The 72,089-nt window shown below is 35.7% G+C and overlaps 3 protein-coding genes across 3 annotated transcripts; all 3 read right to left on the bottom strand.

The window, feature by feature from the left end:
• Positions 1–42,175: 42,175 nt before the first annotated feature.
• Positions 42,176–43,246, bottom strand: LOC145116213 (arabinogalactan O-methyltransferase 2-like). The gene has a single exon (XM_079052577.1). The coding sequence runs from the start codon at positions 43,002–43,004 to the stop codon at positions 42,180–42,182; it is 825 nt and encodes a 274-aa protein (XP_078908703.1). The 5' UTR covers positions 43,005–43,246; the 3' UTR covers positions 42,176–42,179.
• A 653-nt stretch (positions 43,247–43,899) lies between these two features.
• LOC145115837 (secE/sec61-gamma protein transport protein) lies at positions 43,900–45,375 on the bottom strand. Its single transcript, XM_079052192.1, has 3 exons — positions 45,198–45,375; positions 44,978–45,094; positions 43,900–44,171 (listed from the first exon to the last, which is right to left on the bottom strand). Exons 1-2 carry the CDS (start codon positions 45,289–45,291, stop codon positions 44,979–44,981), a joined length of 210 nt encoding a protein of 69 aa, XP_078908318.1. The 5' UTR covers positions 45,292–45,375; the 3' UTR covers positions 43,900–44,171; position 44,978.
• A 2,270-nt stretch (positions 45,376–47,645) lies between these two features.
• Positions 47,646–49,855, bottom strand: LOC145115892 (uncharacterized). Its single transcript, XM_079052251.1, has 3 exons — positions 49,697–49,855; positions 48,552–48,708; positions 47,646–47,994 (listed from the first exon to the last, which is right to left on the bottom strand). The coding sequence occupies exons 1-3, from the start codon at positions 49,697–49,699 to the stop codon at positions 47,948–47,950; spliced, it is 207 nt and encodes a 68-aa protein (XP_078908377.1). The 5' UTR covers positions 49,700–49,855; the 3' UTR covers positions 47,646–47,947.
• Between the last annotated feature and the right edge of the window lie 22,234 nt (positions 49,856–72,089).

The raw sequence follows: 72,089 nt of genomic DNA, 5'->3' as shown, positions 1-72,089 counted from the left end.
TATATTCCGTTTGATCACGCATTCATGCAACCTGAAATAACTGATAATATTTGTTAGATAACATAAAAACAGTTCGTCTTATTTCAGTGATGATCACATACAAAAACATTTTTCAACAATTTCCCCCTATGTGATCATTGATGAAATAAGCATAGATATAATCACATTAACAGTTTTAATCTTGAAGATTTGGGATAAAAGTTTTGTCAATGAGAAGATATATATAAAACCATTGTAATCGTTTTGAAAGTTTGTGACTTGGTTTAACATATCTTATGTAAAAGATTTTCAGAAATTTGTTTCCGAATCAAAGTCTCGGGTTCGGTTATCAAAGGGTAGCCATATATGTATCTAAAGAAATTTCCTAAGATTTTATAGCATTATTAATGACGACAAGTGGTCTAACAGGTCGATTCAGATGAACGCTCATAGGTATAGCTCACACTTCCCTTGGGTGTTTGGTTGTTCTGGCAGCAGAACAAGTTAATGATCACTAAAAATGAGTGATATCTCTCTCTGACGACTCACACTCATATTGGAGGTGTTCAGCTATGCTTTTCCTGTAAAGTCACTTAGTCTCATTATTAGATAATCAATCACATAAGACTGGTTTCGGCATTACTCAGCGGGTTTCTTCATTCATGCCATTAACGTTCACTCTCTCTCCATCGGGAAATACATGTAGAGGGGTTTAGCAATTTTCATAGTGCAGTTTGCAACTAAGAATCTTCAGTGATTAAGGCTACAGTATCTCGGGAAATCCATTGTTGTTGCGGCTTCTTCTTTGATGGTATCCTGTTTGTTGATCATTATCAATTTATTGTAAAAAGATATTTTGTTTTAGCTTCTTCTTTTGTGAAAAATGGTTAAAAACAAATCGCGGGATTTTATGATGTTTGTTTTGAAATAACCACTTGGTTGAAAGTTTGTTTGAAAAATACCAAATGTAGAATATTTTTGATTTGTTTGGTATTTCTTCGGTGAATGATTTGGCTTTCTTGTTGATTCGTCTTTGAAGATTGGATGTTGATAGATCTTTGTTTCTCCTTTGGTTTTCTTGTAAGGATATGTCGTTGTTTGCTTGATGGATCATGGGATCACAAGTCTTCATTTTTGGTTGGCTTTTATCTAGGTAGGGATAGGTGGCATAAAAGACAGTTTGTCTAGTATGTAAGAAATGAATGTATCGTCACTGGTCATTTTGATATCTAAGCAAAAATGAGACCGTGACAAGGTATAATCGGGTATACCTTATAAGCAATAGTGACCACTTGCTCTTGTGTCCACAATAAAATATATGATCTGATTACCACGAATAAAGGCTCGGATACCAGTTACTGGGTGACTGATATATATATTTAAGGAGATAAGATCTTGAAAGAAAAAAAAATAAGAAGTGCGGAATAAATATAAACTGGAAAGCTATAAATGACTGAAAGCTATAAATGAAATAAATGACAATATTTAAATGACGTAAAGCTGTAATAAAATATATAAATATATAAATATATATAAAGTCGGTTCGTCAATAAATTGACTGAACTGGTTTAGAATTGGACTGGATCTTAATAGACTGTGTCTCTATTTGTTCAAAGTTCAATCTGGTAAGTAACAAAAAGTTCTTTTTATGTAACAATGAATTGTTTACAAAACAATATAAAATACACGGGCATGTTTTTTTTTTTGTATGTGGGTATGGGTTTTTTTAAGGTGATTTGATGAGGTTGAAGTGGGTATTTGGAGGGTGGTAGAAGGTGGAATAAGGTTGTAGTTTTGGTGGTATAAGGTAACAAAGAGGGTGATGCTGAAAGAGCTTTGGGTGGTTATGAATATAGATTTTCGTAGTAAATCTCTCTGGATAGCCAATTCTCTCTCGCGTCTTTCTGGGGTTTCCAGTGGTTAAAAAATCGAGGAAAATTCCTGGATGTAGGTAAGGTCCTGAAGAATTCGTGGTGAAAATCTCTCCCGTATTATCTTGTTGAGTTGTGCTCGGTGTTTTCTTTCTTAACTTGCAGATTCAGATGTCGAAAAAACAGCAAGGTGGTGATGGTTGTGGTGATTTGAAAGGTTTTTTGGAGGAGGTTTAAGGAGGGTATTTGGAGGGTGTTTGGAGAGTATTTTGAGGTTGTTTGTAGGTTGTTTTGAGATGAAGGAGTGCAGGAGATATTACAAAGAAACACACAAAACACTTAAACTCTCACTATCTCTCTCTCTCTTTCTCATTTCTTTCCATTATATATATATATATATATATATATATATATATATATATATACATATATATATATATATATATATATATATGAAATAAATGACAAAAAGTTCTTTTTATGTAACAATGAATTGTTTACAAAACAATACAAAATACACGGGTCATGTTTTTTTTTTGTATGTGGGTATGGGTTTTTTTAAGGTGATTTGATGAGGTTGAAGTGGGTATTTGGAGGGTGGTAGAAGGTGGAATAAGGTTGTAGTTTTGGTGGTATAAGGTAAAAAAGAGGGTGATGTTGAAAGAGCTTTGGGTGGTTATGAATATAGATTTTCGTAGTAAATCTCTCTGGATAGCCAATTCTCTCTCGTGTCTCTCTGGGGTTTCCAGTGGTTAAAAAAATCGAGGAAAATTCCTGGATGTAGGTAAGGTCCTGAAGAATTCGTGGTGAAAATCTCTCCTGTATTGTCTTGTTGAGTTGTGCTCGGTGTTTTCTTTCTTAAGTTGCAGATTCAGATGTCGAAAAAACAGCAAGGTGGTGATGGTTGTGGTGATTTGAAAGGGTTTTTGGAGGAGGTTTAAGGAGGGTATTTGGAGGGTGTTTGGAGAGTATTTTGAGGTTGGCTATGTGTTTATTCTTCTGGAGATGAGAGAGTAATAGGAGATATATTACAAGGAAACACAAAACACACACTTCCTCTTTGGAACAAACACCAAATCCTCCTTTCAACACCCCATCCCCAAATAGCCAAAACAATCCCGATGCATCATTTATGGGGGAACCTTCAAACCTATTCCAAGATGAAACACCCGGAGAAGAACAATGGGATACTGAAACTCCAATTATTATAGCAGAAGAGAATCGCTTAATAAAGTGGACCAGAAATCATCCTACAGACCAAATCATCGGAGATCCCAACTCAGGAATTCAGACTAGAGCCGCATCCATAAATGAATGTTTATTTGGAGCCTTCTTATCCTTGACTGAACCCAAAACCATACATTCTCCTCTCAAAGATCCAGACTGGGTAAAAGCTATGCAAGAAGAGCTAGCAGAATTTCAAAGAAACGACGTATGGAATCTTGTTCCTACTCCACCCGATGTCACTGTTATAGGTTCAAGATGGGTATACAGAAACAAGACTGACGATCAAGGAATCATTTGTCGAAACATGGCACGTCTTGTAGTCAAAGGATATTCACAACAAGAGGGAATCGACTACGATGAAACGTATGCTCCAGTTGCCCGAATTGAAGCAATTCGCTTTTTTCTTGCATATGCTGCACATAAGAACTTCAAAGTATTCCAAATGGACGTTAAATGTGCATTCCTACACGGAGAGATAGATCGCGAAGTATACATCCAACAACCACCAGGTTTCGAAGATCCCAAATTTCCAAATCACAGCTTTAAATTGCAGAAAGCTGTCTATGGCTTGAAACAAGCACCCCGAGCCTGGTATGCCACGTTGTCAAACTTTCTCGAAGAATCAGGTTTTAAAAGAGGTTCAATCGATCAAACCCTCTTTCGTTAAATATTTAATAAACATCTGTTAATCGTACAAATATATGTTGATGACATTATTTTCGGTTCTACTGATGAATCTTTAAGTGTTAAGTTTGCAGATCTAATGAAGAGCAAATTTGAAATGAGCATGATTGGGGAGATGACTACTTTTCTCGGACTTCAAATCAAACAGTCAACTGATGGCATTTTCATCAACCAAGAGAATTATGTCAAAAACCTACTCACTCGCTTTTCAATGGACAAATCCAATACCGCAAAAACCCCAATGGCCTTTGGATACAAAATTGATGCAGACTTAAATGGCAAACCCGTTGACCAGAAAAGATATCATGGAATGATTGGATCACTATTATACCTCATTGCCAGCAGACCTGACATCATGTTTTCTACATGTGTGTGTGCCAGATACCAAGCAAATCCTATGGAATCCCATGTAGTTGCTGTGAAACGCATCTTCAAATACCTTAAAGGCACTCCCAAACTCGGCCTTTGGTATCCAGCTAAATCCGATTTTCAGCTGAATGCTTTCACCGACTCAGACTACGGAGGATGCAAGCTAGATAGGAAGAGTACATCTGGTAGCTGTCAATTCCTAGGAGGTAGACTAGTGAGTTGGACTTCAAAGAAACAGACTTGTGTGTCCACATCAACAGCAGAAGCTGAATATGTCGCTGCCGCCAGCTGTTGTTAACAAGTCATATGGATGCAAACTCAACTGTGTGACTATGGCTTCAAAATCTCACAAATTCCCATATTTTGTGACTCAACCAGTGCAATTGCCATTTCTCACAATCTCGTTCACCATTCCATGACAAAGCACATCGACATTCGATATCACTTTATCAAAGACAACATTCAAAAGGGTCATATCGAACTACACTTCATCAACTCCGAAGATCAAATTGCCGATGTTTTCACTAAGGCTCTCGATGAAACAAAGTTTCAATACTTCCTAGGCCGTCTAGGAATGTTAAATCCAGATAACATCCATCCTTAAACTTTTACTTTTTGTTTGTACAAAAGTGTGTTTACTTTCATTCAAAAAGAAAATTCAAAAACAATTGAAAATTGCTTTCCTTTCAAAAATACCAAAAACATTCAAATAACCAATATTTCCAAAAACATTCAAATAACCAATATTTCCAAAAACATTCAGAAAAACAAATCTTCAAAAACATAATTGAAAACTTGCCATAATAAGCTTTTATAGAACCTTGTGATTAATCGTCTCTTGACTTAATTTTCAGATGCTTATGCTCGATGAAGATTTTAAGTCATATTGATTCTCAATTGGAGTGAAGGTTCAAATCTCATACTTTTCATAATGTATATTACTTTATTTCCTTCGATTTTATTTCATTATTGACGATTTTAAACAATCAAGGGACATAAGGTTAGGAGGTTCAGATGAAAACAAAAACCCATGTGAGAATTTGTGCCTCGTCAATCTGTATCACTGTGGAATTCATTTCTTGTGAGCTTAGGTGTGTCACTATTGCTTATAAGGTATACCCGATTATACCTTGTCACGGTCTCATTTTTGCTTAGATATCAAAATGACCAGGGACGATACATTCATTTCTTACATACTAGACAAACTGTCTTTTATGCCACCTATCCCTACCTAGATAAAAGCCAACCAAAAATGAAGACTTGTGATCCCATGATCCATCAAGCAAACAACGACATATCCTTACAAGAAAACCAAAGGAGAAACAAAGATCTATCAACATCCAATCTTCAAAGACGAATCAACAAGAAAGCCAAATCATTCACCGAAGAAATACCAAACAAAACAAAAATATTCTACATTTGGTATTTTTCAAACAAACTTTCAACCAAATGGTTATTTCAAAACAAACATCATAAAATCCCGCGATTTGTTTTTAACCATTTTTCACAAAAGAAGAAGCTAAAACAAAATATCTTTTTACAATAAATTGATATTGATCAACAAACAGGATACCATCAAAGAAGAAGCCGCAACAACAATGGATTTCCCGGGATACTGTAGCCTTAATCACTGAAGATTCTTAGTTGCAAACTGTACTATGAAAATTGCTAAACCCCTCTACATGTATTTCCCGATGGAGAGAGAGTGAACGTTAATGGCATGAATGAAGAAACCCGCTGAGTAATGCCGAAACCAGTCTTATGTGATTGATTATCTAATAATGAGACTAAGTGACTTTACAGGAAAAGCATAGCTGAACACCTCCAATATGAGTGTGAGTCGTCAGAGAGAGATATCACTCATTTTTAGTGATCATTAACTTGTTCTGCTGCCAGAACAACCAAACACCCAAGGGAAGTGTGAGCTATACCTATGAGCGTTCATCTGAATCGACCTGTTAGACCACTTGTCGTCATTAATAATGCTATAAAATCTTAGGAAATTTCTTTAGATACATATATGGCTACCCTTTGATAACCGAACCCGAGACTTTGATTCGGAAACAAATTTTCTGAAAATCTTTTACATAAGATATGTTAAACCAAGTCACAAACTTTCAAAACGATTACAATGGTTTTATATATATCTTCTCATTGACAAAACTTTTATCCCAAATCTTCAAGATTAAAACTGTTAATGTGATTATATCTATCCTTATTTCATCAATGATCACATAGGGGGAAATTGTTGAAAAATGTTTTTGTATGTGATCATCACTGAAATAAGACGAACTGTTTTTATGTTATCTAACAAATATTATCAGTTATTTCAGGTTGCATGAATGCGTGATCAAACGGAATATACGAAAACACGTAAATGACAGAAAACGCATAGACGAGAAAGAGAGAGAGAGATAGTGAGAGTTTAAGTGTTTTGTGTGTTTCTTTGTAATATCTCCTGCATTCCTTCATCTCAAAACAACCTACAAACAACCTCAAAATACTCTCCAAACACCCTCCAAATACCCTCCTTAAACCTCCTCCAAAAAATCTTTCAAATCACCACAACCATCACCACCTTGCTGTTTTTTCGACATCTGAATCTGCAAGTTAAGAAAGAAAACACCGAGCACAACTCAACAAGATAATACGGGAGAGATTTTCACCACGAATTCTTCAGGACCTTACCTACATCCAGGAATTTTCCTTGATTTTTTTAACCACTGGAAACCCCAGAAAGACGCGAGAGAGAATTGGCTATCCAGAGAGATTTACTACGAAAATCTATATTCATAACCACCCAAAGCTCTTTCAACATCACCCTCTTTGTTACCTTATACCACCAAAACTACAACCTTATTCCACCTTCTACCACCCTCCAAATACCCACTTCAACCTCATCAAATCACCTTCAAAAAACCCATACCCACATACAAATGTTGGTAGCACACCTTATATAATGGAAAGAAATGAAGAAAGCAAAAAGAACCCAACACCATGTGTGCTACCAACTATTACATCCACCAACAAATTCTTCTTCATTTACAAACACTAGTCGAAGATTTCTTTTGATTAATTTTGTATATATATATATATATATATATATATATATATATATATATATATATATACATACGTGAGTTTGTCATTGTGAGAGTTTAGGTGTGTTTTGTGTTTCCTTGTAATATATCTCCTATTACTCTCTCATCTCCAGAAGAATAAACACATAGCCAAACTCAAAATACTCTCCAAACACCCTCCAAATACCCTCCTTAAACCTCCTCCAAAAACCCTTTCAAATCACCACAACCATCATCACCTTGCTGTTTTTCGACATCAGAATTTGCAAGTTAAAAAATAAATCACCGAGCACAACTCAACAAGATAATACAGGAGAGATTTTCACCGCAAATTATTCAGGACCTTACCTACACCCAGGAATTTTCCTCGATTTTTTTGACCACTGGAAACTCCAGAGAGACGCGAGAGAGAATTGGCTATCCAGAGAGATTTACTACGAAAATCTATATTCATAACCACCCAAAGCTCTTTCAACATCACCCTCTTTGTTACCTTATACCACCAAAACTACAACCTTATTCCACCTTCTACCACCCTCCAAATACCCACTTCAACCTCATCAAATCACCTTAAAAAAACTCATACCCACATACAAAAAAAAACATGACCCGTGTATTTTGTATTGTTTTGTAAACAATTCATTGTTACATAAAAAGAACTTTTTGTTACTTACCAGATTGAACTTTGAACAAATAGAGACACAGTCTATTAAGATCCAGTCCAATTCTAAACCAGTTCAGTCAATTTATTGACGAACCGACTTTATATATATTTATGTATTTTATTACAGCTTTACGTCATTTAAATATTGTCATTTATTTCATTTATAGCTTTTAGTCATTTATAGCTTTCCAGTTTATATTTATTCCGCACTTCTTATTTTTTTTTTTTGCATCTTATCTCCTTAAATATATATATATCTGTCACCCAGTAACTGGTATCCGAGCCTTTATTCGTGGTAATCAGATCGTATATTTTCAACAATTGGTATCAGAGCTTGTGTGATTTACTTTGAAATTTTTGTCGAAACATTTGGTTAGCGTTATAAACCTTCCATAAGCTTTTCTTTAAAAATTTCATTTTAATATCACTTGTTCAAAATCCTTTCAAAAATTTAAAAAAAAAAAAAGGATCTTGTGTGATTTACTTTGAAATTTTTGTCGAAAACTTTTGGTTAGCGTTATAAAACCTTCCATAAGTTTTTCTTTAAAAATTTCATTTTAATATCACTTGTTTAAAATCCTTTCAAAAATTTCAAAGAAAAAAGGAGGAACTTGTGTGATTTACTTTGAAATTTTTTTCGAAAACTTTTGGTTAGCGTTATAAACCTTCCATAAGTTTTTCTTTAAAAATTTCATATTAATATCACTTGTTCAATATCCTTTCAAAAAAAAAATTCAAAAAAAAAAAAGGAAATGTCTTTGGTAAATTACTCCAACATGAACTCTGTCTCCATTGCAAATAGCTTAGGATATGGTTCACGGACACCCATACTTATTCCTGAAGAGTATAATTCGTGGGTTGGCCGTATGAATCTTCATCTTAACGCTATAAATGAAGATGTCTGGAAATGCATAGAAGGAACATATATTACTCCAGAAAATATGGCTACTCTTGCTACAAATCAAGCCACTCAAACCGAAACCATAAGAAAGTTGGAACTCCAAGCCAAAAAGGAACTTGTGTCTGGAATACCTCACAGTATTCTAAGTCAAATGGATGACTTTATACTGTTAACCGCAAATCAAGTTTGGGAAAATTTGAAAAATCGTTTTTGTGGAAATAAAAGAATTATCGGAAACAAAAGAACATCTGTTTTAAATGAATTCGATAATTTCAAAATGCTTTCATCAGAAACCATCCATGATGCTCATGATAGGTTCAATTTTATTATGGTTAAAATGAACAATTTGGGTATCAAAAAGACACAACACGAGATAAATCTCAAGTTTTTAAACAATCTTTTCGAAAGCTGGAAAATGGTTAAACTCATTATTCAGGGTAATCCAGCTATTCATACTGAAACTTTGTACAATTTGTATGGAGAACTTCAATCGTATGAATCCTTGATTGACCCACCAACCACTACAGCTTTTGGAGGACCACTTGCTCTTGTGTCCACAACTTCACAAAACCAAACACCTTTCAATGATCAAAACTTTAATCATTTTAATCAGGCTACATCTTTTCAAAACCAAACCTTCCAGTCTGATTCGAATGATGAAGCAGATTATCAACAATTGTGTGTGTTGGTTGCAAACACAAATCTCCAGAGATTTATCCCAAATCATGGTCAATCAAATTTTAGACCAAACTTTCAAAACATACCATCTTTTGGGCAAAATAACTCAGGTTTTCTACCAAGACCATCTTTCGGACAAAACAACTCAGGTTTTCAGCCTAGACCTTACTTTGGACAAAATTCTCAAAGACCTTCCTTCCATAACAACTCAAACCAAGATTTTCAAAACCAGGGATTTCAAAACAATCCCAACTCAGGTCACAATACTAATCCAAACAACAGTTTTCAGAATCAAAACAGAGGTTTCCAAAATCAAGGTTATAACAATCAAAACAATGGCTTTCAAAACAACCAAAATTTTGGATTCCAACAAAACCATTCTCAGCCTTCCCAACAAACCCAAACTCAAGCACCTCAAAGACTTCCGGTTAAGAGTCAAAAGGATGAAAGTGATGAAGAAGTGATCATTTGTCACAATTGCAAAGGAACAAATCACTATGCCAGAGAATGCCGAGCCAAAAACAAAACCAAAATCAAAGACTCAGCATACTATGCTCAAAAAGCCGATGAACTGAAGAAACTGGAAAACCAAGAAAAACAAAGAGCATTGATGGCATTCCATGAACCAAGCGTGGAATACCGGCCAACTTCTGATGAAGAAGCTGACAATGAACCAGCACAATCAAACTTCTGCTTCGTAGCTGGTGTTGATATACCTTCAAGAGCTCCCAATGTCATAGAACAGGTATGGTCTATGATCTCTGAACTTGGTTTTTCCAAAACAATTTTTGAGTCCCACATCACCAAAATTGAGACTAGTCTGGAAGCTGATCTCAAAACATATCATGACACAATGGTCAATTATGATATCTGCAAATCTGAGTTACAAACCTTGCAACTCAAATTTGGAGAATCAACAAGAACAAAAAGCAAATTGGAAAGAGACGTTGAAAGAAAAGCAGAAGATTATAATCACGTCTTGGAACAATTAAATCAGACCCTAATTCAGAAAAGGGATTTGGAACAAAAAAATCAGTAAGTCATTTCTTCTGAAATAAAAGATGTTTTAGAAATGGAAATCCTTCAGTTGAAACAAGACTTTCAAGAATCAACTGACAAATACAATATTTTAAATGAAAAACTGACTGATTCTTTAAAACAAATCAATTCTCTTGAAACTGAGAATAAAAGACTGATATGGAATATGGATTCTATCAAAGTTGCTAGAAAACTAAGTGATGATATTTTCACCAAGGCAAACACCTTAGGAACTGGCAAAATTGATACGAATTACAGACCAGGAATTGGAAGAGAATCCTTTGAAATTGAACAAGCAAAACAGGAAAACATGACGAATTGTGAAAACTCTGAATCCACTCTACCAGATCTTTTCACATCTGTTAATGAGGAAGATTCAGATCACGAAACAGTTATCAACTGTAGCCCAGATGATACTACTTTCACTGTTTCCAAAAAGTCTTTCAAAAGAGTTGTAAATTCTGAAACAGACTCTGCTAGTTCTTTAACTCACCAAATCAAACATACCGACGGAACCACCAAACTCCAAAACTTTTTGAATGGAGAAAATTCCTCTTGTGAGGATGGTAGTACTTCTGTACCAACTGCTTTTCCTACAATGAGTTCATTAATTGTTGGAAAAACTAGTCCGGGACAAAAATACTACAAGAAACAACAAACAAGCAAAAATTCCATTCAAGTCAACAAAACCCCACTTTTCAAACCAAAAGTTTTTGAAAACCAACCAAAGAAACCAGTTCAACCCTACGTCATACCTCAAAAACAGGTTTCCAAACAAAAACCAAAACCTTTTGAAAACCGCTTTCAAGATATCACTTTTAATCATTCAAGGAACTTTAAAAAACAATCACATCAGAAAGTTCCAAACCATCATCATCAAAAAGCTTTTCAAAATCGCCCTTCACATCCCAGATATGAAGAAAACTTTTCAAGCAAACCTTCACATCTAGGATATCTTTCACCAAATCACAGATCTTATCAACCCACAGATTTTCAAAAACAAATCACATTTTGGGTAAACTTGATAAATCAAATCAAACCTCAACCATTCCATCCTCATAAACCAAACTCTTACAACAACGCGAACTTAAATGCTAGAAATTCATTAAGCAAAAAACCCAAAATAACAACTGACAAACCAGGACCCATTCAGATTTGGGTACTTAAACTTTCTGTCTGATTGCAGGTAATTAATGCTGGAGAACCCAATGATGATACATGGTATATTGATAGTGGCTGCTCCAAGCATATGACAGGAAACCGGAACTACTTACGTGACTTCAAACCTACACAAACCAATCAAGATGTTACATTCGGCAACAACATGACAGCAAAAATCAAGGGTTATGGAAACATAACAAATGGTAATTTTACCATAAAGAAAGTTGCCTTTGTCGATGACCTAAAACACAACCTCATCAGTGTTTCTCAACTGTGTGATAACAATCTTGAAGTTCTATTCACCAAACAACGAAGCTTGATCATTGACGCCAAAACCAAAGATGTTATAGTTGATTCAGACTGTGCCGGAAATATGTATCCACTTAACATGGATCTTATCTATGGTAAACCCGATATATGTCTGCTATCTAAAGCCCCAGCAGATATTAGTTGGTTATGGCACCGCCGCCTTTCCCATCTAAACTTTGGTACATCAACAAACTGATCGACGATGATCTTGTTCGAGGGCTACCACTTCTGAAGCTCGATAACGAAACTCTTTGTGCCGCATGTGAAAAAGGAAAACTTTCCAAATCAACTCACAAAAGCATCTCAGAATCTAGTGTATCCGAACCACTAGAATTGTTGCACATAGACCTTTGTGGCCCTGCCAAAACCCAAACCATACAAGGGAAGAAGTATATTCTTGTTGTCGTTGATGGTTTCTCGCGCTTTACTTGGGTCTTTTTCTTAAGACTAAAATCAGAAGCACCTGAAGAGATGATCAACTTCATCAAACAAATCGAACTGAAGCTCAAAAGACCTGTTCGAAGAATCCGAAGTGATAATGGTTTAGAGTTCAAAAACAAGACTCTAGATTCATTTCTCAAAGACAAAGGAATTGAACATAACTTCTCAGCCCCATACACTCCACAACAAAACGGTGTTGTCGAAAGAAGGAACAGAACTCTATGTGAAGCTGCAAGATCAATGCTTATCTTTGCTGATCTGCCACAATACTTCTGGGCAGAAGCAATAGCCACAGCTTGCTACACTCAAAATCGTTCCTTAATCCATAAACATCTTCATAAAACACCATATGAAGTCATTAACAACCGAAAACCAAACATCAAATTTTTCCATATTTTTGGTTGTCGATGCTTCATAAAGAACAATAAAGATCACCTTTCAAAATTTGAATCAAGGTCGGACGAAGGAATTTTCCTTGGTTACTCATTTTCCTCAGCTGCTTATCGTGTACTGAACAAACGTACCAGAGTAATTGAAGAAAGTACCGATGTTCATTTCGATGAATTTTATGTCAGGAAATTGGATCGTGAACATTTTGGTTCTAAAATGATTGATAATATTTTTCAAAAACCAATTCAACAAACACCTTCTCCTGACATAGACATTGAAATCGATCTTGATTTACTTTTTGAACAACCAAAAACCGCTTACAATTCTGAACTTCTAACTACTTCAATTGATCCTACAGGAACACCCACTGAAGGAACTCCACAAACAAACCAAAATGATGCAGATCAATTCGAGAGGGAACCACCAACACATACTTCCTCTTTGGAACAAACACCAAATCCTCCTTTCAACACCCCATCCCCAAATAGCCAAAACAATCCCGATGCATCATTTATGGGGGAACCTTCAAACCTATTCCAAGATGAAACACCCGGAGAAGAACAATGGGATACTGAAACTCCAATTATTATAGCAGAAGAGAATCGCTTAATAAAGTGGACAAGAAATCATCCTACAGACCAAATCATCAGAGATCCCAACTCAGGAATTCAGACTAGAGTCGCATCCACAAATGAATGTTTATTTGGAGCCTTCTTATCCTTGACTGAACCCAAAACCATACATTCTCCTCTCAAAGATCCAGACTGGGTAAAAGCTATGCAAGAAGAGCTAGCAGAATTTCAAAGAAACGACGTATGGAATCTTGTTCCTACTCCACCCGATGTCACTGTTATAGGTTCAAGATGGGTATACAGAAACAAGACTGACGATCAAGGAATCATTTGTCGAAACATGGCACGTCTTGTAGTCAAAGGATATTCACAACAAGAGGGAATCGACTACGATGAAACGTATGCTCCAGTTGCCCGAATTGAAGCAATTCGCTTTTTTCTTGCATATGCTGCACATAAGAACTTCAAAGTATTCCAAATGGACGTTAAATGTGCATTCCTACACGGAGAGATAGATCGCGAAGTATACATCCAACAACCACCAGGTTTCGAAGATCCCAAATTTCCAAATCACAGCTTTAAATTGCAGAAAGCTGTCTATGGCTTGAAACAAGCACCCCGAGCCTGGTATGCCACGTTGTCAAACTTTCTCGAAGAATCAGGTTTTAAAAGAGGTTCAATCGATCAAACCCTCTTTCGTTAAATATTTAATAAACATCTGTTAATCGTACAAATATATGTTGATGACATTATTTTCGGTTCTACTGATGAATCTTTGAGTGTTAAGTTTGCAGATCTAATGAAGAGCAAATTTGAAATGAGCATGATTGGGGAGATGACTACTTTTCTCGGACTTCAAATCAAACAGTCAACTGATGGCATTTTCATCAACCAAGAGAATTATGTCAAAAACCTACTCACTCGCTTTTCAATGGACAAATCCAATACCGCAAAAACCCCAATGGCCTTTGGATACAAAATTGATGCAGACTTAAATGGCAAACCCGTTGACCAGAAAAGATATCATGGAATGATTGGATCACTATTATACCTCATTGCCAGCAGACCTGACATCATGTTTTCTACATGTGTGTGTGCCAGATACCAAGCAAATCCTATGGAATCCCATGTAGTTGCTGTGAAACGCATCTTCAAATACCTTAAAGGCACTCCCAAACTCGGCCTTTGGTATCCAGCTAAATCCGATTTTCAGCTGAATGCTTTCACCGACTCAGACTACGGAGGATGCAAGCTAGATAGGAAGAGTACATCTGGTAGCTGTCAATTCCTAGGAGGTAGACTAGTGAGTTGGACTTCAAAGAAACAGACTTGTGTGTCCACATCAACAGCAGAAGCTGAATATGTCGCTGCCGCCAGCTGTTGTTAACAAGTCATATGGATGCAAACTCAACTGTGTGACTATGGCTTCAAAATCTCACAAATTCCCATATTTTGTGACTCAACCAGTGCAATTGCCATTTCTCACAATCTCGTTCACCATTCCATGACAAAGCACATCGACATTCGATATCACTTTATCAAAGACAACATTCAAAAGGGTCATATCGAACTACACTTCATCAACTCCGAAGATCAAATTGCCGATGTTTTCACTAAGGCTCTCGATGAAACAAAGTTTCAATACTTCCTAGGCCGTCTAGGAATGTTAAATCCAGATAACATCCATCCTTAAACTTTTACTTTTTGTTTGTACAAAAGTGTGTTTACTTTCATTCAAAAAGAAAATTCAAAAACAATTGAAAATTGCTTTCCTTTCAAAAATACCAAAAACATTCAAATAACCAATATTTCCAAAAACATTCAAAAAAACAAATCTTCAAAAACATTGGTTATTTGAATGTTTTTGGTATTTTTGAAAGGAAAGCAATTTTCAATTGTTTTTGAATTTTCTTTTTGAATGAAAGTAAACACACTTTTGTACAAACAAAAAGTAAAAGTTTAAGGATGGATGTTATCTGGATTTAACATTCCTAGACGGCCTAGGAAGTATTGAAACTTTGTTTCATCGAGAGCCTTAGTGAAAACATCGGCAATTTGATCTTCGGAGTTGATGAAGTGTAGTTCGATATGACCCTTTTGAATGTTGTCTTTGATAAAGTGATATCGAATGTCGATGTGCTTTGTCATGGAATGGTGAACGAGATTGTGAGAAATGGCAATTGCACTGGTTGAGTCACAAAATATGGGAATTTGTGAGATTTTGAAGCCATAGTCACACAGTTGAGTTTGCATCCATATGACTTGTTAACAACAGCTGGCGGCAGCGACATATTCAGCTTCTGCTGTTGATGTGGACACACAAGTCTGTTTCTTTGAAGTCCAACTCACTAGTCTACCTCCTAGGAATTGACAGCTACCAGATGTACTCTTCCTATCTAGCTTGCATCCTCCGTAGTCTGAGTCGGTGAAAGCATTCAGCTGAAAATCGGATTTAGCTGGATACCAAAGGCCGAGTTTGGGAGTGCCTTTAAGGTATTTGAAGATGCGTTTCACAGCAACTACATGGGATTCCATAGGATTTGCTTGGTATCTGGCACACACACATGTAGAAAACATGATGTCAGGTCTGCTGGCAATGAGGTATAATAGTGATCCAATCATTCCATGATATCTTTTCTGGTCAACGGGTTTGCCATTTAAGTCTGCATCAATTTTGTATCCAAAGGCCATTGGGGTTTTTGCGGTATTGGATTTGTCCATTGAAAAGCGAGTGAGTAGGTTTTTGACATAATTCTCTTGGTTGATGAAAATGCCATCAGTTGACTGTTTGATTTGAAGTCCGAGAAAAGTAGTCATCTCCCCAATCATGCTCATTTCAAATTTGCTCTTCATTAGATCTGCAAACTTAACACTCAAAGATTCATCAGTAGAACCGAAAATAATGTCATCAACATATATTTGTACGATTAACAGATGTTTATTAAATATTTAACGAAAGAGGGTTTGATCGATTGAACCTCTTTTAAAACCTGATTCTTCGAGAAAGTTTGACAACGTGGCATACCAGGCTCGGGGTGCTTGTTTCAAGCCATAGACAGCTTTCTGCAATTTAAAGCTGTGATTTGGAAATTTGGGATCTTCGAAACCTGGTGGTTGTTGGATGTATACTTCGCGATCTATCTCTCCGTGTAGGAATGCACATTTAACGTCCATTTGGAATACTTTGAAGTTCTTATGTGCAGCATATGCAAGAAAAAAGCGAATTGCTTCAATTCGGGCAACTGGAGCATACGTTTCATCGTAGTCGATTCCCTCTTGTTGTGAATATCCTTTGACTACAAGACGTGCCATGTTTCGACAAATGATTCCTTGATCGTCAGTCTTGTTTCTGTATACCCATCTTGAACCTATAACAGTGACATCGGGTGGAGTAGGAACAAGATTCCATACGTCGTTTCTTTGAAATTCTGCTAGCTCTTCTTGCATAGCTTTTACCCAGTCTGGATCTTTGAGAGGAGAATGTATGGTTTTGGGTTCAGTCAAGGATAAGAAGGCTCCAAATAAACATTCATTTGTGGATGCGACTCTAGTCTGAATTCCTGAGTTGGGATCTCTGATGATTTGGTCTGTAGGATGATTTCTTGTCCACTTTATTAAGCGATTCTCTTCTGCTATAATAATTGGAGTTTCAGTATCCCATTGTTCTTCTCCGGGTGTTTCATCTTGGAATAGGTTTGAAGGTTCCCCCATAAATGATGCATCGGGATTGTTTTGGCTATTTGGGGATGGGGTGTTGAAAGGAGGATTTGGTGTTTGTTCCAAAGAGGAAGTATGTGTTGGTGGTTCCCTCTCGAATTGATCTGCATCATTTTGGTTTGTTTGTGGAGTTCCTTCAGTGGGTGTTCCTGTAGGATCAATTGAAGTAGTTAGAAGTTCAGAATTGTAAGCGGTTTTTGGTTGTTCAAAAAGTAAATCAAGATCGATTTCAATGTCTATGTCAGGAGAAGGTGTTTGTTGAATTGGTTTTTGAAAAATATTATCAATCATTTTAGAACCAAAATGTTCACGATCCAATTTCCTGACATAAAATTCATCGAAATGAACATCGGTACTTTCTTCAATTACTCTGGTACGTTTGTTCAGTACACGATAAGCAGCTGAGGAAAATGAGTAACCAAGGAAAATTCCTTCGTCCGACCTTGATTCAAATTTTGAAAGGTGATCTTTATTGTTCTTTATGAAGCATCGACAACCAAAAATATGGAAAAATTTGATGTTTGGTTTTCGGTTGTTAATGACTTCATATGGTGTTTTATGAAGATGTTTATGGATTAAGGAACGATTTTGAGTGTAGCAAGCTGTGGCTATTGCTTCTGCCCAGAAGTATTGTGGCAGATCAGCAAAGATAAGCATTGATCTTGCAGCTTCACATAGAGTTCTGTTCCTTCTTTCGACAACACCGTTTTGTTGTGGAGTGTATGGGGCTGAGAAGTTATGTTCAATTCCTTTGTCTTTGAGAAATGAATCTAGAGTCTTGTTTTTGAACTCTAAACCATTATCACTTCGGATTCTTCGAACAGGTCTTTTGAGCTTCAGTTCGATTTGTTTGATGAAGTTGATCATCTCTTCAGGTGCTTCTGATTTTAGTCTTAAGAAAAAGACCCAAGTAAAGCGCGAGAAACCATCAACGACAACAAGAATATACTTCTTCCCTTGTATGGTTTGGGTTTTGGCAGGGCCACAAAGGTCTATGTGCAACAATTCTAGTGGTTCGGATACACTAGATTCTGAGATGCTTTTGTGAGTTGATTTGGAAAGTTTTCCTTTTTCACATGCGGCACAAAGAGTTTCGTTATCGAGCTTCAGAAGTGGTAGCCCTCGAACAAGATCATCGTCGATCAGTTTGTTGATGTACCAAAGTTTAGATGGGAAAGGCGGCGGTGCCATAACCAACTAATATCTGCTGGGGCTTTAGATAGCAGACATATATCGGGTTTACCATAGATAAGATCCATGTTAAGTGGATACATATTTCCGGCACAGTCTGAATCAACTATAACATCTTTGGTTTTGGCGTCAATGATCAAGCTTCGTTGTTTGGTGAATAGAACTTCAAGATTGTTATCACACAGTTGAGAAACACTGATGAGGTTGTGTTTTAGGTCATCGACAAAGGCAACTTTCTTTATGGTAAAATTACCATTTGTTATGTTTCCATAACCCTTGATTTTTGCTGTCATGTTGTTGCCGAATGTAACATCTTGATTGGTTTGTGTAGGTTTGAAGTCACGTAAGTAGTTCCGGTTTCCTGTCATATGCTTGGAGCAGCCACTATCAATATACCATGTATCATCATTGGGTTCTCCAGCATTAATTACCTGCAATCAGACAGAAAGTTTAAGTACCCAAATCTGAATGGGTCCTGGTTTGTCAGTTGTTATTTTGGGTTTTTTGCTTAATGAATTTCTAGCATTTAAGTTCGCGTTGTTGTAAGAGTTTGGTTTATGAGGATGGAATGGTTGAGGTTTGATTTGATTTATCAAGTTTACCCAAAATGTGATTTGTTTTTGAAAATCTGTGGGTTGATAAGATCTGTGATTTGGTGAAAGATATCCTAGATGTGAAGGTTTGCTTGAAAAGTTTTCTTCATATCTGGGATGTGAAGGGCGATTTTGAAAAGCTTTTTGATGATGATGGTTTGGAACTTTCTGATGTGATTGTTTTTTAAAGTTCCTTGAATGATTAAAAGTGATATCTTGAAAGCGGTTTTCAAAAGGTTTTGGTTTTTGTTTGGAAACCTGTTTTTGAGGTATGACGTAGGGTTGAACTGGTTTCTTTGGTTGGTTTTCAAAAACTTTTGGTTTGAAAAGTGGGGTTTTGTTGACTTGAATGGAATTTTTGCTTGTTTGTTGTTTCTTGTAGTATTTTTGTCCCGGACTAGTTTTTCCAACAATTAATGAACTCATTGTAGGAAAAGCAGTTGGTACAGAAGTACTACCATCCTCACAAGAGGAATTTTCTCCATTCAAAAAGTTTTGGAGTTTGGTGGTTCCGTCGGTATGTTTGATTTGGTGAGTTAAAGAACTAGCAGAGTCTGTTTCAGAATTTACAACTCTTTTGAAAGACTTTTTGGAAACAGTGAAAGTAGTATCATCTGGGCTACAGTTGATAACTGTTTCGTGATCTGAATCTTCCTCATTAACAGATGTGAAAAGATCTGGTAGAGTGGATTCAGAGTTTTCACAATTCGTCATGTTTTCCTGTTTTGCTTGTTCAATTTCAAAGGATTCTCTTCCAATTCCTGGTCTGTAATTCGTATCAATTTTGCCAGTTCCTAAGGTGTTTGCCTTGGTGAAAATATCATCACTTAGTTTTCTAGCAACTTTGATAGAATCCATATTCCATATCAGTCTTTTATTCTCAGTTTCAAGAGAATTGATTTGTTTTAAAGAATCAGTCAGTTTTTCATTTAAAATATTGTATTTGTCAGTTGATTCTTGAAAGTCTTGTTTCAACTGAAGGATTTCCATTTCTAAAACATCTTTTATTTCAGAAGAAATGACTTACTGATTTTTTTGTTCCAAATCCCTTTTCTGAATTAGGGTCTGATTTAATTGTTCCAAGACGTGATTATAATCTTCTGCTTTTCTTTCAACGTCTCTTTCCAATTTGCTTTTTGTTCTTGTTGATTCTCCAAATTTGAGTTGCAAGGTTTGTAACTCAGATTTGCAGATATCATAATTGACCATTGTGTCATGATATGTTTTGAGATCAGCTTCCAGACTAGTCTCAATTTTGGTGATGTGGGACTCAAAAATTGTTTTGGAAAAACCAAGTTCAGAGATCATAGACCATACCTGTTCTATGACATTGGGAGCTCTTGAAGGTATATCAACACCAGCTACGAAGCAGAAGTTTGATTGTGCTGGTTCATTGTCAGCTTCTTCATCAGAAGTTGGCCGGTATTCCACGCTTGGTTCATGGAATGCCATCAATGCTCTTTGTTTTTCTTGGTTTTCCAGTTTCTTCAGTTCATCGGCTTTTTGAGCATAGTATGCTGAGTCTTTGATTTTGGTTTTGTTTTTGGCTCGGCATTCTCTGGCATAGTGATTTGTTCCTTTGCAATTGTGACAAATGATCACTTCTTCATCACTTTCATCCTTTTGACTCTTAACCGGAAGTCTTTGAGGTGCTTGAGTTTGGGTTTGTTGGGAAGGCTGAGAATGGTTTTGTTGGAATCCAAAATTTTGGTTGTTTTGAAAGCCATTGTTTTGATTGTTATAACCTTGATTTTGGAAACCTCTGTTTTGATTCTGAAAACTGTTGTTTGGATTAGTATTGTGACCTGAGTTGGGATTGTTTTGAAATCCCTGGTTTTGAAAATCTTGGTTTGAGTTGTTATGGAAGGAAGGTCTTTGAGAATTTTGTCCAAAGTAAGGTCTAGGCTGAAAACCTGAGTTGTTTTGTCCGAAAGATGGTCTTGGTAGAAAACCTGAGTTATTTTGCCCAAAAGATGGTATGTTTTGAAAGTTTGGTCTAAAATTTGATTGACCATGATTTGGGATAAATCTCTGGAGATTTGTGTTTGCAACCAACACACACAATTGTTGATAATCTGCTTCATCATTCGAATCAGACTGGAAGGTTTGGTTTTGAAAAGATGTAGCCTGATTAAAATGATTAAAGTTTTGATCATTGAAAGGTGTTTGGTTTTGTGAAGTTGTGGACACAAGAGCAAGTGGTCCTCCAAAAGCTGTAGTGGTTGGTGGGTCAATCAAGGATTCATACGATTGAAGTTCTCCATACAAATTGTACAAAGTTTCAGTATGAATAGCTGGATTACCCTGAATAATGAGTTTAACCATTTTCCAGCTTTCGAAAAGATTGTTTAAAAACTTGAGATTTATCTCGTGTTGTGTCTTTTTGATACCCAAATTGTTCATTTTAACCATAATAAAATTGAACCTATCATGAGCATCATGGATGGTTTCTGATGAAAGCATTTTGAAATTATCGAATTCATTTAAAACAGATGTTCTTTTGTTTCCGATAATTCTTTTATTTCCACAAAAACGATTTTTCAAATTTTCCCAAACTTGATTTGCGGTTAACAGTATAAAGTCATCCATTTGACTTAGAATACTGTGAGGTATTCCAGACACAAGTTCCTTTTTGGCTTGGAGTTCCAACTTTCTTATGGTTTCGGTTTGAGTGGCTTGATTTGTAGCAAGAGTAGCCATATTTTCTGGAGTAATATATGTTCCTTCTATGCATTTCCAGACATCTTCATTTATAGCGTTAAGATGAAGATTCATACGGCCAACCCACGAATTATACTCTTCAGGAATAAGTATGGGTGTCCGTGAACCATATCCTAAGCTATTTGCAATGGAGACAGAGTTCATGTTGGAGTAATTTACCAAAGACATTTCCTTTTTTTTTTTTTGAATTTTTTTTTTGAAAGGATATTGAACAAGTGATATTAATATGAAATTTTTAAAGAAAAACTTATGGAAGGTTTATAACGCTAACCAAAAGTTTTCGAAAAAAATTTCAAAGTAAATCACACAAGTTCCTCCTTTTTTCTTTGAAATTTTTGAAAGGATTTTAAACAAGTGATATTAAAATGAAATTTTTAAAGAAAAACTTATGGAAGGTTTTATAACGCTAACCAAAAGTTTTCGACAAAAATTTCAAAGTAAATCACACAAGATCCTTTTTTTTTTTTTAAATTTTTGAAAGGATTTTGAACAAGTGATATTAAAATGAAATTTTTAAAGAAAAGCTTATGGAAGGTTTATAACGCTAACCAAATGTTTCGACAAAAATTTCAAAGTAAATCACACAAGCTCTGATACCAATTGTTGAAAATATACGATCTGATTACCATGAATAAAGGCTCGGATACCAGTTACTGGGTGACAGATATATATATTTAAGGAGATAAGATGCAAAAAAAAAAAATAATAAGTGCTGAATAAATATAAACTGGAAAGCTATAAATGACTAAAAGCTATAAATAAAATAAATGACAATATTTAAATGACGTAAAGCTGTAATAAAATACATAAATATATATAAAGTCGGTTCGTCAATAAATTGACTGAACTGGTTTAGAATTGGACTGGATCTTAATAGACTGTGTCTCTATTTGTTCAAAGTTCAATCTGGTAAGTAACAAAAAGTTCTTTTTATGTAACAATGAATTGTTTACAAAACAATACAAAATACACGGGTCATGTTTTTTTTTGTATGTGGGTATGAGTTTTTTTAAGGTGATTTGATGAGGTTGAAGTGGGTATTTGGAGGGTGGTAGAAGGTGGAATAAGGTTGTAGTTTTGGTGGTATAAGGTAACAAAGAGGGTGATGTTGAAAGAGCTTTGGGTGGTTATGAATATAGATTTTCGTAGTAAATCTCTCTGGATAGCCAATTCTCTCTCGCGTCTCTCTGGAGTTTCCAGTGGTTAAAAAATCGAGGAAAATTCCTGGATGTAGGTAAGGTCCTGAAGAATTTGGTGAAAATCTCTCCCGTATTATCTTGTTGAGTTGTGCTCGGTGTTTTCTTTCTTAACTTGCAGATTCAGATGTCGAAAAAACAGCAAGGTGGTGATGGTTGTGGTGATTTGAAAGGTTTTTTGGAGGAGGTTTAAGGAGGGTATTTGGAGGGTGTTTGGAGAGTATTTTGAGGTTGTTTGTAGGTTGTTTTGAGATGAAGGAGTGCAGAAGATATTACAAAGAAACACACAAAACACTTAAACTCTCACAATGACAAACTCACGTGTGTATATATATATATATATATATATATATATATATATATATATATATATATATATATATATATATACAAAATTAATCAAAAGAAATCTTCCACTAGTGTTTGTAAATGAAAAAGAATTTGTTGGTGGATGTAATAGTTGGTAGCACACATGGTGTTGGGTTCTTTTTGCTTTCTTCATTTCTTTCCATTATATATATATATATATATATATATATATATATATATATATATATATATATATATATATATATATATATATATATATATATATATATATATATATATATATATATATATATAATGGAAAGAAATGAAGAAAGCAAAAAGAACCCAACACCATGTGTGCTACCAACTATTACATCCACCAACAAATTCTTTTTCATTTACAAACACTAGTGGAAGATATATAGATATATAATATACATACATCACACATGGTGTTAGGTTCTTTTTGCTTTCTTCATTTCTTTCCATTATATATATATATATATATATATATATATATATATATATATATATATATGTTGTTGAAACTGTTTAGTCGCACAGCTAAATTTTCTCGTCTATGCGTTTTTTGTCATTCACGTGTTTTCGTATATTCCGTTTGATCACGCATTCATGCAACCTGAAATAACTGATAATATTTGTTAGATAACATAAAAACAGTTTGTCTTATTTCAGTGATGATCACATACAAAAACATTTTTCAACACATACAATAGCTTCTTTTAATTGGTCTTTACGTTTATAATTTCTAATAGAAAACCATATTTTTTGTGGTTATTAAACATATGAAGAGGTAATATTGTATGTTAAAACTCTAATATAAAATTGTTTTATATCATTTATGAAATTTTAAAAGGAAATGATATATATGATACCCGATATTGATATTACTTTAATGTATCAAAATACAATATTACCTCTTTATATGTTCAATAACCACAAAAAAATATGGTTTTCTGGTAGAAATTATAAACATAAAGACCAATTAAAAGAAGTTATTGTATGGGGTACTAAGAAAATCCTTAAGATTTCTATACATGTCGCTCTATGTCGCTTGGCTATTATATTCAAAATACCATACTGTACCACATTCTCCATTTTCCAAACGAGGTAAGATCGGATCGGGCTCTTCATTCACATCAAATTACGATCTCAATACCTGATGTAAACGTAAGTTTATCCAATTGTATAATTACTGTGACAAAAAATTATCTGGAATGGATAAATTGTATTTAAAAAGAAATAGAAAGAAAAATTATTTGTGAAAAACTAAACACTCATATATAGGTTATATCTCACCGGTATCATATATTACACATGCATCTCAGAAAGGGTTCTACTTCAACAAGTAATGATTCTGCCTCCCCAATACGGATTTGTAACAATCAATTAACTTTTTCTTGTGTATGCTGCTGATAAATTAGATATTTACAACAACATAAAGAATTAACTTTTTTTTTTAAGTTTGAAACGGTTAATTAAGGGAAAAAAATATACAAAAATGACCTTGTTTTTTACTTTTTAGACAATTGACCAAAATGGGAATGGGACCACTCTTAAACCATTATTTTGCTGAAACTAAGTTCATATATTTTGCAAAATTGTTCTTCATGAAATACATAAGTTTTTTTTGTTTTGTGGTGGGGAATATTACACAAAAACCAACTTTTCAGCAAAGAGTGATTTCACAGTAATCTCATCTCATTGCAAAATATGCAATCATTTGTGTAAAAAAATATGGTTATTTTGTTAAAAAGCTTATGCTACTTTGGTCATTTTAGTGATTTTCTCAAAAAAAAAAATTATATATGGCTTAGTCTTCTAAATCATTCTTTATGATACTAAACCCATCGAGTCAAAAAGAATACCTCCGTTTTTTTTTCTGAGCGGTTGCAAGTTCCTCTTGCAATCTTCTTATTGTTTCACAAATTATAATTTAAAAAAAAATATAATAGAAAAAAACACAAAAGGAATATCTAACTACCAGTAGCTTTCTCGATCTTGAAGATGATCTACCCAATTCAGCTCTTAAACATCTTGAAAGCCCATTTATGTCTTTAAGATGTTGTGTTATGACTTATGAGAGCTCTAAAAATTGTTATATCACTGATTTTAAGCCTCACAAGAAAGCCTCGGGTCGTGAGGTTCTGATACAGTGAATATGAAAACATGAATCACAGACAATTAGATAACTAACATTATAACAGAGCATCATAACAAGTAAATTAACATATTGACAGGGGTTTGAATTCATTTTTTGAATATATACATGACAACCAAAAATTTACCACTAAGCTCACCAACTTCTTTTGTTTCAGAAGAGTAAGGTCACACAAGAGGTGATGTGAAAATACACAAATGTTTTTCTTTCTACATAAAGACATAGTTTGAGTTTGCTAATGCATATTATCAGTACTACCAATTTGCCCTAATTTTTTAGGATTTATCATAGGAACGCTCCCTTTCTCCCAAAAAAAATATACATTGTTGATACAGAGATTTAATCGGTAAATTATCTTCAAAACGTTATGTTCCTAATGAAAAAGTTCAACACGATTGTTAATTTTCTAGTAACAGGAAAATAGGTTTTAACAAATTTGAGGTAAAAAAATCACATGTGACATACAAAAGTAAGATATTATTCAGAATATTCGCACATTAAGAGATAAGGATTACCTATGTTAAGCATAGATTGAGAACTGAAGTGCAAGAAATTGACGTCGATAATGCTCCAATTTGTAGTTAGCTTGAGAGGTAACATCTAATTTCATCGTGGCGCTAGGGTTTAGCAGAGGTTTACTATGCTTATGCTTACGGACATGAAATCAGATTTAAATGCAGTTCAACACTCCACAGTCTACACCTCTTCTCCCTCAAATCATTCTGAAATTTTTTTACTTTCTTCTCCGATCACAATTTCTCACTGGCATATAAATAAAAGGGTTGCAACCAATCATCTTCATCCAATTCTTTCTCTCTCATCTCGCCAAGCATGTAGCGAAACTATCAGGCTAAGGGGAGTGGTGACACTCTTAGCACTTTGTCACATCATCATTTTAAATGCCACTTCATTTTTATCATTTTAACACCTAAACTTGACATTTGGTAAGGAGTGATGACACTCTTAGCACTCAATTTTTTTTATTTTCTTTTTTCTAATTTAATTTAATTACTATATTTTAATAAACAAACACTTTTTATTTAATATTATATAAAATATACTTTTTGTATTTTCTTTTTGTAATTTAATTTAATTACTTTATTTTACTGAACAAATATTTTTTATTTAATATTAAATAATATATATTTTTTAATAATACACAAACATGTTTTTTATTTAATTAATGACATAACTTTTTTTAACGACAAACACTTCATATTAAATAAAAACGATTACAATAACTTAAAACACGATTTAATACTACTTAAGACCTAAAACATGATTTAATACATAAAAAAACACACTTCATTATTAAAACTCACTTCATAAAAAAAACACAACACTAAAGCAACGAGTCTTCCTCTGAATATTGGTCTTTCAATTCGTCTTCCGGTGGCATATTTAGATCAAGAGTGTCCATCGTCCAAAGATGATCGGTCAAATGACGGCGAAGATCGGTATGGATTACAGCATAATTATCCTCAATCTTTGTTGATTGAGTGTTTGGAGGTGGAAGGTGTAGTGATGGAAGGTTTGAAGATTTCTTTTTGTTGGTTCTTGGGGTTTTTTTTGTTTGAGATGAAGACATTTTTTGTGTTGGAGAATTGAGATAGTGATATTTTGTGTGTGTGTGAAATGTTAAGAATGTGGTTTGATTTATATATAGTAGTTGAATTGTAGATGAAATTTTTAATTTTTATTTGTTAAAAAACGTTTTTTTTACTGTCGAAAGTAATTGTGCAATTGAATTTTGTGGAAAGTAAATGAACAAGTGAATTGTAGGCAGATGGAAATTTAATGGTAAAATAAATAAAGTAAGTGGCTGGGAAAAGTAAAAGTAGTCAAACTATTTGCATGCAAATATCATTCAATTCTTCTGCACCAATCAAACTCTTCAACTGTCTTCTCTCTCTACACGCCATACAATTGACAAGAATCACTTGGCAAGTCCCCTAGCGAGAGCTAGGGGCGGTGTTCTCTTGTTTATAGCGAGCCTTGGCGACCCGGTGGCGAACCCCACTCCGTTCAGCCTCATAGCCCCCTAGCGAGCGCTAGGGGGCGGTGTTCCAAATCCCTAGCGACTATGCGAGCTCGGCTAACGACTCCACCCCTCCGAGTCATTTATTGCAGCTAAATTCTTGCCCCACTCTCCCATCAGATGCGTGACTTCCCATCTTGAGAACCCATCTTGCCCTTTTGTAGCACAACCGGTTACTCATGCCTCTACCCCAAAACCTCTTCATTTTGAGCCCAATAGCCCACGTGGTTCACACCTTCTGCCCAATCTATCTTTTGTGGAGGTTTTAAAAGGCTCTCAAGCTAACAAAAGATCATCTCCTACTGAACCTTCCTCCTGTGATCCTATTCACACAGATATGTCTCCCTCCGGAACCAATTCGAAAATAGACGTTATTCCCTCCACTGCTTCAATGCCTTGTTCCCGAGTTCTACTTAAGGAAAGAAATGGGAGGATACGGAGGGAAAGTGATGGGTGTCGAAGGAAAATCGTGTTCCCGAGTTTCATTAATGGATGTAAAGTGAGGGGAGAGAAAGGATTTTGGAGTCATATTTTCCTTCAAAATTGAGTGGATTTGGGAAGAAAGTGAGGGGAAAGAAAATTTTAAGTTTTATTTTCTTTTTCCTCCTAACTCGGGAACACAAAAACTTAAAATTTTCCTTTCATTTCCTTCGAACTCGGGAACACGGAATAATGAATATTTTCTTTCACCTCCCTTTCTTTCTGTAAAAAATTTTCTTCCCTTTCCTTTAATGAATTTACAAAAAAAACTCGGAAACAAGGCGTAAAGGTAGATTTTATCATTGATTTAAATTTGTGGAGGATGGAGCCATTTTAATTCCTCCGGAAATCATGACTCTTGGAAGCATCCATTTGATAGAACTTTATATATATATATATATATATATATATATATATATATATATATATATATATATATATATATATATATATATATATATAAAGTTCTATCAAAAGGGATGCTTCCAAGAGTCATGAAACCGGGGAGGAAGCGGTTCAAATATCACCGGTTTTACGTCGATTTCTAAACCGGGTTGAACCGACCGGTTTTTAGAAAAACCCGGTTGAACCGGTCAAAATAAACCGGTTGAACCAGTTAAACGGAATAAAAATACATGGAAAATAATCATTTGCATAATAAAATTTGGTGATTTTTTTTCAAATTTGTTAAGTTTTCTCTAAATAAAAACATATGGTAAATGTTATAAAGTTTTTTGATAAGTTTGTATTCATCTAAAACTATATTTTGTTTCGGTATTATACTTTATTTTCTTTTTGACGTATATGGATTGATGTAAAACACTAAAACTTATGGTTATGTGTTATTTTAATGTATTTGGATCGATCTACAACTTATTTCTATATGTATTTTTAATGTTTGAACTTGTAAACGTCAAATTCATGATATATATATATATATATATATATATATATATATATATATATATAGGAAAAATGATGAAAACTATAAAACTGGTTAACCCAGCGGTCGAACCTGTTGAACCGGGAACCGGTCACCATACCGGTTCAATTAAAAAACCGGTTTTTAAAACATTATATATATATATATATATATATATATATATATATATATATATATATATATATATATATATATATATATATATATATATATACTAGCCGTTTACTCGCGCTAAGCGTCGGACGGCAAATAGTTTCTTTCGGAAGATAGTTTTATCAGTGATGATTAGTTTCCTTTAGGAAATAACATATAATAATTTAAAAAATACGTTGTGAGGACATTGACGAATCAAAACATATAAAATATATGAGATCTCTTTTCACATATTAATAATTGGAAACTTGGATTAAAGTTTGACCACAAACCATTATGAGTCATTCACATGGATCAGAACGCCATATTTTTTTTACCATTACATATGATTATTATTATTATTATTATTATTTTGTTTTGTTTCGAAGGATGTGGAAAATATATGGTTAACATAAATAACACAAATAATTCATAAAGCCTAAGATGATTATACTATTACATTCTGTGTATGTCTTATACAGATCTAACAAATACATCTAATTGATTACCACGCCATAAACTTTATTTTGATCCTTAAAATGTAAGAGATAACTTTGTTTATTCTAACAGAATAAAATGTGTGCAAGAATCAATTAACTTAATTCTTGCTGAATTGAACAGTTGGTGTGCATAAATCAAAAACATGGACAGAAACGGAAGAAAGATAACAGGGAAGAAGAACCGTGGGCTGTTGATTATAACTTCTTCGCCAAGGTATATGTGAGATAATCAAACTAAAATCACAACAGGAACAGGAACAAAGCAACACAGGTTACACCAAATTCGATGTAGTAAAGTAGAAAATCAAAAATTGTATTTGAGACATAAGAATTTTATCATTTCAAACAGAATAAATTTATCACTTTAGACAGAAGACAGAAGAAGATTCATCAAAAAGATAGAAGAAGTAAAGAGAACCTGAATTCGTGTCAGGAAATGTAATGCAATGCAATGAAGTACTCTTCTAGTTCCCGATTCCTTGTTTGTGAATTGTGCTGTGAAAGTAAAAAAAAATAAGAACATAATATATTAGATTTATAGACGGAATAATGTATCATATGATGTATTTTCGGATATTACTAACTGTCAAAAGTCATACCAAAAATATTATTAATCATACCATAAATACTAAATGTCAAAAATCATACCAAATATATTTTAAATCATACCATAAATACTAACTGTCAAAAATCATACCAAAAATACTTTAAATCATACCATAAATACTAACTGTCAAAACTCATACCAAAATTAATCATATTATTATCATATTTTCATTAAAATAACATATTTGATTTAATATATTTTTATTCATTATTGTACTTTGAAATTGAATTACCTCAGACCAGAATTCCCTTGTCCAGAATTGTCAATTCTTGCGAGATAATCCTGGAATATAAAAATTAAAAATTAAAATTATAGAAACCAATGAAAATAATATATATATAAATTAAAGGAAGTAAGAAGTAAAATACAGCAGTATTAGCCATCACATTCTGCTCATCCCATGTGCGTGTTTTTTGATTTTGTGGATTGAATTTCTTGAAGTTATCGTTCACAAACACTGTATCACCATTCACATGAAAGTGAAACCTCATAATAGTGGATTTCTTGTTGATCAAACTGATGTCGTGACAAAACTTCAAGCTTTTAAGCTCCCAGTTTATGTACAGATTATGAACAATGAGTTTATTTCACAGCCATGGGACTTCTTTTCGGATCCATATGTTGAAATAAACTCGTATGTTGTGGGAGCTAATGTTGATGGTGTTATTACGGATTATCCAGCTACTGCAGCCAAATACAGAAGTAAGTTCATTGTTCACTGTTTGTTTATAAATAACAACTATTCGCTTTTAAATTATAAAAATCCATAATCACCAAATTTTGTTTATGTATTTGGCTGGCAAATCCAGTCAACAGGTGTTTAGGACTACCACCAAATCAGACCCCAGCATACATGGCTCCTGCTTCACCTGGACAACTCATGCCACTCATGACACCACAGTTGATGCCATCAAATCAGACCCTGTCTACAGCATCTCTAATAAAGCTCATATGATCTCTCAAATCATTCTCTGAAGGTCTGACATCGTGCAAACTGCAAAATGGGAAACAGATGGTCGTAACAAACTCATACCAATAAAGACTAAAAACAACAACAACAAATGCAGATACCTGAAAACTTTAGAGAGGTGGTCCCACAGAGATTTAACTGATGCTTCTGGTTTTCTTTTGAAGCTTAATCCACAACAACTTCATCATTGCGAACAACCACTGCTCCAAAAGGGCCTCCATCTCCACAATCGACTCCTTTGTAATCTTCTTCAACAACTCTTGTCAAGAATTTGTGGTCTCTATCCTTCACAGCTGCTCAAAAAAAATCACCAAAATTGAAATCTTTATAAGTAATACATTTATTAGTTTTATTCACCATTCACCATTGTATCTTTTTATCTTACCTTCAAGTACCAAATCAGTCATCAATTTTTAAACGAAAACCACTTTCAAGTAAATGCATTCTATAAGCAGATGCATTCTTTACAGGAGCACTACTATTGTGGGTATTGGTGTTTCTTTAAGAGTTAAAGACTTGGTCAAAACTTCAACTATCTGCAACCAATACAACTGATTCAGTAACACTAAAACATTAGTTTTATTTAAAAAAAATGACAATTTTACCCATATTTACCTCTCCAGCGCGTCAGCATTATCTAATGCAAAACCCATTGCTTCTTTGTTTTGAATTCTTTCTAATGTTAGGGCACGAAGCATGTCTTCAAATTCATCTCTTTGTGCATCAGTTAGTGTTCGTTCAGTATCAACACACTGCAAAGATGTTTTTTTAATTTATTTTTTTTTAAATCTTTTAAATAGAAATAATAATGCTATTAGCCTATAATAGAAAAAATATAGTAGTACCCTGCTTCTTCCAGCAGCAAATGTGGCTCCAGTTTCCTCATTTTCTGGACTCTTGGTTGTTGGCAAAGCAGGAGGTACCCATCTAGACAATCAAAAAGTGTAAAAGTATTGCATATTATTTAAAAAGTTATGATTTTTATCCACCAAAAAAAAAGTAATTAAAGATGATGTGTGTAGATGAATAACATATGTTACCTCCCACTACCAGTTATCATTATGATGAACAAACTAACAACATTTATAGACAAGTAGAATATTATTCGATTGGGACTCAATTCTATTCTGGAATTGCTAAATCCATCTGGATCCCACTGCTCAGAATGAATGAATGAATGAATCGGAATGGTTGTATTCTTCTTCGTCATTTGCTGGTCAACCCTGGAAGTCAAAATCATAACATATTTTTGCAATCGGAATGGAACCTAATTGGAATCGTAACCTATTTTTGCAATCGGATTCAAGCCTGTGTTTGGAACGATTGAGGTTAATCGGAGTATTATGAACATATGTTTGCGATTGCCAGTCAAGCAAAAGGTCAAAATTGAAATACTGTGAAAGACCTTACCTGGGAAAGAATGAAATCGGGATGATTTGAGCAGGTGTTCCTGCGAGTTAACTAGAAAAAAAAAGTCAATCGGAAGTGATTTCGAAGTGATAAAGGTGTTAGGCAAGGGCGGAGACACCGACGCTGGATACCTCGCTGGAGAGTCCAAGATCATCGATAATTTGAAATTATTTCATTATGATGGCGATCGAGAGAGAGAAAGAGAGGCGAGAGAGAGGGACGTCTTCGGTGGGGGAGGTCGGCAGCCGTGGACCTTCGGTCTTCGGTGGGAGACGTTGGTGGAGATCTCTGCGTCTTTGGTGGAGACGATGAGATGGCGGCTGTGTTTAGGAGATTAGGGTAAGGTCCGCATGTAGTGTAGTGTAATACGTATCCCGTGTAATGTAATACGTATATGAATTGTTACATGTTTAATATTATTGTACCTGATGTAATACATGTTGTACCTCTTAATTTTCAAGAAAGGGGCAATATGTTTAATAATATATATATATATATATATATATATATATATATATATATATATATTGAAACGGAGGGTAAAGGCTTTGTGTGACGTTTTTTTTTTGGAAAAATCATCAAAGGAATGCCAAGAAGTAAAGCCATGACATTTTTGTCTTTTCATATTTGGCCTCTTTCTTGCTATGGTAATTAGTGATTTGTCTCAATGTTGATGGAGATACAACACTTGCAATCATGATTGGATTGAAAAGTAATACAGTAATTATTGTTCAAAACTCAGGGGTGGTCAAAACAATATTTCTTCTACAAAACTTTCAGGGTGGTCAAAACTTGGCATAGCTACGTTGTTATCACTTTGAACCTTTGATATGGCAAAATTCATTCTTGGGGATCATAGTCTTCAATGGAAATCCATATATACGAATCTTTGGTTAATTGGTTTATAACTTCTCTATATCAAGAAGAATTTGGCCGAGTTGAGTCATTGACCGTGCGTGGTAGTTGACTTGGGTCCATAAAAAACAATAACTTTTCAAAAAATAATCATTTTATTAGAATATATTTTGTGGTTCAATGAATAATTTCAATACAATATTTGAACGATTAATATTAACTTTAAGGAAAGGCAAAGGAATTTTGATGTTTTGGTGTCAATTAGGGACGAAGTCATGGCAAAAGAAACAAAGGGGGGGGGGGGAGGAGGGGAGGGAGGGAGGGGAGGGAAGGTACCTCTGGTATCTCCAAGACACTACTCCCTTCTCTGGATTGGGAGTGGCGGGTTATTTTTGTGGTTTCATTAACCCTCTCTCTCTCTCTCTCTTGTATCATGTGTTTTAAGACTTGTACTTTAGTTGTTTTGTATTTTTTTTTTCAATCTAGTGGATTGAGTGTGTTGAGAAAGATAAAGTTTTCATATGTTGTAGGTTGAGAAAGATGGAAGAGAAAGGGGAGAGAAAATTTGATACGAAGCTAATGTGACAGTGTTTTTTGTTGATGAATATCAAATTGTGCTAATTTAAATCTCAAAATCTCAAAATTGCCATCATGCATCTAGCCATTAATTGGGTTTCATCTAGTTTCCAAATTGCAACTTGTCACGTGGGTCCACACAGCTCTAGCATGGAAAATAAGATCTATTTAACAGCTGAAAATGGCTTAAATAGTATCTTTTTTTGGGTTGTGTAACGCCCGGTTCCTGGTATGTATTTTAAATCAATTTATTCGTTTTTGAACAGGAACTCGACGAGTTGGAGGCCCCAAACTCGTCGAGTAGGAACGAAAATTCGACGCGGAACTTAAAGTCTACTCGACGAGTTGAAGGACTCAACTCGACGAGTAGGACTGCCAGAGTGAAACCCTAATTTTCAGGGTTTTGTACCCTATTTAAAGGACTGAATCCTTTCCCTCAGCCTTTCATCGGCCTCCCTGAAACCCTAAATCGCATTGAGAGCTCTATGGTGAGAAACTTGAAGTTTTGAGTGAATTTGTGTGTGTTTTTGTTCTTGGTGAAGGAGTTCGAAGAACTAGAAGTCATCAAGCTTGAAGAGGAGCAGTAGATCTGGGATTTCATCCGTCTTTGGCAGCATTTTGAGGTAAAAATTCCTCACCTTGATGATTCATAGCCTAGATCTCTTTAGTTTTGCTTTATGGGTATTTTGGACCCCATTGTGGGAATCATGATACTCTTCATAGATTTTATGCTAAGAATTCCCATTTCCAATGTTATTTGGCCATTAGAATCATAAAAAGGGTCCTAAACCCGTCCTTGTCTAAGAAAAGGCCATGTCCATGAAAGTAGATTGTTATATCTCGAGTTTGGGTCTATTTGAGGCATGCAAAGCCATCATGTTGTCAACTTTACAGAAATGGATTATGGATGCAATATGGATCTGTAACATGGAACCTTAGATCTGAGAAAAGTATTGTATAGACTAGAAATCCAAGGGACTCGGTGAGTTCATATAGGAACTCGACGAGTTTGGTCGAACGTTCCCGACTATGTCCATATAACTCGGCGAGTCCACAAGGGAACTCGACGAGTTGAGTTAGGAAGTCTCGTTTCTGTTAAGAAAGAGGAACTCAGTGAGTTGGAGGAAAACTCGACGAGTTGGATCGCGATTTCAGAGTTTATGATTTATGGAACTCGGCAAGTTGATGGACCAACTCGGCGAGTTGAGTCAACCCATAACGTTGACTTTGACTTGGACTTTGACCAGAGTTGACTCTTAAGGGGGTTATGACTATGAAAGGGTGATTAAAGGAGATTTTTTTGTGTAAGAGCTGAGTGGAGTTGATTACAGAGCCGAGGGCAGTTCAGCTACTTCACGACAATTGAGGTGGGTTACCTTCCAGTAGAGGTGGGTCTAAGGCACCAATGTCGGCCCACCAGTAGGTGATTATAGTTTAGATGATTGTCTTTGTGATAATTGTCTGGTATGCCACTATCTAATATGCTTTATGTGCTAGAATGTTTATGATATTATGTGTTAGTGGTAGGAGGGGTGAAATAGTCCCTAGTTACCAGTTGAAAGAGACCGAAGGGGTAGACAGTATCCATGTATGCCTAGCAGTATGTTCATGATATGTTATGTGGTAGTGGTAGGGGGTGAAATAGTCCCCGTAACCGGTTGAGATAAACCGGAGGGTAGGTCGAGCACTCAGATATGCCTGACAAGGGTAGGTCGGACACCCCGGTATGTCTGACAAGGGTAGGTTGGGCACCCCGGTATGCCTAACAAGGGTAGGTTGAGCACCCCGGTATGCTCAGCAGGGTAGGTCTGGCACCCAGATATGCCTGATAGTATGTTTATTGTATGGTATGTGGTATGATGGGGGAACTCACTAAGCTTCGTGTTTACGGTTTTCAGTTTTGGTTTTAGGTACTTCTGCTTCGAAGGGGAAGGAGCTGGCATGACTGCAGCGCATCACACCATGATTTTCTGCACTATGATGTTCTTGGGATTTGTACTCTAACATTATTATTATCTTATGACATGCTTTTGAGACATATGACTTATGAGTTTTTTTATGAAATGAGATAACTCGATGATGTTTTCAATAATCTGTTTATGAACTATTAAATCAAAAACAAAATTTTTGGTCTCGGATTTTGGGATGTTACAGGTTGTTTAAGTATGTAAAATGAGATATTATTAATGGAGTGGGGTTAAATGTATATACTATAAAAATATATTGACCACTCTATACATATTAATTCGAGTGATCAATAAAGAAAAAACAAATAAGTTATAGGCTCTAATGATATTGTATAGTTAATAAACAAAAAGTAATAATAATAATTGGTTATAAGAAAAACTCATATGGAGATGCTCTAAGCTAAGGATTAATTTGTTTTGGGTTAATAGGATCAGATTAGTTGGGTTAATTACTATTGAAAAACTATTTACATAAGAATATTACATATTAATCATGAGAGAAGTTTATGGAGTTGACATATTTATTTTATGGTTGGGCTTCTTGAGATGGTCTACATGAAAAAGCATATATATATTCTAAGATGTTTTGTTAATATATATATATATATATATATATATATATATATATATATATATATATATATATATATATTTAGAACTTATATTTTATCGAGTTTAGATTTAGAAAAACTAGTTAAAATGACCTGAACGATATTATTAAATGAAAGACAAGTTTCTATATAAATCATCTAATAAGTAATTTAAAATGAAAATCTTAATTAAAGCATATATTCATATGAATATAACGATTTATGCATGAAATTTTCGAATGTCATAAGCAAAATTTTCTTTTGTGCATACACAATATTACATTTTTACTCATTTGAAATTTTTAAAACAAATTTCTTTATAAAGAAAGTTGTTATACTGTCCAAATTCTTAATTTTTTCTTGAAGCAAAATAAAGCCAAAATCTGAAATATCTAAAGAGTTAATTTGATATATAATAAGTCTAATAAAGAGTTCGTAGAACCATATATAGAAACACAAACCAATGTACCGTGCTAATGGAAAAATATCACAAAAGTCTTTAAGTTTATATTAAAATTCTAATTTGACAATATGGTTTTTTTTCTCAAATTTCACACTATGTTTTTTTTATTTGTTAACGTTATGACCACTTGTTCAACCCAATTGTCTGCTGACGTGGCATGATGATGTGTTAAAATTAAAAAAAAAATTCCCACAAAAGACACTATGTTTTCACTTTTTTCAATTTTGACATTAAGTTTTAATTTTATTTTTCAATTTTGACAATATTTTTTTATTCCAAATTGAACATCAGTTTTTTCATTTTTGTTCAATGTTGACCATTTTTCATTTGTATATAACATTATGGTTTGAATGTAAAAAAAAATCTTGTATTTATATAAAAATGTGGTTTTTTAAATGAAATATATATATATATATATATATATATATATATATATATATATATATATATATATATATATATATATATATATATATATATATATACGGTTAAAAATGTAATAATAAAATATTTATACAGTTTCAAATGGTAATGGTCAACATTGAACAAAAGTAGAAAAAATGATGTTCGATTTGAAGCAAAAAATAGAGTGTCAAAATTGAAAAAAATAATTAAAGTTTAGTCTCAAAATTGAAAAAAAAAATAAAATTTTAGTATCTTTTATAGAAAAAAAATCTGTTTTGACATGTCAGCATGCCACATCTTCAAACTAACACGTCATCATACAACCGGGTTGACCGGTCAAGTAGTTAGAATTGTAACAAATTTGAAAACACTATGTCAAATTTGATAAAAAAAAAAAAAAAAAAGAAACACACAATGTCAAATTAGAATTTTGGTGTAAACTTAATGATTTTTGTGCTATTTTCCGCATATTAGTTGACACCCAAAATGTCATAAAGTCATTATTTAATTGGTTAATTTTAATGCGGTTATTCGGGTATTTAACCCGAAAAAATCATTTAAAGCAACTTCAAATCCAATCCTAAATATATTTCATATCCTATTAAACCTAATCCTATTTATCTTATTCGAGTTCGGGTTAATTGGGTCGGACATTTTTTACCCCCTACATATAAACCTACTATAAGTGTTCACCATGACCTATTTGGAACAACTTTTATAATTAGTCACCTCTGCAAATATCTGCAAATATGTAAATACAATCATATTGTTTTTTTTTTTTTGTGTAAATACAAAATAGTTTTATTTATAAACAATATATGGTGAAAGTTAAAATTGTTTATCCAAATCTTGTCAATGTACTAATTTAATCGTTTAACCTTTTTCCAGGACGTGCAAGATCATTTAACTTTCTAAATATATCAGATCTTATGCTAGGTTCACGGGTCATTTTTAGAGAGAGAAGTGAAAAAATAAAAACAAATATTCATGTTTAATATATATTTTTTGAAAAAATTAGAACACACGAAAATAAGAACTTTTTTATATTCATCTCTTAAATGTTATTTCTAAAATGAAGAATTTAAAGATCATGTACAATCAATATCCTCTCTATAAATCTCTAAGAACAACCAAATTTTGTTTAATTCTTTCACTAAAACACGGAAATAGAATAATATGTATTTTCATTTGCATCCTATTATGTATTTTCATCCTTTTGGCTAGTTAGAATCACCCAATAAAGGCACGACACCGTATTGTGCGAATGTGATTCCGATGATGGAATTTGGAAATTCTTGTGAACCGTTTCCAAGACTTTTTCTATGGCCTGAACCCGTATTTTTTATATTTGTTATGCCTAGAAATCATTTTGAGTGAAAAAAACTATTCAAACCGTCTTAAAGCTGAAAACAAACCTAATTTATTATGAAAAAATTTATTGAACTTAGTGGTTATGTCTTTTGACCTTTGTCATGTCATTTATATATTTACACTTTTGCCTAAGTTTTGAACTTTTTTACAAATTTGGTTTGAATGGTTTTTTTGTAAAATTGTTCAAAAAACATTTTGTTTTTATAATGTTCCAAATTTCAAACAAAATTTTCATTTTTAAAGCCCAAGAAAACATACTAATTTCATTCTCAAAAGTAAACATCTAATTGTTTTATCTGCATAAAATCAGAGTTATAGAAATAAAGTCAAAAGGGTGTGGAAAATCTCTAAATCATAACAGCAGATGCAATGCAATCACGTCGCACCATTCTCTTTGCTACAAAAGTACCTGAAACATTTAAACTTAAAACCGTAAACAAAAAACTTAGTGAGTTCCCCAAAACATAATATACAACACAAATAGCGGGCCTAGCCCAACAATTATGTTTTAATCATGCGGGCCCAACCCAACAAGCATTTAAGCATACAACAACTAGCTACACATTCATCAAGCATATATTAACACCCAGTGTCCTACATAATAAAGTGAGAAACACCTAAACTAATTAAAGCTCACACCTCAGCCTAAAGCTCAAAACCTCCAAGTTTGACTAAAAGTCAAAGTCAAAAGTCAACGGTTAATCACCATTGACCACTGTGCCGCAACTAGCTCCTTGGTCGCGTCTTGGTCGCTAAAAGACAAAACAGTCACAGCTGGATCTCGTGACCCGTGTCGTGACCTACAACCCACTGCGTCGCGGTTTACGTGACAGGCAACTAAATCAAATAAGCTATTAATCCTTAATTCCAAAGCCTTAAACTTTCGAATAGAATTAAAACACCGCTTTAATGAATAAAGTTTGCAACTTTATTTATTTACATGGCTTTACTCATGGAATCTCATATCTAGGTCAAAATGGTAAAAAATATATATAACCAAAACCATGCATGACTCTCATTGGAAGATGAAGTTTAGTTCTTTGCACCATAATAAGTCCAAAAGACCCAAAGATCAAACCTTTACTCCTGGAGTTACCCAAACTCCAACTCAAATCCATAAAAGGGACCTAAACATGCATAAATTCCAAGATCTATAAAGCTACAAGCATAAAGGTACGAACTTTATACATTTAGAAGATCCAAGAGAAGACTGAAAGCATAAATCTAGCTAAAGAAATCTCTACAAGGCTTGTAAGAACTTGAAATTTAGAGAAACTTGACTTTTAGTTAAATATTGACTAAAAGGGTAAAATGGTCAATTATGAGTAAAATATGAGATTATTAAGTTGACTTCATGAAAATGGTCAAGAAGAGTTTAAGTCACTAAAATGAGATTATATGAGTAAGTTCAAGATAAAGAATGCATGAGAAGATGCATTTTTGGTCAAAAGGGTAAAATGTGAATTTTATGCTTTTTGGGCCAACTTTGTGACTTAACAGATTAAGACCTGTATTAAGTCGACAATATATGACTTAAAAAAAGTGTAGAGTATTTCCCAGCTTTGCGTGGATATAAAGTTCATAGAAAACGGGTAAGAAATGAAGAAGTTATGCACGTTAGAATTTGAGATAAAATTGTCCCAAAGCTGGAATGGAATCGGCCAAAGGGGGTTGGGGAGGAAGAGTAAAGAGAGAGAAAAAAAAAAGGAAAATAAAAGAAAATTGTATTTGTGTTCCCGAGTTGGATAGAAATGAAAGAAAATTTAACATTTTGTTCATTTCTCTCCAAATCCTTCCAAATTAGAAGAAAAGTTAAAGAGGAAAAGTTATCCATAAACACAATTTTTCTTACTTTCTTCTTACTTCCATCAATTTTCTTCTTTTATCTTTGAACATGGGAACAAGGTGTTAAGCTTAAGAATTTGGTGGTGGAAAAGTTGTGTTTTGCAGTATGAAATTTGGTTGATTCTTATGATACGACAACAATGGAGGAACAATCATAGAACCAGAAGCTACCTAAGACGACTAATAAGAAGGACAAAATTTGACGTCTTCGAAGCTTGATAGCTCAAGCACGAGTAAGGTAATCCACCATACCCACATTAATCTCCCCCATCTTTTCTATTTCGATTCCGGTTGCGTTGTTTTTTATTCCAATGTTTAGAGAGTGTTTGACCTTTCATTTAAAAACAGCTTATTGACTTATTGACTTTTTTAAAAATCAATAAATAAAAAAATTGTTTGGCAATATGAAAAAAAACTTTTAAAATAGTTTCTCATTAACCCTTCAAAAAAGGATTTCAATTAGTTAGAATTTCTAAGTTTTCAAAACTCCTTGTAACTTTTGGGTTGTAAAAGACAAATATCCCTTAAAACATGTATAAGTTAAACTAAACATTTAAAAAAAAAACAACTTATTGATTTTTTCCACCACAGAAGTTAATCCAAACACTTTTTAACAAACTTTTTTAATCACCGCCATAAGTGAATATAAGGTGATGTTTGTTTTTTTAAGCAAAAATTCATGAAGTTTGCGAACCACCTCTGCAACCCTATGCAGTAGAAGAGGTGGACCAAACAGCTGCAGACTGTAATAAGAAGCGTTTTTGTTTTTTTAACATCTGCATGTTGCTGCAGATATTAAAAAATTAAAATAAACTGATTTTATAAACCAAAAATAGTTTTTTAATACTCAAAATTTAATAATGTATGACATTTTAGTAATTCTTTATAATATTTCAGCAAAAAATAATGATATTTCAACAAAAAATAAAGATATTTTAGCAAAAAAAATAATGATATTTCATCAAGAATTTATCATTATTCAATATAAAAAACAAAAAAAAATATCAAAAATGTAAAATAAGATTTCAACAACATATAATCAAGATTTCAGCAAGAAAAAAGAAGAAGATGTTGGAAGAGGCAATACAAGTGTTATGTCAAACAAAACACGCATAGATGTTTTTAACTCTGAAGACTTCTAAAAAACAAACAACTGCGAGATTAAAAGTGTTGCGTGTGTGCTGCGCCGCGCAGCAATAAAAGATCTGAAGAGGTTTTTTACAAAAAAACAAACAGCACCTAAGTCAATAAGTCTTTTTGATGTTCATAATGAAATCCCAAACACACTCTAAGTAGCTAGCTAAGTTGGGTAGTTCTTTCTTTTGAAGCTTTAAGTTAGATGCATGATCATCTTACCTAATCTTTTCTTAATTATCATTACTTTAGGAAAAAAATAAACTTAAATAGTAGAAGTTGATCTACTCCTAGATTTTTTAGGCTCATAACGTTAAGAACCAATCATTATCCAATTTAGGAATTAGAGTTTGAACATATGCATAGACAAGAGAAGTGTCTTTCATTGAAATTAAACCTAAATAGCCATTACTATTGGTATCGTATCAATGCTTAAAAGCTAAAACAAGTGTTTTCATAATCTAACAGTGAATTAGTGACTTGAAAAAACGTAGCATTGTATTGTATGATTGAAATTCGAAAATATATATATATATATATATATATATATATATATATATATATATATATATATATATATATATATATATATATATATATATCATAACTACGTAACTTGTCTATGCTTCACAAAATTTGCTAGAATTGTTTCTAATAATCTGGTGAGGTATCCTAAAATTCCAAAATCTCCCTTTAGAGGAAACCAAATTCTCATGGCACAAAAACTCCCAAGAAAACCACTTCTCAATCATTCGATCAACATCATGAACAACCACATTGGTCCCATTGGCTAAAACACCTGCCATAAAAATAGAACCCATTCTTCCTGGTGACTCTGGTCCATCTCCATCTGGTCCATCCACAACAATCACATCCCACTTCATCTTCACCACTTCCATTGGCATCCCTGTTACTGTTAACCCAAGCTTACATTCCTTCATCAAACTTGTTATCCCAGAACGAAGATCACAGCTTGAGTTTGATCTTGCGTGCTTCAGCAACTTGTATGCGTCCTTGGCATATGTGTTGTACTCAACTTTATAAACTTGTAGGGTGCCATTAGAATTGGATTTGGAACTCCCTTTCAATTTCTTTAGGTTTTCTGGATTGTCATCTATAAAAACTGTGGTACCACCTCCATTAATGGCGTGTAGCTTGAGGTACTGGTCTTGTAACCCGAAAACAAGAAGGTTACATGGAGATTTCTGAATGATTATATCCATTAGAAATTGGATCTCCTTTTGGGTGAGTGGTGGTTTGTGGGTTTGCTTCAGCTTGGAAATGATGGTAGTAGGTGAAAATATCGATGTGGATGATTTGTTTATAAAAAGTGTGGGAGATGAAAAAGATGATGAGGTGATTGTGAGTTTGAGTAGTCTAAGAATGGAGATGATTACTAGAAGAAAAACAAGAGGAAGGATGATTTTCCTTTTGGCAAGTACCATATCTGGAGAAACCTTGAATGCAAATGCAATAGTGGGTGTGGCAAAAATGGAGCATTTTTTTTTGTTTTTGTTTTTGTTTTGATGTAATGCTTTTCTTTTTTTCTTTCCTTTGGAAGTTTGTTTTAACAACTAAGGGAGGGATTGAAGGGGGTGGGGGTTTTCCAATTAAACATGGTGGTGTTGGTTTGTTTGTTTTGGATTGAGTGAAGATGAAGAATGGATTTACTTAAGTTGGAAGCATGATGATTGTTGGGCAGGAGCAGGATGGAAAGCCAACCACCCACCCACCCGCTAAGTATATTTTTATATAAATTTAAATGTATTAAACATCACTATAATAATATTTTTTAAAATAATGTAATATATTGTTTTGTTAACGGAAAATGACTGAAAATGTTCATCAAAGGTTTTAATAATTTGGGTTTTCTTTATAGCTAATTTGTTTGACCTATTATTAATATAAAATATATCTGAAACGAATCATCTTCATATAAACGGATCCAATTACCACTCGCTTTCACGTGGTCCTCTCGATCGAGAACACATCTTGAATAATTTTTTGGAATCCAAATTGAATAACCCAATTAAGTTCGATGTCGAGTTTGTTTCATTGATTAGTTTCATTTTGGATCGAAAAATGGATCCTTGTATAAATGAATTACACATAGAGATGGAGTTCTTAATTACATACACAACGTTTTGAGAGAATCTATGGCTTGTATGCCCAAGACTTCTTTTTAGCAGAGATACCAAGAAGAAATTGTTGGCATCTTATGAAGCATCTTTCGCATTCAATAACAAACATAATAAAACATGTTTACAAAGCTTTAGATATACCAATTTTTATTTGCATTTAAGGCAGACTATAAACCACGGAAATCGCAGAGAATCAATATTTTAAGACAAATCCAACGTTTTCATTGGCTTTTTTTTTTCTCTCAGTCTCATTTTAATAAAATGATGTCACGAGTAATGCAAAGTAACAATGAAAAGAAAAACATACGATACACTTTGGACACCTTCCACAACTCTCACTCTATCCTCACTTATCAGTAGTAATGCTAAGTAGCAAAGAAAAACATACGATACATCTGTGCATAGAGATTAAGCACATTAGTATTCATGTTATTCTCACCTTTAAATGCTTCAATCTCCATTCCATGCTGCCTGTCACAGAAGTTTGACATTATATATTAATGTCATAAATGAGTTACAAACTATTTATAAATACCTATTTGTGGCATTCACCCTAAAGACTAAGTCACCAACATTATAGAGAGTATACAACTTTCAGGATGCAACTAGAAAGTACATTCAGCATTTTAAAAAAAAACAAAAATAGAAATGAATTCTATCACTTACAACTGAAAGTTTATTGAAGTGAACAGAAAGTCACAAATGAGATAAACCTTTTTATACTCACAAATTCAGATCCAAACAAGAGAACTACAAACAGAGAAAGAACAGTTTCAGGAACATTCAGCAAAAAAGAGGCCTTTTCCTACCAAGATGTGTACTAATATTCATTGTTTCTGTGTTTCCTGCAAATAAGGTGAGCTGAAATCTACTCATTGCTTCTGAAAACATTGATTTTGGTAATAGAAACATCCCACATTGATTAACACTTCATAACAATTTCGTTTAGGACTCTTGGTATAATTTCATACACAATCAAGCAATTCAGCAGGAAAATATTATAAGAAAATAAATCACAATTAGCAATCATATTACTCCGTTGCTGAAAGAAACATGAAATAGAAAGGAGAATGAATGCAAAATTTCATCCACAATCGAGCAATTCCTCTGCGACAGATTATCAGGATATACAAAATAGTACGATCATCATAAACCACAAATACAGTTCTCAATCTTATCGCTCCAGAACTGAAACATAAAACATGAAATAGAACAGGCGAATGCATGTGAAATTGCGTACACAATCAAGCAATTGCGCAACAACAGACGAAAATTACCCTAAGAAGCGCCGACGATGATGTTATTAATAGGAATGAAGATTAGTTTAACGAAGAAGCCGACGAATCCCATTACAACGAATCCAATGGCAGTACGAGAAACAACTTTTGTAAATTCTGCACCGAATCGTAAGAAATCTGATAGTTAGATAAAACGGTAGTCGGTAGGTACAAGCATGCACTCAGAAGCACAAAAAATTCGATCGAGATGCATGCATACCTTTGCGATCAGGTTTGTGGCACCTCTTTACAAGGCGAGCACTGTCCTTAGCGAACCCCCTCAAAGGATCGATGACTGAATCTATGGCGTCCATTGTCGAAGCGTCGAGAAAACGGCGAAGGAGTAGTTGGAGAGAAAAAAATGAAGGGGGGGATTACGGTTACGAAATTCTTTTTATTCATAAATGACAGTAATATGCTTCCATGTTCTAGAAAATCACAATAATACCCCCTAAGCGCCACAGTTTTTATTTAATGAAACACGAAACGGCACACGTTTATAAGAAGGACCCAAACTTACAAGTTACAACACTTGTTGGATCAATTTGGAAAATTATAAGCAAATGATTAGAAAAAATGTATTATTAAAATAACAATTTGGATTAATAGAAATTAGTTATTTGTAAACATATTAATTATAACAGTAATACTGTAATTATATCATTTTAGCATGGGTTTTAATAGTAATTTTTAGAATCTAGGTGTGTTTATGATTAATTGATGAGAAATTAAATATCCTCCTACTTTTTGTTCTTATCCATCCTCTTATCCATTTAAATGATGACAAAAAATAGGAGAATATTTAATTTCTCTTAATTGATAGAAGAATTGATAAGAATAAAAGTAAAATGATATTTAATTTCTCTTGATATAAACCAATGGACAATGGTATCAATGTTAATTAAATATTTACATTGCGTGTTGTCTATCTTATCAACTTTAGAAATATGGAAATTTTCGGTCCATTTTCACAACCAATTAGGCCATGAGGTGTACTTCCCAAGCCAAGAGGTGTGTGTTTCTTCCCGCTAAGCAACTACGGAAGCACGACGGTCATGGGGTATACTCCCCAACACAGTAGCCACGAGAGAGGATGAGAGAGGAGAGAGGAAAGGAGTGAAAAGCAAGACAGAGATAGAGATTGTCCAGTGTTGCCTCTCGTTGTGCATATCACAATAGCCAACGCACGTGGTGTCAGGTAAACACAACACTACCCTCGGAGTGATGTGCACTGTGGTGGTGAGATGCCAACATGGCTACAAACACCTCTCGTGACCGGTATACCATATCCTTTAGGGTTGTACTTAATTTAAAATGGACAACTTCATTCTAATCGAAATGTTATGGTCAATTTATTTTGAAATATTTGTTTAAAGCCACAGGCGATCAATTTATAGTCAAATAAGAAACATGTTTATAAAAAGGAAATCTGATTAATCATAAAATAATTTATTTCTTATTAATCTGATTAAATATAAACTGATAAACCAATATATTTCTTATGGGCCTTTTTTCTTGATTTTTTTTATATTAAAATATTAAGTATTGTTTGAATAAAGTGTTAGAATGAATAAATAGAGTCTATATGAAGTTAGTGTTGTATAAACAAGGATCGTATCCTTTTTGTTCTCATAAACATAATCTGACCAATTTTATCAATTTCTATGTAAATGATGTTGAATAACAATGATTCCTACAAATTTTTCGAAATTGATTTAGGCTAAGCTTTTCAAAACAACTTATTAGGTTCCACACCACTATAAGTTAAAAAAATGTTTGGATGAAAGTAACTTATTCCGGTGGGGAATCTCTTATAAGTCATTTTTTTCATAAATACCCTACACTTACTTATTAACTTATAAGCTAATAAGTTAATAAGTTATAAGCTAATAAATAATGCCAAACACCCCCTTAGTTGGTCTGGGAATGTATTTTTCTTAGGGGCGGAAAGTTAATGTTGACATGCTAAAAATGATAGTAAATCTCTCTCTCTCTCTCTCTCTCTCTCTCTCTCCTTGAAAGCTCAATCACAATGCGTCTTTACCCTTCTGGTTTTTTCGATTTGCGAGCATGAAGAACGTGTTGATTGCATTGGCCTTGTGATGGTGTGACGGCGTGTAACAGATGGAGGTTCATTCATGGTGGTTGAAAGATTGGTTGGCAGTGGTGTTCGTCTATGAGGAAAATGATGAACAAGGTGGGTTTCAGCTACAAGGAGATGGGTCTTCGCTGATGCAATCAAGGTGCTGACTGATCGAAATGACCAATCAAGATGATATGGTGTAAAGCAGTAAAGGTGATGCTCTAGTGGTTGCATGGGGATGAACAATTGATCAGAGATGGTGAAGTTGCATGTGTTTATGGAGAAGATGATGAATAGGGACGACTATAAGGTCAGGATTGGAGGATGTAAGATGCTGGTTTTTTTTGTTGCAGGTTCGAGGGCATGTGAAGATGAAGATGAAGACAAAGACCATGAAGGCATCATCATGACTAGACAAAAGTTTACATGATTACCCTTCATAATTAAGCTGAACGGATGTTTTAAACCATAATATTAGAGTTGAAGGACGTTTTAAACCATAATATTGAAGAATAAGCACCTAGAAAACCAAAAAAAAAAAATCCACCGGGACCAACTAATCCAATTCCAAAAAAAAAAAAACTGTAGGGCCTCAATGACTTCATCTCTTGATTTTATTTGCACACCACTATAAAGTAAAATTATAAACAACCATAAAGAAACAAAGGATCTTTGTTTTTCTTTTTTTTTTTTTTCTTTTTTTTTTTTTGTAAATATGATTTTATATAGTTTATTGAGTTATATCTCAGTAGTCACAACAATCCTTCAACATACGACCTTAACTTAACTTAACTTTAGCTCTAACAAAACAAACCATAAAACCATAAAACAAAGTAGGCTCTACCCATTTGGAAGAAAGAAACTGACTCTATCCACCCATTCAAGTATCAAGCCATGCCTCCACTTGTTGCTGTGCGGATTATCTGAAACAAAGCTGTTACAAACCAAAACCATAATCAGTTACAAAATTACAAAAATAACTCTTTTCCAATGGGACTACTTCATGGCTTTAACAGAACTTAGTGGCTGTTTCTTTTTTACTTAAAATAGTTTAATGGATTAACTACTTTATTTCTACAGCTATACATGTTTGTTTTTTACTTAATCATGACAGAATTTGAACCAAAAAAACTGGAGTAATGTACTAAGACGCTAACCCTTTACCTATTTGTCTTTCTTCTCTTTTCCTCCCAACTCCTCTCACATTAATATTGTTAAAATTGATGAATATTGTGAATTTGTTTTTTGGAAAGTAAGGGGAAAATGGTCATTTAGTCTCATTCGGTTGGTTATTGTAAGGAGCATATGTTTTTGAACAATTAAGAAGGATGAAGTTCTATGTTAAAACCATTATTCATGCATTTTCATTCTAAAAAGTCTATATGTGGAAGTTTGAAATGACTTTAATTTCGTGATCAGCATGTAAATATATAAAACAAAATGAAAAAAAAAAAAAGAGACTGGAAAAGTTTAAACAAGAGAGAAACTTACAGGATCCTATCACCACAAATATGAAGAAACCAAGCACTATAGGTCCCACAGGGTAAGAGTCCTTTTTCTTTGTTGTAGTTTCAGGAACAGAGCCACGCTTCTTGATGTTCTTCTCAAACCTCTCCACCTTTCTATCAGCCAAACGCTTGGATGTAGTCTACAAATGAAAATTCACTTATTAAGCAACAGGAGAAATCCATCCATGATCCATGAATAAAGAAGAACTAAAAGGTACATCAACTTTGAATGCTAAAAACAAAACAAAAGTGTATCAAAAAGCTTCCAAAACTCTTAAGTGACCCTGCCTACCTGGCCAACCAAACAAAAAGAGACATGCTTGATGCTTACATGTATTACATAACCTAATTTTGAATTCCTATACGAATAGTGCTTCCAAGATCCTATTCCCACACAACATATTGGAGAAAAAAGCAAATTAAGGAGATAGAAGCAAACATTTCCCAGAATATTGAATAAGTTTTTTGTGAGAAAGGTGATCAGTAAACAATTTGAATTTTCTCTTTTTAGTGAATTAGAATAAAGCATAAATTGAAATGAAAACCTTTAGCATATTGAATTGATGTGACATGGCAAAATACCAGCAATATGTTATATGTTTTTTTCTATGTTATCCCTTCATATTATGATCCTAACACATCATAGAATCTGTACGCTTCAAATTCAGAATATACTCATTCGCAGACTTCTCTAATCGAATACTTTTAGTCTTTTAGGAGTTAAATTAGTTTCAAAGAAAAATTACTACGTCTGGATTTCAGATGTGAAATATTCCTAAATCAAGATATATTCTTTCGATCACCAACGAAAGCGATGACTTTAGTTATCAGGATATATCTACTAGTGGATCGAAAAATATATAAATGGACATGCTAAAAAAAACCTAACATACTCATTTAAGGAAATCCCAATTTCGAACAGATCCGATCGGTGTTACCCAGATCTAAACCAAATTCACATGCAAATCCATCAAGCTATTGGATCGGACAGCCCTAATGCGACGTAAATAGTTATCGACTACAAACAGCACAGAAGATCAAAAAGAGACGCAATCAGAAAAGATCGGGGAACTTCAACTGTAAGGATTGAAACACCCCAAATTCAAGAAACAGGAGACAAACGGTTACCATTGTAGCTTCGAAGGATCGGATCTGCTAATCTTTGATCGATCTCGAGAGATTGGAGAGAATTTATGAAGAGTTTGTGGGTTGTATGTTCTTCCTAACTCTTTCAGAAACCAGCGCCTGCGATTTAGAGGAGGTTCTCATATACGGTGGACCGTCTTATTATACCGCATTACACACGTAGACACAATAAAACCACGCGTATTCACGAAACTAGTTTCTAACGTAAAAATAAATAAATAAATAAATAATCCCAGGTTTTTTTTTTTTTTTTCAAACGACACTTTTGGTCAATAATATTTTATTCTCGAAATTTTGTTCCAATATCTACTGATTATATATAGTCTCAATTGTCATAAACCACCTTATGAACAGTGTAGTTTTTTTTAATTTTTTGCCACAATGCTTTGTGGACCTTGGCAATTTTGGTCCAAATAAATAAATATTGGCTTGGGTTTGGAGTCGTCTGTATGTACTCGCTCTGCTCACCGCCATTCATTTCCAATCAAATGCATATTGATGACGGATAAGTTGGCTCCATCTATTCGGCTTAGGCTAAAAACGGTTACATCATCGGCTTCTATTGATATGTGTTGCTCTTTTGCCTCTCCACCGCCATACCTAAGTAGATTAAAGGAACACATGGTGTCAACAATCATATGTGTGTTTTCGATCAGAGAAGAAGATGAACAATTGGAAGAGGGAAAGATTGTATGTGGCAACGCTGATACGATATCGTCTCTCTCTTCTTCTACGTCTGGTACGACCATACCACAACATCCAATCGAGCATTATTGGACCCCCTCTGCTAAGTCCAAGCAAGTCACTCGGGGTAGTTCCATGCGCCCTATCCACACTTTCTCCTCTCTTGACGGCTTCTGGAGATACGTTTTATATCTTCTTCATGTTTCTAGGGTTTAGGCTTTAGGGCTGAAACAGAAACTGCAACAAAATTCTGAATGGAGGAGCAAAAGCTTGCTCTATTGTAAACTTTTTTGGTACAGGTATTGATTATGTGTAAATAGTATCATGTGTGACTAAACTAATTAAAATTTAGCTAATTTTTGTAGAAAGGGATGAGTAATTAAATAGAGAGTTGAATGTTCTTCTTCATATATGTATGTATCCTGGTGCTCATTATTCAATTTACATTTGTGCAAGGCATGACTAAACCTTCAAAGAAACCATTGAACAAGAAATCGGAGGATAGGCTTAACACATTTCAAAAACCATCTAAAAAGCCTTTTAAACCACTTCAAAAATCAAATGGTGCCATGTTGGAAGATGGATGTTCAACCAATTCATCTTCAAAACAATGTCCCTGACTTCCTCACAAGTTTCAAGACTTCAATAATTTTATACAAAATTGTTTTTCAATGTGCATATACACAAGCATTCATGCAAGATTTTGTGTTTGTAGGTTACAAGAGGCCACTCAACATACTCAGGTTATTCTCACAGTTGTGAGACTTTCTTATTTGCACAGGTAAGCACAAATTATCTCCTACGTTTGATCATGTATACTTTATATTTGATGTTTTGGCTTTTGAATTTAGGATTTTTCTTGGTTACTTACTTCTTTGGAGAGGAATTCATTGATTGTGGAACTATGTAGGGCGCTACAAGAAAATGGTTACTTAGCGGTTTCATGTAACGGGGGGCTCAATCAAATGTATTATGTTGTGAGTATATTCTCTGCATAGCTTTGAACTCCCACAATATCAAATACTCGATTCACTATGTTGACAAGTTCTTCATTAAAGTGTTAACCAAATTTGAAAAAAAAAATAGAAATTACGGATTGCTGATGTTGGTTAACACAACAAAAGAGTGTGTAATCTATATATTTTTGTACTTCAAGTTTTATGACAAATTCATAAATGATATTTTTATTTGAGCTTGGTTAATGACAGTAGAATCCTTTAATGTTTGTGGGGTGATGAATTTGAATCATGTAATTACTCAATTTTGCATTCTCATCATTTGTGTGACGTCCCCCATTTTTCATAACCAATTAAAACATTTGCTTTACGCTTTAATAAACTGAGATACGAAAATTCCCAGTTATATAAAACATTTTTGGATAACAAAAGCTATTTCATTTTATTAAAACATTGAAGATACAACGTAAATATAATAGGTCCTGAACCTACTTATTACATTCACATCCATTTATTCCACTCAACATCCTAACTAGACCTCGACAACCTTACATCCGCTACCTGTGATGTACATAAAATGAGTGGCCATGTTTGCGAAACCTGGTGAGATGCATAGGGATTTCAAGCCCATAATATATTACTGATAATACATAATAACATTCCTGCAAATAAACAATATAGGTATAATCTGATATAAAACCACCTACCCTGCACAATCAATTCTCACAAATCCTAAGGCAACGATTATCTGGAGGAATCACCCAACCTGATAAATCGTTTGAGCAACTGTTTGACTACACGGCTTGTAACATCCATAAACATCGCAAGAAATTTAAACTTTTTAAAACAACCCCAAATCATAGAATGTTTACAAAATCATTGTTTTCAAAGTATTGTTCCATATTAGAGTATCCCATAGATCAGAAGTAAATAAAACAGAGGATATGTACGGTCACGTCTTCGCCTTCCCGCGATCATCAGAAGTACCTGAAACAATAACTAAAAATTGTAAAACAAAGCTTAGTGAGTTTCCCCCAAAGTACCAACGCATAAACAAATAACATATACAATAGCATGCCGGGTCCAATCAACCATCAGATTGCAATACTCCAAGCCCAGTCAACCTCCGGGTCCAGTCATCATCGGGATGGAATACCGTAGGTGGAATGCCAATATACAATGGGTCCAGTCAACCATCGAGTTGGAATACCCCAGGCCCATTCAACCATCGGGTTGGAATTCCAATATACAACGGGTCCAATCATCCCCGGGATGGAATACCCTCAGGCCCAATCAACCATGGGGTTGGAATGCCCCCAGTCTGTAGGCCCATACACATAGCAGTAAAGCCTCAACCACCAACCAAAATATGTACACATATAACAGTTAAACATATAATCAGTCAACAGAAAATCAGGCAGATCTACAGATCACTAAGCATATCATCATCCTATATACCAGGATATATATCTACCAGATCACTACAGCATGATAACTTACTATCACATAACAAAATATCTAATCCAATGGGCCGGCCTTTGTGCCCTAGACTCGTATTTACAGTGAGGAAAACTCACCTCATAGTCTAGAAAAAAGTTGATGAGGTCTCGACTCCGAATCTCAGCTCTAACCATCACCTATCCAACCAAATGACCAATCCTCAATCACAATCCCAAAATATCCAAAATACCCTTAGGTCAAACTTGGTCAAAGTCAAACTGGTCAAGTCAAGTGAGTCAACCCAACCGAGTCGACACAATGAGCGTACACGGGGCGTACTCCTAAGGTACGTTGGGCGTACTCGAGCATTGACCACCATCGGGGCGGTTGACCACGTACACACTGCGTACTCAGATTACGCAGGGCGTACACCCAGTTTTCCCAAAAGCTCATTAAGAGCTTAAGGCCTTAATCTCTTACGTCCCATTTCCAAATCCAAGGCTAAATCATCCTTTAGAGTCATAAAGTTTCCAAATTTATGACCTTGCATGTCTATTAAGTGCTTAACTCAAGGTCTTAATATACTATGTTAGAACAAAACTAATAGATTGATATATTCTAAACTGGAAAATGAATCAAAACAAGAAAGCAATGATTGAAGTTGTGCCGAATGATTAAAAACCAATTGTAACACCCATAAAATTCAAGCCAATTTAAAACATTTTAACCCATTCAAAAACCATTAAGTTATTACAACTTGTTTTCAAAATAGTTTAAACATCAGAGTATCCCCAGAACCAGATCACAAAATCATGAAATATGAGGAGCGGTACGATCACGCCTTTGCCTTGCCACGATCACCTGATGTACCTGAAACAATAAACTGAAAATCGTAAGCTCGAAAGCTTAGTGAGTTCCCCCAAAATACCCATACACACATAACCATACACATACAGCAATGAACAACATACTATGGGTCCAATCAACTGTCAGGTTGGAATACCCCAGGCCCTCAACCGTCGGGTTGGAATGCCAACATACTACGAGTCCAATCATCCTCGGGATGGAATAATCTCGGCCCACAACCATCGGGTTGGAATGCCCACACACCTATACATACAATAACTACTACGGGTCCAATCATCCCTCGGGATGGAATACCCCAGGCCCTCAACCATCAGGTTGGAATGCCCACCTACTATGAGTCCAATCATCCTACCGGGATGGAATACTCCTGGCCCTCAACCATCGGGTTGGAATGCCCACCTACTATACATACAATAACTACTACGGGTCCAATCATCCCTTGGGATGGAATACCCCAGGCCCTCAACCATCAGGTTGGAATGCCCACCTACTATGAGTCCAATCATCCTACCGGGATGGAATACTCCTGGCCCTCAACCATCGGGTTGGAATGCCCACATACTAGCAAACATGTGCACCTACCAAATAACCATATAACAGTCTACAAGACAACATACTAGGGCCCTATCATCCTACCGGGATGGAATACCCTCTACTACTGCTCAACACGTGCACATATAACAAGTAATCTCCTACCAGCATACAGACAGTCAGACCAACTACAGGTCACTAAGCATAGCCACATCCAATCTACCAGAATACCGATCTAACAGAGCATACCATCATATAGCCATCCTATCTACCAGGATGCCAACTACATAACACAGCAGTAACTATCTCAAATAACAAATCAAAGGGCCGACCTTGGTGCCTTAGACCCTTGGGTATAGTGAGGATAACTCACCTTGCAACTGCCGAGCCGAACCACGAAAGCACAATCCCGAAGCACTGCCCCAAACTCCAATACCTATAGCCATCAATGATCCATTGACATAAATATCCAAATTACCATAATACCCTTGAAGGTCAAACTGGTCAAAGTCAAAGTCCTGGCCAAAGTCAATCTTCCTGATTGACCCTACTCGCCGAGTCAACCCGCTGACTCGCCGAGTTCCCAAACTTCAGAAAACTCTTATATCACGACTCGACTCACCGAGTCACCCCATGACTCGTCGAGTTCAACAATCTCTGAGTCCTATCATGTCCAACTCACTGAGTCACCACTCAACTCACTGATCTGAGTCTTAACCAGAAGAGGTTAGGGTTTTGCGTTATGACTCGCCGAGTCCAAGAACAGACTCGCCGAGTCCACGACAATCTTCAACAGACTCGCCGAGTTGTTCCTCTAACTCGTCGAGCCCACGCCTATCTTCAACAGACTCGTCGAGTCCAAGAACATACTCGCCGAGTCTCTTCAATCCTTTATTCATACAGAGGCTTTTCGAGTCATGCAGGGGCTCCAAACTGTAGATCCACTCTTCTAGAGCATGACTCCCACATAAAGTTGCAAACTTTACGTGAAAACAAAGAGCTATAGGCCCAAATCAATCTAGGGCTAAGGTTTAAGACAAGGATGCTTCACCAACAAGCCAATGGCTGATACTTTGCGAGTTTCCGGACCAAGACAAGTCTAGATATGAAGTAGCAACCTCAGATCTAGACCCCTAACCCGAAATAGATCCTTAACATGCCAAAATGGCCCCAAATCTCATTCTTGAATAGATATAAATGCAATAGGGTCAAGGTAACAGCTTGTTACCTCCAAAATGTGCCCAAGCTGAAGTAGATTCTAGATCTACACCAATACCTTGATGCTAGCCTCTTGATCTTCAAGCTTCCTTCTCAATATTCCTCCTCCAAGGCTCAAATCTCTTTAACAATGGAAGCTCACACGATTTTAGGGATTACTGACTCTCAAGGGCAATAAGGAGGCTGAAGGGAGGACATATGGTCCTTTAAATAGGGTGCAACCCTTAAGATTAGGGTTTTCTCTTTTCAGCACCAACTTGTCGAGTCCAACTGTCGACTCGGCGAGTTGGTCACTTAACTTGCGACCAAAACCCGCTCCGACTCGACGAGTAAGCATACCTACTCGTCGATTACCTTCTTCAATTTACCCTTAATTCCTTCAATCATACGACTAAATTTTGGGATGTTACACCAATGCCTTAGAAGAGCTCGATGAAGAACTTTTACTGTGAAGGCAAAGTAGGGCAAATACAATCGATACCCTAATACGGTGCGTGCATGCATGCACTCTATATAGTCTAACCCTATAAACATTAAAGACCGGGTGGATAGGCCCAACCCATTACAAAATGGACTATTCTAGTACAAAACATAATTGACACGACACTAAATATCCCAACAATTTCCCCCTTTGTGTCAATAAGGAAGGCAGATTCTTCAATGTTGTTGGCGTTTTTGAACAATGAAAAGTTTCGACATTTTCCCCAGCAGAGTTTTGCGAACCAAGATGTAACAGTTGATCATATCTGCGAAACATTTCTTATCCCCCATCAATGTTCACTTTGCACTGATTTGTTAACTCCAAAATGTATTCCAGGCATGAGGTGGAGTAAAGATGCTTGTCGGGTAGAAAGAAGCAAACTCTATGAAAATTAGCATCAACTCTTTCTCGTATTTGGAATGCCATACTCCAATCATCCTTTTTAATTCTTCCCAGCTTCATGTTGTCAAAATATTTAGGAGTTTCTTTTGGCAATACTGTGGGTTTCTTTCTAAGAATAACTGCAATCTCTACATCCATTTTATCAATTTCTTGGATGTACGAGACCAACATCCTTTTGACATGCCCCATAATTGGTTCTAATTTCTTTTCATCCTTTAGCAAGAGATGCAATAGAGAAATCCAATCAAATGGGTTCAGGCACGGCAAATCAGCGAGTGTAAATTCAAACACCGAACTCGCAGCTCCTCATGTAACCTTGAAATGAGCGTTCAGGAAGCTTTCAGCTTCAATGGGGCCAAAAACCTTCACAGAAGTTATTTTCTTTGAACTCCATGTTTCGTACTGTGGCTTCATGTGCTTGAGATAGAACGAGAAAAACATCTGATTAACGTCATGGTCTGGAAGAGGAGCGTTCGCAATCTTGTCAAAGCTACGAAACTGAAAGGCCTTCAGAGTGATTGGAAGGTCAAGCTGTGAATCCAGAGAATTCTCCAAATCAAACGATACTACGGGCTCAAGTCAGTAAATATTTGGATTATCAATGGCTTCGTTCAGAATACTCTCCATAGACCAGGTAGGAAAAAGAAGCTTTTGAGTTTCCAGGGTGACTTGGGCTTCACGAGCTTCCATTTCTTTAGCTTCAGCTTCCTTGGCAATTCGCAGATTCTTATTAATCTCTGCGTCACGATACTTGCGTTTAAGCTTATCTCCTTCATCCTCTTCTTCATCATCATCACCATCAATCAACTTATCTTTACCTTTCGATCCCGAAGCTACATTATCCTTCGGATCTTTTGACTTGGGTTTTTGTTCGTGCTCATCAGAGCCACCAGCTGATTTCTTAATATCTTCACCAAAAACCTTCTTTGCTTCTCCCCCTTGTTTTGGATGAGTAACCGATGCCGAAACAACTTCTATCCGATCAAGCATCGAGAATACTGGATGAATTTTGTCAGCCAAATGGTGTCGAATAGAGACTGTGATCATAGAGTCACGAGTCTCGATAAAAGATTGCAAAAATTGATTAACATCGCCGACAACGCTTTTGATTACAGGTCTTTCGGACTTCAGGTCTTCAATCTCCTTGTTGGCATGGGAGAGATGGGTAGAAACAACTTTCGCCTTTTCAGTTTTGATGGCAAGCTTATCCATGAGAGCATTCTTAGTAGCAAAATATGCTTGAAGCTTTTCAATCTTGGAAGTGATCGACGTTTGTAGCTCTGCATTATCAGCCTGGAGGCCAGAGCGAATCTTGGAAAGAGCTTCTTTCTTGGTTGAGAGTGTGGCGCCAAGGTTCGTAATTACCTTGTTCGCAGAGGTTGTGTTTCGTTCCGAAGAAGTCCGTAAGTCTTCCATAAAATGTTTAACATCAGAAAGTAGTTTATCGAATTTTTTGGTCATGTCACGAACTGTCTTCTCAGAATTTGCCACAATTTTTGTAGATGCATCAAGACGTGTGGCATGCTCCCTTGTAAAAGTTTCAATTAGAGCTTTGACAGATTCGTAAGAGTATTTAGTTTTGGACAAAGATTTGGAAGACTCCAGGAGAGTATCCAATTTATCATTGAGGGCTTTGAATTGCCCCTTCGTCATCGGAGCATCTTCGTCATCACTAGCCTGTTAGACATTAAAAGGACTGTAGTGGAAGTCTTGGAAATAATCCCGATCATCACCAAACACCATATCAGGATCATCAGGTCGTAGAGGTGAGACAGGTGAGAAATTAGGACCAACAGTCACACCAGAAGCACCCGCCCCCGTATCAGATACGTTGACAGTTACTGGCGGTGTACTAGTGGTTATTGCTCTGATAGGTTTTGAGCATTACAACATTCCTATGTGCACATGTAAGCCTAATTGCTTTGGATCTAAGTTTTTCTTTATTGAACATGCAAATACAAACTCCAAAGCAATAACCCTAAGACTAGCATATAGAATTTCGAAATTGACATATAAATTAAGGTTTAATCATTACCTCACTTGTTATATTGTAATAACAAGAACAATCCTTGAAGATTTTGACCTTGAAAGCTTAGTGCCCCAAGTGTTGCACTTCTAATGGAGTCACAAACACTCAACACAACAAGGATGAGGATGAGAGACAAGAAATCGGCCAGGGTTTCTATTTGGAATGCATGAGCCAATTTCCTTAGGGTTTAGGAGGTTTATATAAGGCTAGGTTACTTAGTCTTCAAGCTGGACTTGAATAAGGAAACCCTAGTTCCTAACTTAAGCCCAAAGCAAACCCATGGACCTCCTTGGCAAGCCCTTGGACGAAATCTTATGGGGATACCCATAAATTTCGTCTACTCCACTTACAAGGAGTCCAAAGCCCAGTTTTACATCTTTGCAAAACAGTCCCTCAACTATTAATCAGTTTCTTTTAATCCCAAAATTAATATCAATAATTCTGATTAATTACTAATTAATAATATGATTTCCAAATAATCTAGTAATCTTATAATATATTAATAAAATCATTCTGAGTACCAATTTATTATTCATATAATAAATCATACTATCTCTTTCCACTTATCATCTTGTCAAGTTGCATGAGTGAAGGCAACCCAAAAGGATCATGCTCATAATCAAATCAAGTACATACCAAATATAGTTATGGGCTTAGACACCTAATCCAACAGTCTCCCACTTGGATAAGTCTAATAACTATTATTGCAAGTATGACTTCAAAATCTGATTAGCAATCATAGCTTTCAAAAGCCATTGTCGAACTCTGATCTTATCAGTAAAGTGTCCTCTAGATAAGGGATCAAATATTCCTCTGTTCTACAAAATATCCTATCCTACTATCAGGTTAAGTACACACCAATTATAGTTATGGGCTTAGACACCTAATCCAACAGTCTCCCATGTGGATAAGTCTAATAACTATAATTGCAGGTACGACTTCAAAACCCGACTAGCAATCGTAGCTCTCAAAAGCCGTTGTTGAACTATGATCTTATCAGCAACGCGTCCATTAGATAAGGGATCATATATTCCTCCATTCTACATATCATATGAACTAAGACATGGATTATAATCATTCTCTCTGTTCATGTGTTGTTTCCCGATTTCCGATTTATGACGACCAACTAATTGAACAAATCAAATCAGTCCAGGCTTGGCCAAGTGCTTAGGGTTGTCATCACTAAATCATCGAGGGGACCACATATATCGCTTTTATCCCTCTTAGGGTAAAAGGAACGGATAAACTTCGACTCATATGCTTGCTCCATTTACTCATCAAATCACACACAATAATGCGTTTTATAACACCAAGTTATTGGTGCGTTTTCACATCATCAATGTGCAGCCGACTTGTAAACTGCAACTCATATCTCTCCGTTTCAAGAATATAAGATATTATCGTCTCACAACCACTCGTGATAAAATCCATGAAGCAATTCAGATAAGCGTGGGTTTAATCCAATACTCAAATCTTATTACAGGAGTACTCATGAATACCACAACAAACTTGTGCTATGTCTAACACTTGGACAATCTACAGACAGATTCATGACAGTCTTTCCTCAATAGCCGCTGTTGAACTATGATCTTATCAGCAACGCATCCATTAGATAAGGGATCATATATTCCTCCATTCTAGATATCATATGAACTGAGACATGGATTATAATCATTCTCTCTGTTCATGTGTTGTTTCCCGATTTCCGATTTATGACGACCAACTAATTGAACAAATCAAATCAGTACAGGCTTGGCCAAGTGCTTAGGGTTGTCATCACTAAATCATCGAGGGGACCACATATATCGCTTTTATCCCTCTTAGGGTAAAAGGAACGGATAAACTTCGACTCATATGCTTGCTCCATTTACTCATCAAATCACACACAATAATGCGTTTTATAACACCACGTTACTGGTGCGTTTTCACATCATCAATGTGCAGCCGACTTGTAAACTGCAACTCATATCTCTCCGGTTCAAGAATATAAGATATTATCGTCTCACAACCACTCGTGATAAAATCCATGAAGCAATTCAGATAAGCGTGGGTTTAATCTAATACTCAAATCTTATTACGGGAGTACTCATGAATACCACAACAAACTTGTGCTATGTCTAACACTTGGACAATCTACAGACAGATTCATGACAGTCTTTCCTCAATACCTACTTCTAAAGTATGATTGACTGTGGATGTTTTAAATAATCTTATTATTCGGGAAGTCAAAACATACGAACTGAAACACAAGAATAATTGAATCCAATATGGTCTCAAAACTTTTGAATATAAATAAAAAAACCTTTTATTTAATCACCATATCGATTACACATTATTCATTGTATAATGTTTCGACTGATCAACTTAATACTTGAATTAAAACAACAGTCATCACATGCTCCAAGCATGCACACTATGTTTACCTATGGTCCTTACTTTGTGAAATAGATCAATTATAAACATTTCCAATGACACTCATTTCACAATGCTAAATCCTTATCGTAAGTGTAAGAATACCAAGTCCTTGCCACTTACCGTAATCTGTTAGATTCTAAGCTTATATGCAGTGATCCTTTTGTAACAACTATGTATACAAGTCATAGAGACTTTGCCAATTACAAAACTTTCCATTGGAGATTGTTACAATACAATTCCATAGATACGAAGTCTCATATTCAAAGCACATACCTTTGAACATCCTTCTTGCATAAAAGTTTCTAACTTACTCATAGATTCTTGATATCCAACTCCAATTATGGAAACTTTTCCATAATTTCCATATGACTATCTATTATTAATACAATCCTATCTATTTAGAATTATATCAATATGGTCCATTCAATACTATACTTCCAACTATCCACAAGCAACCAATCCTTGGTAAACCTCAAATTGTCCTTGACGGTTGTTTAATGACTTTCAGTCATACCCAGTTCTGGTCCCTTTTCCCTCTCAATGCCCTAGGCATTTGGAAAATTAGAACATGTGAATATTATAGCATATGCAATCGATCCTATATCCGAAGCATATGGGACACGATTCATAATGTCTTACATAAAGACATGATACTTGAGCAGTCTTTTGCTATAATATTTCCATATATAGAATTTCCAATGTTGAAATATTTCAACATAGCATTCACATATGTTTATGACTAAATTAAAATTTCAATCTAAGCTTTTAGATTCGAAATGAAGTATAAGTATCCTCTCCCTTACTATAGGGAAACAACTTTTCAAATTTTGCAACTCTGCAAATTGAAACTTTTGTTTTCTATAATTAGCATTGCTAACTCGCAACACTTAACGCAATAATTGTGCTCCCACTAGCATAATAATTACATTCTTACTAGCATAACACTTATGCTCCCACTAGCTTTGACATGTACCCATAAATCAGCTAGACTTCTGGAAACCAATACTTATTGACTTTCTTTCCAAAGTTCAGATTTCTGATACGAGATGCTTCGATAAGCCTTTACCTAAGCTCATACACTTTTTATTAGAAAGCTCATATGTGTGTTTAAACTATTTTAGAACTTGCAACAATAAGTCCCAAATGTTTAAACCTTTTGCCATTTCTCACACTTTGATTATGAAGAGAGATGTCGTAATCATAATCGAATTTGAGAACGCAATTAATACAACTGCTATCTCCTTAAAATCTACATAGTGAAAGCGTTTCCTCACAATCATTTTCATGAATTGGAGAGAAACCTTATGTCACTTAGATTTGATGGTGTACGTGTTCCTATCCATGTGAAAATGTCATTTCCAGCCATTACCATAAGACAAGGTTTACGAAAAAATCATACTTATATGGAATGAACTTACTCAATCTTAATTTCTTGCCACTTGGCAGCACAAGGGCCTACCATGTCCTCCAAGTTGTTGAGCAGATCACCCTTACTGATCAATGAACTCACTTATCAAGGTGCTTTGCCTTATGAAAACAATTGAGAACTCATAGAACTCACATGCATAGTCAACTTTAACTGGAACGGGCATAGAAGCAAGAATATGTCAACACGATAGGTTACAAACCTCGTGTGCTAGTGTTTAAACAATAGGTTTATTCTCGATTAGTTCCTGAAACTTTTCAAGATCTTTAAGACTCCCACTGACCTCTTAACATATAAGATTCTCTTATCAAGAAACATTCCTTGATAAACAAATATTCTGAAACATCCAAAAAATACAGTCTGAAAATTTCTTTATAAATCAGTAATAAAACCATATTCATCATACGTCATAGAATAATCACAACAATGTATCTCAGAATAATATAACAACTGTCATGTATATCAGAGTATAAACATCCCAGGTTGAACAAATTGTGTGTGCACTGCAATCTTCCCGGGCTCCTCTTTTGAAAACTGAGTACCTGAAACCAAAAGTGAAAACTGTAAGCACGAAGCTTAGTGAGTCTCCCCAAACTACCACATACCATACAATAACACATATTGGGCCTTGCCCATTGCATCAGGCCCCGCCCGACATCGGACAGAAGTCTGAAATAACTTGGGCCCCGCCCACTGCATCGGGCCCCGCCCGGCATCGGACCGAAGTCCGGAATAACTTGGGCCCCGCCCACTGCATCGGACCGAAGTCCGGAATGTACTGAACATAACAAAACATAAACATATAACATAATCATATATACTGCATCGGGATTGCCCGACATCAGACCGAAGCCCGTAACATATAACACATAACACAAACATGCATGAATCACAAAGACATCAAGCATACATAACTACTTCTCGGGATTACCCCGGCATCAGACCGAAGTCCGGAACACATAACATATAACATGTAAGCTAAATCACTGCATCGGGCCCCGCCTCGCATCAGACCAAAGTCCGGAAACATACAATCTGCATCGGGCTAACCCCGATATCCTACACTACTAAAGGGGCCGGTATTGGTGCCTTAGACCCGTTCCTACTGAAGGGAAACTCGCCTCACACTGCTGACGTCCTGCTGACAAAACCCTAGCTGCTGGATGACAGATTCCCGAATCTGTCAACATCAAAATAACACCTAATTAATAATTGGGTTCTAACACATATCCATAAATCCATGCTTGGGGTAAAAGACTACTTTACCCCTAAATTAGCTTAACTCGAGCCCAAGGCCCGATCCAAATGCCCAAAAGTCCAACTATGGCTCAAAGCCCAACATATGGCCCATCTATGGCCCAATTTTCCCAATTGGGCCCAGGTCTCTACATGGTCTTGATCAAAGGCCCAACCATTCAGTCCAGTCCAACATTTGGCATTCTAATGGCCCAATATCATATAACCATCAAGGCCCAAACTATGGCCCAAATTTCCAAATTGGGCCGAAACCCTTATATGGGCCTTACCCTAAGTCCATTAAATTATTCTAGTCCATTTGCTTGCTCTTGGATGGTCCATTATTATCCCAATCACCAAGGCCCAATAGGAAGGCCCAACTCAAGTCCAAGTGAAATTAGGGTTCCACATTAAATGACAATTAAGGTTAAGTGTTTCTTACTTAACTCATTAAGGACTTAATCCATTAAGTCCTTTACTCTACCAGATTAATGATATGGAGTAGTTGGACTTAATACACAATCCATTCCAATGGCCCAAAAGTGGGTCCCGATAAGTCCAAGCCCATAAATCCAATATTAGGGTTTTCTAAACCCTAATTAGGGTTTCCCACCCAACATGGCCCAATAGGCCCAAAACTAATCTTTAAGCCCATTAGGGTTTCATTAGGTCAATTAGGGTTTGCTAGTAGGGCACCACCCACAACCACCTCGGGTAGTGGTGGTCAATGGTGGATCGCGACGGCGGCCACCACCTCACGGTGGTGGTTTGGTTCATTTTTCATTATCCTTTTGCTAATTACAATTACAAAGCTTTAACCCAAAACTAAACACACACGCACTAACTAACAAACACACACACACAACCACCCTAGTGGTGGCCGGAGGTGGCACGTGGCGGCAACCACCACCTCACGGTGGCGGTGGTGGTGAGCTTTTTCTCAATTTTCCGACCAAGCATGACACACACAACACACACATAACAAAAATACACTCCTATGCTCAAGAAACGGATCCAAATCTCCCACCTACGGTGGGCGGAGACGGCAGTGGTGCAACGACCGACAACAACGGTGCTTGGATCGGCGTCGGCGGCGACAAGAGCGATGGCAGGTTGTGGTTGACGAAGGGACTGAAGAGGAGGCGGAAGGTGGCGATGAAAACCGCAACACTAGCGGCAACAGCAGCGTCAGCGACGGTGCTAACGACGACAGCCACCATGGTCGGCCGCCATGGTGGTTCTTCACTACTCTTACTTGACAGATCCATCCCCCATGAACGAACCCACTTCGCGAGCCCCGAACAACGCTATCATACATCGGTGATGACCTAGGACGCAACCCGCACAACACCCTCAAGACGGTAGGCGGCGGCCGGAGGTTACCATCGTCACAACAAGGTCTCATGGCGGCGATGACTACAGCAAAACGCAATGGGACGGATGCTCCAGTGCTCTTCGGCTTCATAGGCAGCAACCAAGGTGGCGTAGCAGCGACGCCGGAAATAATGGAAGGGCATGTGAGGGTGGCGGCTGGAAGATGGGAGGCATAAGGGTGGTACGACTGATCTCTATTAGGGTTAGGGTTTCGGGGTGGTAACCATATATACCTGGTGCTTCAAAACATATCTACATAATAACATAATCGATCCCTCCCTCCCTCTTTTCTTTCAAAATAAGTCCATAAGTTACCCTTTAAACCCCAACCATCTAAAATCTCTTCAAATGAAGTCCAGAATTTACTCCTTAGCCCCTGATTCCATAAATTCATTTTATTTTAAGTCCAAAACTTACCAAACAACCCCTGTCTTCGAAAATCTTTTCAATTTAAATCCATTTATTACCAAACGGACGTTGGCTTCTGAAATCCTAGAACTTGTACTTTTTAACCCCCAACTTCTAAAATTGTAACAATTAACCCTCGAGACCAACACCTTGCTATAATATTATTGATTTTAGGGCTTCTATCCGTTTTTTAATTTATTTATTTATTTATTTAATAAACGGGGTGTTACAACTCTCCCCCACTTAAATTAGATTTTGTCCTCGAAATCGTTCCTTACCATTCTTTACACGCCCAACCACTCTAATAACACGGGCACCATCCTGAGCACACCCTAGCCTTCCTGGGGTAGTCGTGACCACTCCTCGTAAAGCCCTAAAATCTGCAGGTGAACAAATTTATCGCAACAAGATCACATCTATTCCGTCTGAAATCTGCTGTCTTGAGGTGGTATGATTCCCAAACAGACCATTCATACTGAATCATTATCGTTGAATCCAGTCTGCTTATCCCTCAACTGACTACTCAACTTCTGGTAACTCGAGGTTCCCACCATATAACAGGATCACCAACCCAACTATCCCTGTAGGTCACTTAGCATAACCCAAGCAATTTGTTATTCCGTCCGTACTTGCAACCTAAAACGTAAATACTAACGCTGCCCAAACACTGAAATTTCATGAAACAGCATGCTACTTTCCAAAATCTATCGAGATACCGGGTTCCGGCCCGGCTGCGGAGCCAAAGGACGTTTCCAAAATCATCTGAAATACCGGGTTCCGGCCAAAGGACTCCCTACTTAGTCGCCTCACACGACTTCTGATCGAAATCCTTCTCTGGTGTCACACCCCCGAACCAGACGGCGGAAACGTCCGGGGGCTCGTGTGACTAACAATTGAATAATCATCACAATGAATATACATGAATCATAACACGATCATCAGCAACATTACATAGTACAACTAGCATTGTTCACATCAAGTACATTGTTAAAATACATAAGTTCAAATTGTTAAAAGTACGATAAGTGTTATTACATAAAACGAAACCATACACACTTGCATATCTTCCAGCTTAACGATTACCTGAGAATACAAGTTATTTTGAAAACGGTCAACGTATATAATGTTGGTGAGTTCATAAGTATGTTTGAGTAAAAGTCTTTGTATCTTTCATAAAAACCCAGAAAATCCGATATTTTCTGTAAAATGTTTGAAAATTTTGTGAAAATCAAGTATAAATGCATGTGTAAATTTCATAGTTATAACTTATAGAAGTGAAGTTTAGATTCATTGTATTGTGAATAAATGATAAATGTATATGAATAATTTCCCCAGAAAATCCGATATTTTCTGTAAAATGTTTGGAAATGTTGTGAAAATCAAGTATAAATGCATGTGTGAATTTCATAGTTATGATTTATAGAAGTGAAGTTTAGATTCATTGTATTGTGAATAAATGATAAATGTATATGAATAATTTCCCCAGAAAATCCGATATTTTCTGTTTTATAACAACGTCTAGATTCTTATATAGTTAAATAGTTTGTTTTGCATTGACACAATCGAAGAGTTTATCTTCAAAAGGTTAAACTTTTGGTATTGAATCACTATTTGAGCCGCTATAACGATGCATGATAATGACTAGGTCGCCCGTCTTGGTATTTTTCCAAATGCCGGTCTTGCTAAGGATGTTGTCGCCCTAGACTGGCCTAGTCTAGCTGTAGCGAACAGCTAAGGCGTGGGGGGTCACCCCGTATAGATCTATACACAAACTCCCGCTTTCCTACCAGGAAACTCTGATTATAACTACATGCTACGATTGTACACTCAGTGGTGCCAACCGACAAGTCTCACTAGATTCTCAACCTCTTTTTGTACTATGTTTAATGTTTATGTATATGTAATATGTCTTTGTATTCGAAAGGTACATGATTAAGTATACGAAGTTAAATGATTACGTAAAAGTATCATTATGGCTTACTAACATGAAATTTCCATTCCAAGCCCTATTAGCATGTAATTAAGTCACAAAGGCCCAATCGCATGTAAAATGGTAATTTAGGCCCAATAGGCATGTAATTGGGCCACAAAAGCCCAATAAACATGTAATCCATAACTTAAGCCCAAATTAACACGTAAGTGGGTCGCAAAACCCAATAAACATGTCATGGAAAACATTGAGCTTAATACACACTAAATTGGGCCCTTAGAGCCCAATGGCCAAGAAATGTGAATATTGGGCCCAATAAATAGTTATTGACGTAATTCGTTCGTTTGTTTTATTTTGTTCTTTGTTTTAGTTCGAGGTTTAATAGATTAATGATAAAAAGCTTTCATTTTGTAAAAATGACATTTACCTTGGCGCAAGTAAGACACTTGCCCACGAAAGTAGCTATCTCTGCCTTCCTATTAGGCCACCAATATTGCTGCTTGATATCCAAATACATTTTATCTGACCCTGGATGAATAGAATATCGCGTCTTGTGAGCTTCATGCATGACCTTCTCTCTGAATCCCCCAATTTTGGGAACCCAGATTCTATTCATGAAGTAGTGGGTTCCATCGTCTCTAGCTTCGAGCTCCTTCTCCATTCCTCGTAGTGACTCACTAGCGACATTTTCCGTTTTCAATGCGTCCAGTTGGGCTTCTTTGATTTGTGAGGCTAGATGAGATTGGATGGTGATCGACAGAGTCTTCGCACGACGACTTGAATACTCATTTCTGCTCAGGGCATCGTCCACCACGTTAGCCTTGCCTGGATAATATTTGATCTCACACTCATAATCATTTAACAGTTCCTTGCCTGGATAATACTCCAATTTTTAATTAAGGCCCAAAGTTTTGTAAAAATGACACTTTAGTCCATAATTTATAAAATTTGTAATTTTGTCCCAAATGTTTGGAATTTCACGGATTTAGCCCAAAAAGTTATATTTTCACATTTAGAACCCTGTTTTGCAGAAAAGTACATTTTCAGGCCCTTGTTTGTAAAAATTTACACTTTCGGCCCAATTTTGGAAAATTTTACATTTTTGGTCCAGTTTGAAAATAAATGTTATTTTCACCCCTAAATTTGGTTTATTTACATTTATGACTCAAACTTTGGCCAAATAACAATTATAAACCCCAAAACTTCATTTTTTTTGCAAATTGGGCCCAAAACCGTGAGGCCCAAAGGTTTTGGCCCATTAAACTCAAATTTGCATTTTTGGCCCTTTTTAAAGTATGTTTGACATAAAAATACCTTTTTATACATGTAGGACCTGTTTGGCCCTTATAAAAACATAAATGCCGCTTTTTTCCCTTATCTTTTATTTTCTTGACAATTTTGACCTTTAACAAGGTTTTTGTTGAAATCTTTTGTATCTTACACATGTAATCACTTTTGGCTTGATAATATGATGTATATAATGTCATAGTTCATAGATCTTTGCTAAACAATACTTAAAATTTCGATATTCAGTAAGATCTAACACATTTTTACCAAATAAACTAAGAATTCACACAAAACATGCATATAACACATAGATCTACACATTTTACTTGCATTCTCCCCGAAAAATCATGTGAAAACCGAAAACAAGAGGGGGTATGAACTCACCTTTTGCTTGATGTTTCGGTTTTTGAAGAAGAAGTGGAAAAGATGAAGTGATTTTCGGCCTAAGCAACTCCCTTGAGTAGATCTCGAACTTAAGAAGATTTCTAGGAGTATGATCACCAAAAACTTTGTTTAAAAGAGTGATCTATCATGAAGATGGAGTTATAAAACTTGAATGTGTAAAGGCTTACCAAGAATGATGATTATCTTGTGAAAATCCTCTTGAAACCTAAGCAAAATCTTGAGAATTTTGGAGGAAGAAGATGGATGATTCTTGAGAGAAATGGAGAGAATTTGGTTTGATGTGTGTGTGTGTTTTGGTTCTTGGCCGAGAGTAGAAGAGGAGAGGGGAGAGAGAGGGGTGAGGTGACTAGCTTGGTTGCATGGTGGTTTAAACTTTGATGCATGTTGGATATTATGGAGGTGGCACCTCCAAAGTTAACCCCCTTAATTCTCTTCCTTTTCCTTTTTTTTGTTCATACATGGGCCGAGATTTTGGGCCAAGAAGAAAGGGTGGAGTAGATTGGGCCCATTAACTTTAGCTAGGATATTCGGATCCTAAACACAAAAATTTTCGGCCCATTGGGCTCTTGGAAACATTCACGACCCAATTAGAATAAAAGAATGGGCTTATGGCTCACTAAGGTTAATTGGATTAGTTATGACCCAATAAGGCCCATTAGGGTTAGAATGAATCATTCTAGGCCCAAATGGTCCAAAATGTTTTAGATTTATAAATTGGGTCCAATTAGGATCCAATTTGGGCTTCTAAGTCCAAAAAAGTTGAATTGGGTGCTTATTGGTCCATTAGGCGCAATAAGGAACTCCTAGTCCAATGTAGACTTAAACCATGGATCTTAAGGCTTTAGACTCTTTGATGAACATGAATGGTGAACTAAATGAGCATTGAGTGAGATTTACTTAGAGTATATGTTTTACAGTAGTTGAATGGTTACACAGGAACCAAATTTCCTAGCTAAAATGCCAGTTGTGACATCTGGAACTAGTTGTCACTAGTTATCATGCCACTACGGTTCTAACAACCTCCCGATCCAACCGATCGGGTCCATGCGTCGAATCTTGACGTCACCAAATCCAAGACTAAAAGTGATTTCTACCTAACCAATGGTAGCTCTATACTACAAGTAATCTCATACAGTCCATTGCTTCCCTGATCCCATAATTATAGTGGCGCTCCTACAGTCTTATCACCGGCTCAACCAGATCTAATCCATCTGGGTAATTCTAAAATCCGATTCGTGGATCTCCATATCCTCACTACTGCACCCGAACTGGTGGGTACTACTGTTCCATCCGCGTCCTAACAATGCACTCATGCTATCTACCAACCTAGTGAATGCTACGGCTAACCCGCTGACTTACAACACTCTATCTCTATCTGGCTGCTAGTGAATGCTACGGCTACACCCGCAGAATTACAACACTCTAATACTATCTGACTGCTAGTGAATGCTACGGCTACACCAGCAGACTTACAACACTCTAACACTATCTGGCTGCTAGTGAATGCTACAGCTACACCCGTAGTCTTACAACACTCTCAATACTCGGTCGAACACGCACTCGACTTAACACACAACTGAACTTGAATCCTAACTGGAGCTCTACCCTGGTTCCTGAAACCTACTGTCTGAGAGTCTCGAAGGTTGTCTGCTGCTCAGGCCCCCAACGAAAGGCCACCGACTTCTTGGTCAGTCGGGTCAAAGGAACCGCAATCTCGGAGAAGTCTCGGATAAATCTCCTGTAATACCCTGCTAACCCAGGAAGCTCCCAATCTCAGTTGGAGACCTTGGAATCTCCCACTGCATCAAGACCTCTAACTTGGCCAGATTGACTAGAATACCCTTCTGGTGGACAAGGTACCCAAGAAATTGCACCTCGCGCAACCAGAACTCACATTTGGAGAACCTTGCAAAATAAATCTTTCCCTCCGTAAAGTCTCTAGCACCTCCCTCAGCCGCTTCTCGTGTTGCTCCTCAGTCTTGGAATAAACCAAGACGCTGTTGTACTCTCCCAATCCTGCAATTTGGGAAATGATCTATCGCTATCCGCTAGTAATTCTCGGTATACAATTTGCATACAACATCTTTTGAAAATATAATTCAAACTCAAACAAAGGATAACCCAGAGTTACACTTACTCAAACCCTTGGAACAAAAGGCTTCCTCGTGCAGTTTCCCGCACATGCTGCACCGAATATGGTCCTGCTGGCCTCTCAAAATCTAATCCTAAATCTTGGGTATCCTCTCGAGACCCTTCAGTATAAGCAACTGATTTGATTCCCTCTTACCAATGTGCTCCAAGTCCATATCCCGTTCTCGAGCTCTAGAAGTCATATCATCCAGGGTCTTGCACCCCGAGATACTCACGATCTCCCTGCTATCATTCTACAGTATGTTTTGATACCTTACTTTCTTCATTTCCTCATCTGTTGCATCCTATGGTACCATATAAGCTCTTTCCCGAGACTTGGCAGTGATCTCTGCCACAGTCTCAGTCGTCTGGTGGAGATCTAACAACTCTTGCGCCAACTGCTGCGCCTCAATCGCCTGGGCACAAGATGTGTGTAAAACCAACTTGTTTTAATCCTACTAACTTAAAAACAAAGACAAACACACGAAAGGCAGTGTACCTATCGATTAGCAGTTTAGTTCAGGTAAGTAGGGTATCGAACACAGGGAACGGTAAACAATTAAAATAAATGCTAATATTATATGAATAAAACAAGTAATAACAAGGGGGTTTCTCTAGTTTTACAAGACTAGAAACTTAAATACTTAACTAACACTCAAACTAAGCAACTAACAGCTAAGCAAATAAAAATCAACTAAATTCAATAATAGAGGAGACTTCTGTTTAGGTTCGAATCATTTATTCCTATGGTTGATTTTATGACAAGTGCAATGGATTAACTTTTCATTGGCTACCGATTAGTGTGATTAGGTTCATGTTCGCTATTACTAATCCTTAGAAGACAAATTAGTTCAAACAGTGGCCAGTTGGTTAAATTAACAGGTTTTCTAGTTTATTGATTCGGGTTAAGTAAGACTTGTAGTGGTTAATTAAATTGGTCGTTCAATTAACCTCTTGCTGATGGTTCGTCACACAAGCTCACACATTAACTTACCTATTCTCTATTATCCCTAGTTTCACGTTCGCTATTCCTAGGCATATAACAATGTTTTCACATAAATCATATGAGATTAGCAATTAAGAGATGGTCATACAACTTAATATACTGGTTAATTAACAGAAAAATAGTTGTAGTTAACACATAAGGTTCTTTAAC

Source organism: Lactuca virosa, chromosome 5, assembly GCF_052849685.1.
Source record: "Lactuca virosa cultivar CGN04683 chromosome 5, Lactuca_virosa_CGN04683_v6, whole genome shotgun sequence".
Classification (NCBI taxonomy): domain Eukaryota; kingdom Viridiplantae; phylum Streptophyta; class Magnoliopsida; order Asterales; family Asteraceae; genus Lactuca; species Lactuca virosa.
The sequence above is the reverse complement of the archived record's forward strand: the minus strand, read 5'-3'. Positions and strand labels throughout refer to the sequence as shown.

What these genes read in the sequence shown, in the direction of transcription:
- LOC145115892 (XM_079052251.1), bottom strand. An exon ending in ATTTGTGGTGATAGGATCCT is followed by an intron (nt 47,995 to 48,551) that starts GTAAGTTTCTCT and finishes GGTTTGTAACAG; the next exon opens with CTTTGTTTCAGATAATCCGC.
- LOC145116213 (XM_079052577.1), bottom strand. Translation starts at nt 43,004, where the DNA reads ATGGTACTTGCCAAAAGGAAAATCATCCTTCCTCTTGTTTTTCTTCTA.
- LOC145115837 (XM_079052192.1), bottom strand. Translation starts at nt 45,291, where the DNA reads ATGGACGCCATAGATTCAGTCATCGATCCTTTGAGGGGGTTCGCTAAG. An exon ending in CCACAAACCTGATCGCAAAG is followed by an intron (nt 45,095 to 45,197) that starts GTATGCATGCAT and finishes GATTCGGTGCAG; the next exon opens with AATTTACAAAAGTTGTTTCT.